This window comes from Pristiophorus japonicus, chromosome 4 (assembly GCF_044704955.1).
Source record: "Pristiophorus japonicus isolate sPriJap1 chromosome 4, sPriJap1.hap1, whole genome shotgun sequence".
NCBI classification, from domain to species: domain Eukaryota; kingdom Metazoa; phylum Chordata; class Chondrichthyes; family Pristiophoridae; genus Pristiophorus; species Pristiophorus japonicus.
In genome coordinates, this window is record NC_091980.1 from 100,059,596 (window position 1) to 100,131,684 (window position 72,089).

General features: G+C 39.9%; 1 protein-coding gene and 1 pseudogene across 3 annotated transcripts; both read left to right on the forward strand.

Moving 5' to 3' along the window:
* Positions 1-3,046: 3,046 nt before the first annotated feature.
* On the forward strand, positions 3,047-60,439 carry csnk1a1 (casein kinase 1, alpha 1). Of its 3 annotated transcripts, XM_070878455.1 has the most exons (11): positions 3,050-3,373; positions 3,508-3,614; positions 14,181-14,307; positions 17,571-17,669; positions 23,174-23,257; positions 32,727-32,866; positions 36,872-36,950; positions 39,440-39,514; positions 39,892-39,998; positions 42,128-42,276; positions 57,301-60,439. In XM_070878455.1, the coding sequence occupies exons 1-11, from the start codon at positions 3,251-3,253 to the stop codon at positions 57,306-57,308; spliced, it is 1,098 nt and encodes a 365-aa protein (XP_070734556.1). In that variant the 5' UTR covers positions 3,050-3,250; the 3' UTR covers positions 57,309-60,439. The 3 variants fall into 3 exon arrangements, with proteins under 3 accessions (XP_070734557.1, XP_070734556.1, XP_070734558.1); XM_070878456.1 differs by lacking the exon at positions 57,301-60,439 and having other exon boundaries at positions 3,047-3,373; positions 42,128-42,281; XM_070878457.1 differs by lacking the exon at positions 23,174-23,257 and having other exon boundaries at positions 3,054-3,373.
* Positions 60,440-66,135: 5,696 nt separating this feature from the next.
* LOC139263526 (U2 spliceosomal RNA) lies at positions 66,136-66,311 on the forward strand (annotated as a pseudogene).
* Positions 66,312-72,089: the final 5,778 nt, after the last annotated feature.

Genomic DNA, 72,089 nt, shown 5'->3' on the forward strand with positions numbered 1-72,089 from the left:
AAGTACTTTTGGAGTGTAGTCACTGTTGTAATGTAGGAAATGCAGCAGCTAATTTGCGCACAAGCAAGCTCCCACAAACAGCAATGTGATAATGATCAGATAATCAGGATTAGGAACATTTAGCCCCTCAAGCCTGTTCTGCCATTCAATGAGATCAGGGCTGATCTGCGACCTTACTTCATGTACCCACCTTTGCCCCATATCTCCCATTGATTGCCGTTTGCGGAAGAGACTTCCAAACTTCTACCACCCTTTGTGTAGAAGTTTTCCTAATTTCATCCTGAAAGGTCTGGCTCTAATTTTTAGACTATGCCCCCTATTCCTATAATCCCCAACATGCAGAAATAGTTCCTCTCTATCTACCCTATCAGTTCCCCTTAATATCTTGAAAACCTCGATCAAATTACTCCTTCACCTTTTAAATTCTAAGGAATAAAACCCTAATTTGTGTAGTCTCTCCTTGTAATTAATATCTTGCAAACTTCGATCAAATCACCCCTTAACCGTCTAAATTCTAGGCAATAAAACCATAATTTGTGTAATCTCTCTTCATGGGCCAAAAATTGCAGTCGGAGGATTCCCATGGGCGAATACCTCCAACCAAAATGTTATAAGCGAAAATACCTGGTGGTCCCAGAGGAACGTATACTTGCTAGGCAGGCAAGCGTAAGGGCCCACGTATTCCAGGAGCATATGCGTATCCTGGGATCACGTGGGCCTCGATCACCAATCACAATGTTGTATTCTCATTCATAGTAATGGGAGCTCCGAAAACAAATAAAACATAAACATAAATTTTAAAAAACACTTCACTTTTTTAAAATTAATAGAAATTGCTTTAAATTAAATGTTTTAGAAAAAAAAATTTTAATTAAAAAAACTTACCTTCATAGACAGGGTTTTTAATATCTATTAAAACTCTTACTGGTAAAAGCAGGCCTTATGCCCACTTTTACCAGGTGTAAGAGTTTAAAGGACATTCGCTGGACAAGAGTTGGGTAAAATAGCCCAAATCTCCGCCCGCGAAGGCCCTTCTCCCGAGGATGCGTTGGAACTGTCAAAGGATATTTTGACAGTACGCAAGTGCCAGATTTCATATGAACATAAGAAATAGGAGCAGGAGTAGGCCACTTGGCCCCTTGAGCCTGCTCAGCCATTCAGTAAGATCATAGCTGATCTGATCATGCACTCTGCTCCACTTCCCTGCCTGCTCCCCATAACCCTTTACTCCCTTATCGCTCAAAAATCTGTCTATCTCCACCTTAAATATATTCAATGACCCAGCCTCCACATATCCCCTAGTTTTGGTTTCCCCTATGAGTGGAAATATCCTCTCTGCATCCACCTTATTGAGCCCCCTTATTATCTTATAAGTTTCAATAAGATCACCTCTCATTCTTCTGAACTCCAATGTGTATAGGCCAACCTACTCAACCTATCCTCAGAAGTCACCCGCTCATCTCCGGAATCAACCTAGTGAATCTTCTCTGAACAGCCTCCAGTGCAAGTATATCCTTCCTTAAATATGGAGACCGAAACTGTATGCAGTACTCTAGGTGTGTTCTCACCAATACCCTGTACAGTTGTAGCACAACTTCTCTGCTTTTATACTCTATGCCCCTTGCAGTAAAGGCCAACATTCCATTTGCCTTCCTGATTACTTGCTTTACCTGCATACTAACTGTTTGTGTTTCATGCACAAAGACCCCCAGATCTCTCTGTACTGCAGCACTTTGCAATTTTTCGCCATTTAAATTATAATTTGCTTTTCTATTATTTCTGCCAAAGTGGATAACCTCACATTTTCCCACATTATACTCCATCTGCCAAATTTTTGCCCACTCACTTAGCCTGTCTATATCCCTTTGCAGATTTTTTGTGTCCTCCCACCCAGCTTTGTATCATCAGCAAACTTGGCTACATTACATTTGGTCCCTTCATCCAAGTCATTAATATAGATTGTAAATAGTTGAGGAACTAGCACCGACCCCGATGGCACCCCATTAGTCACTGTTTGCCAACCGGAAAGTGACCTATTTATCCCGACTCTCTGTTTTCTGCTAGTTAGCCAATCCTCTATCCATGCTTTTTTTTATTACCCCCAACCCCGTGAGCTTTTATCTTGTGCACCTTATCGAATGCCTTCTGGACATCCAAATACACATCCACTGGTTCCCCCTTATCCACCCTGCTCTGTTACATCCTCAAAGAACTCCAGCAAATTTGTCAAATATGATTTCCCTTTCATAAAATCAATTCATTTTGGCGCAAGCACATCGAGGACCGGCACTTATGGGGCCTCTATAGGTGTGTGCATATATTGTACCCGTCCGTAGAGACCACGATTTCTGGCCCAATATCTTGAAACTTTCGATCAAATCACCCCTTAACATTCTAAATATATTTACATAGCGCCTTTAACATAGTGAAACATCCCAAGGCGTTTCAGAGTATTATGAGGTAAAAAATTGCCGCTGAGCCAAATAAGGAGAAATTAGGACAGGTCATCTTGAAGGAGAAAAGAGAGGTAGAGAGGCGGAGAGGTTTAGCCGGGGAGTTCCAGAGCTTAGGGCCCATGTAACAGAAGGCACGGCCACAAACGGTATGAGCGATTATAATCAGGGATGCTCAGGAGGGCATAATTAGAGCAGCGCAGATATCTGGGGGGAGGTGGTGGGGGTTGTGGGGCTGGAGGAGATTTCAGAGATAGGGAAGGGCGAGGCCATGGAAGGATTTGAAAACCAGGATGAGAATTTTGAAAGCGAGGCGTTGCTCAATCGGGGAGCCAATGCAGGTCAGCGAGCACCAACCAAGCAACAAACAAGCAATAAAAACCCTATGGCCTCCTGGGAGTTGTAGGCGTCCCTTTATTGCGCGCGGGACTACAAATCCCACAATGCAACGTGACCCGCCCTCAAAGTCACTGCGGCGCGTCATGACCGGGGCGGGGGGGGGCGGAGAGGAGGAGGAGGAGCGGAGCGGGGCGGGTCAAATCACCATGGCGATAAGCGCGAGAACGAGATGATGATTGTAAAAAAAACGATGACGTAGGTTTTCCCCCCATACCCCCCACAAGCCTTTGCAAAGAAGAAAGAACTTGACGGTGATAAGATGGAGCATTAGGGAGAGTCAGCGCTCGGGGCAAAGCAGGAAACGGATCGGGATAATTCAGAGAGGAAATCTGACGCAACTCGGTGGCTTCTATATGTTCGCGTCCCGCCTGTCCTTGTGCTGAGAAATAACGACGAGGATGGCCAGCGCCAGTGGTTCGAAAGCGGAATTTATCGTCGGTGGAAAATACAAACTGGTTAGGAAAATCGGCAGCGGCTCGTTTGGGGATATCTACCTGGCGATTAACATCACCAACGGGGAGGTGAGTGTGGACGGCGGGGGGAAGAGAAGCTGTCGAGTCCACCCGTGTTGTCGATAATAACGCCTGTCGTTGTCCTTCGCCGACTGACGAGGTTTTTTTTTCCCTCTTTTCCTTCTGTTTTTGGCCGTTTTTAGGAGGTGGCAGTGAAATTGGAATCACAGAAAGCGAGGCATCCTCAGCTTCTCTATGAGAGCAAACTGTACAAGATCTTACAGGGAGGAGTCGGTATCCCTCACATCCGGTATGTTATTGATAAACTTTTTGTTTTGTGTGTGTATTTTATGTAACAATTGCCCTTTTTCACGTTTGTGCGGTAGGTGACCTGCTCCGTCCCTCCCTCCCCTGCTCCTCCTTTAGCTGAATCAAAAGGCCTGTGAGAAGCGTGTGACGGAAAGACCCCTCTCGTATAATTCCTTTTTTAATTGTTTTGGTTTTCATTGAAACTATTTATGTATTCGTGTATGCATATCCTAGTTTTAAATAAAGGTTGAGGTTCGTCCCAGCGATCACACTTTTCTCAGCAGTCACTTTGCGGCCTACCGACGATCTCTTTCTGTGCTGCAATTTTTCCCCACACTTGTCGCAGTCAGCACCCCTCGCTTTTGAAAAAGCAATTCATAGACATTACATTTCATAGCTACATTCTGAAGGTTTTAATTGTGCTCAAACATACACTACGGATGGCTGCGTGGAATGGCTGCTCTTTTGTTGTGTTTTGCACGGACATGTCATAAAATGGCGGATCGACGTGATTAGGAGCAAGTTTCATCCTACAGGATTTATATATTTCCTTAAGGCAGCCCCGGTCATTCCGTGTATTTCCGACTGCCAGGATGGTTGTTTTTAAGCAGTGTAAGCTAAGTTTCAAAAAGAAAGGAGGCTCTTTTGCTGATTTAACTTGAAACAAATCATTTTTGCACTCTGCAAGTTTTTGACTTAAGTTTAGGGACTAAGCGAGCAACTTGGTCTCACCTGTGATTCACTATTATTTAAGAACAATGAAGCTGCTGTGCACGTTTTGGTGAACAAATGAGGTAAGAGACAGTATCAAGTTAAAAGAAAATACTTATAACATTGCAGGGAAAAATGGAAATCCAGCAGACTTGGAGAGCTATAGAAAACAAAGAAATAATGAGTAGAAAGGATGTATGAAAACAATTTTTTAATGGATGTCAAAGCTAACAACAAAAGTTTTCATATAGTAAGAGTGGTAAAGAGGAATGTGGGCCAGACTTAATTTTGTATTTCTTTTTTCACACTTGAAGAGAGATCAAAGTTACAAAGGAACCTTTTTTAAAAAAAAAGTCATGGAGGAACTTGTTAGATCTTAACTTTTTTTAATTGATAAAATAATGGGATTTAAGAGAATTTCTACCCAATAATCAAAGAAATCGGGAGAGAAGTCCCAAAGCTCCAAATTCAGGAATTATGCCTATGCATTGGAAAACAACTCATTATTTCAGGGAGGGAGGAAAACCAGATAACTACAGGCCTGTCTGTTTAACATCTGTTGTTGGAGAGTTACTGGAATCTTTTATCAGAGACAGTGACTGAATACTTGGACAAATATGAGCAGATCAGAGTGTACATAGATTTGTTGATGGGTAAGTCATGTCTAGTTGAATTTTTTAGGTCGATGGCATGGTGTACATTATCTATATGGACTTAAACATTGGAATATTTTCTTAATGGAGAAATTAAAAGCTGTGGAGGAGGAAAAGGATTTGGGTGTCCATGTACACAAACAACTAAAAGCTAAAGCACAGTTGAAAATGGGATCAAAAATAAAAAAGGAATTTTGGCTTTTATTGTGGGCATTGGAATAAAAAGTGAGGAAGTGATGGTTCACTTGTGCAGCATCATGGTCAGACCCCATCTGGAGTATTGCGTTCAGTTTTGGGCACCAAACCTCAGGATTATAATACATATATTGATTGGAGGGGTGTATGGTTGATTCACTGGAGCTTAAAGGGATAAGTTTTGAGGACGGGTTGCATCAACTGTCTTCCTCTGGTGGGAGAATTCAGAGCAAGGAACATAATCATAAAATTAGATAATTAGAGTGAAAGCAGGACACATTTGTTAACACACTTTTCCTCCACCACCCCCACCAAACTCCAAAGCTGTGGACCTGGGTCGATTGAAATTTTCAAGACTGAGATTGATAGGTATGGATATCCAGGGACATGGAGCAAAGAGAGCTAAATGGAGCTGCGATGGGAACAGGATTGAGAGGCTGAATGGTTTACCCCTGTTCCTATGTTTTTCTTTTTCCTATGCAATAACTTAAGCTAACCATGTCTGGTACAAATGGATGGTATATTCTTTTATTGTAAGGTTCCAAGAATATTGAACAATTATAGTTACTATACAAATGCTTTGCCCATATGTGTTCAACGAATGAAGTTCTATTTGAACTGGCAATATTTTGGGTGGCTGTAATATAGCCTGGACAGTATTCTCCATATTCTGCCTTGAAGAGCAAAATCAGTTAAAACAATTTTGAGAGGCTATCTTGTCTTTCTGTCTCTACTGGTGGTGTTGCCTTAACAACATTTGTTAAATCTGAAGAGTGAAGTAATTCACGATTTTGTGTTAAAAATATATTTGGGAATCTGCCTGCTGTCTTCCAAAAAGTAATTTGCTTTCCTGGAGGCCTACTGTATACCGTATTTGGATTACACATTTATGGTGCAAATTGCTGTCCTGTAGCGGATGGGGGAAGTGACTTGGATGTAGATTGTATTCCTTGCTTGTTATCAGTCTTGGACAGGGCCACATCAGACTCCATGGTTGATGTCCAGTTGTGATATAAAAGATCCTGTGGAATTGATTTTTGTTGGGAGAGCTTAATGGCATTCCTTCATATTTACCTGTAACACTGGAGTTTAGGAAGTCTAAATGTTGGAAACATTGCTAGAGATTCTTTTTGCCATCTGAATGTCTTGTGCAGAAGTATGTGCTGCTTGGTCGGAGTAGTTATTCAGTGATTTGGCGCTGGTCAAAGACTGCCCTAAAGTGGAGGAGGAGCATCTGGAAGGGTGCTGAGCACCTGGAGTCTCATCGGGAAAACAGGTGCAGACAGCGGAAGAAGCGTGTGGCAAACCAAACTCCCCACTCACCCTTTCCTTCAACGACTGTCTGTCCCACCTGTGACAGAGACTTTCCTAATTCCTGTATTGGACTGTACTGTCACTTAAGAACTCACTTTTAGAATGGAAGCAAGTCTTCATCGATTTCAAGGGACTGTCTATGATGATGATGACATTAGTCTTCTATTGAAGCTCCTAATTTGTTGGAGAATTTGCTTTGACTTGTTGGAACTTAACGATACACTCAGCTAATGAGTTGATAACTTTAAGATAATTTGCAGTGGTAAACTGCAAATAGGTTTATAGTAGGTTAGTTAGACCAAAACGTTGTTTTGTCCATTTGTAATATCCAAAACAAGTTCCATAACTCTTGTGTTAGCTGATATGAAATGGAGATGTGGAACCATTTGTACATTTACCTCTGCCATGAGTGAGGAAAGGGGAAAATGTAGCCAGTGTTTCTGTTCTTTAAAGCCATCCAGTTGCTCCAACTAGAATGTTTTATCATAATCTCTGGCCATGCTACACTCTACCTCTGTGACCTCTTTCAGTCCTGACTCCAACCTTCCCTCCCCATTTCCTCAAAAAAGATTGTTGACTGAGCTCTCGGCTGTGTCTGCCTTGCACCTCTACAACTTTCCCCAAAACATGTCTTCTGATTTTTTTTTCTACTTCCTTTCTTTCCTCACTTTTTGAAAGCCTCTTTAAAACTCATCTCTTCAACCAAGCCTGTAGTTACCATTGCTCCCTTGTGTCTGTTCATGTGTGAAGTGCAATGGATATTGGGCATCATGTTAAGAGCTCGGCAAGTTTTATAATTTAGTCTGATAGTTTTGTTTTATTTAGGTTGGTCTAAACTCTACGGTATAATCATTTTTTAAATCTAAACTTCGATAGATATTTTCAGGTTCAAACTAGATTGCCACTGTTGTTTCATGACCCTTATGGAGCTGTTACTAATTTTAAGATACTACTAGAGCATTTTTAATGCAGTGTTTTTTGCCTATGGGGAAATAGTTTGACACACATGTTAGTGCCATTCAATGTGTTATGGGCCTGGTTGTGGATTGTTCAATTGCTTTTTGACTGTTTTGGTTATTTTGCCTTTAAGTTTATGGCCTAATGTTGCTTACAGCCTATGTAATGTGGATTAAGTGTTCTGAAAAGAACAAAGTAGTAAGAGGCCCAGGAATAGGTTGCCAATCAACTTTCTCTATTAATGGCCGCAAAAGAAGTCTCCAACATGGCCCATACATTAAAATTTACAATCGAAATTGTATCATTTTTATATCTTCAATACCGATCATGTAAGGGCTTGCCTTGCACTTCCTGATATAGGAACTTAATGTATAGAATTGTGGGTTCAAATATGTCCTGCCATTGTATAGTGCAGTATGTTGAGCTCTAATGCTGTCCTAATTCTAATGATGCTGTAAACCTTTTTTTTCTTGGGCAGAGGGAATGTAAGGATATGCCTCCCAGTCAGGATTGCTTTGAAAAATGTGGGAAGGTTAAGGGAGTTGCTGCATTTTTATGCACCTGTAGTGCAAGCATATTATAGCAATGATTGCATAGACATTTGTTACTTTGCATGATAAAGGGAGTTGGTATTACTTGGTTTGAGTAGGAGCTGAACTTAAAATACCCTGGGTGTGATGTGCTAAATTAATTTAAAACTTATTAATTTGAGGAATTGTGCTGTAAAATGCTTTTCACAACATCTCAAAATGCTTTACAGCCAATGAAGTACTTTTGAAGTCTAGTTACTGTTATATATGCAGCAAACAATTTGCACATAGCAGGGTCCCACAAACCACAAACAGTAATGTGATAAAGACCAGATGAGGAGTTTAAAAAAAAAATGTGTTACTGGTTGAGGGATACCAGGGAGAACTTCCCATCTCTTCGAGTAGTGCCACCTTAGAGGGCAGACAGGTCCTCGGTTTAACATCTCATTGAAAGGTGGCACCTTCGACAGTGCAAGTCTCCAGTTATCAGTGTGCATGGTTTAATGCATATTGTAGCAATGCTGTAAATTATGATTGCAAAGCTTGATTACTCTGAAAATTCTAGTAACTGAACTGTTTGGAGCCCATTTTCTTATTCATGGGATGTAGATGTCATTGGCAAGGTCAGCATTTATTGCCCATCCGAATTGCCTTTGAAGGTGGTGGCACCTTCTTGAATGGCTGCAGTCCATGTGGTGAAGGTCCTCCCACAGTGCTGTTAGAGGAAGTTCCAGGATTTTGAAGGAATGGTGACATATTTCCAATTCAGGATGGTGTGACTTCATACCATATGTGAGTTCATACCGCTGTTCTGACTGAGAATATTGTAAAGACTGAGTGAGCAGGTGAACTGTATATCAAACTTCCTGTGTATATCAGAAGCACTTGAGTTTGAGGACAGAATGCTACAAGCTGCAAAAAACTGCTGCTGGATAAGGATGACTGTGTCAAAATTGGAATTAGAAAAATTAAATGTTGGAGTAATAAATATTGGTGCTTGCACCCCAAAATAATGGGACTGACTGATTTGGAGTAGACCAAGATGGTTGTTTGATGTCATGCCAGTGGAGTATACCTACTTGGAATATAGTGTTGCAGCATTCAATTTCTCGTGCATTGGTTTGTCTTTGTTATAAATGTAGATCCTTATCTGTGAAAATGCATGAAACCAGAGGTGTATTACTTACCTAGGTTTTTGATTTGCTGTTATTTGTTTTGAGTTGTTGATTAGATAGAATGTGTTGGACAACTAGTCTGTTCACAATTTGAGCTCCACCCAGATGAGTTGCCAAAAGCAGCTATGTATTGGTGCTATGTCAGATGGCTTATAAACATTTATAAACGGGTATTGCTATGTCGGTGGGTCAGTGTCATCTGGTGAAGTACTGTAGCAATCCTTTGCGCTCATACAGGTTATCAAACTGGATGTACGTCACTGTTTGAAGGGCTTTTCACTTGTTTTTATTACACAAGTCTGGGGTGGGGATCATGATTGAAAGCTATCAAGTGTGATTTTAAGGATGAGAGGGATGTTATTTGATAGCATTATGTACTTTTAAATATAACTGGATGTCTCACTGCAGCTGTAGAGCCAGTGCAGTGTTTTTTGTTTTGTATTAAGATTGTAATTACTGTAGGTGTAACCTGAATCCAATCTCTGGGCCTGACCTGTCACCAGATTGATGTGGGGTGAGAGTCCTTGAAGGATTCTTGCTCTGCTTTTGTGTTGATTCAGACCTTGAATCCAGATTGACATTGCACAAGGTTGGTGTTGGTAAAAGTGCTTTGGAACAAAGCTACATTATAATGGTGAATGTATCATTAAGATTTTGGAAACACATTTTACTTGAGCTATAACTTGTCCGTAATGGGTCACTGCCCTGAAATACTTTATGGCCAATGCACTTCCCTGCTTTGAAATTTCTTCTATTAAGAATTTGTATAAGCAATCTTATTAGAAATCTGGAGCTTTAAACTTGGTGTAATTTGTTTTGAGTGATCCCTTGGTTGTCCTGTTTTGAATTGGTTTCTTCTGCAGCCAGAATCAGCAAGCTCATACTGCAATGTGTTTTGTGCAGTTTAATAATCCGTTAATTACGACTGCTCAAATTATTTTGTGCTATCTTGACCTTAAACTAGGATTTTCCCTATTTTAAGTTTCAAAATTTGGCTTGCTTCTATTAATATTGGCGATGGTAGTACTAGGGGAAGGACGCGTTCTTGCACCTACAGTGAAAGACTTGGATCAGATATGGGATGGATTCGATACAAAGAAAACATGCTTCTGTAGCAATATGCTGTAACTCGTTGTACACCAATATGATGTATATCTGTCTCTCTCATCAGCCTTTTAAATGAGACTTTCCAAATTGGGAACAGGAGTAGGCCATTTAGCCCCTCGTGCTTGTTCCACCATTCAATGAGATCATGGCTGATTGGTGACCTAACTTCATATACCTACCTTTGCCCCATATCCCTTAATACCTTTGGTTTAAAGAAAACTATCGATCTCTGATTTAAAAGTAACAATTGACCCAGCATCAACTGTTTGCAGAAGAGTTACAAACTTCTACCACCCTTTGCATGTAGAACTGTTTCCTAACTTCACTCCTGAAAGGCCTGGCTCTAATTTTTAAGTGTATGTCCCCTAGTCCTAGATTTTCCAACCAGCAGAAATAGTGTATCTCATCTACCATATCTGTTCCCCTTAATATCTTAAATTTCGATCAAATCACCCCCTAATCTTCTAAATTCCAGGGAATACAACCCTAGTTTGTGTAATCGTTCCTCGTATTTTAACCCTTGGAATCCCAGTATCATTCTAGTGAATCTACTGCACTCCTTCCAAGGCCGATATACGTCCTGAACACAGTACTCCAAGTGTGGTCTAACCAGTGATTTATATAGCTGCAGCATGACTTGTATCCACTTTTATTCTACTCATCTAGCTATAAAGGGCAATATTCGATTTGCCGTTTTAATCATTTTTTTGTCCATGACATTTAAATGATCTATGCACATGGACACCTAAGTCTCTTTGGACTGCCACAGCTTCTATCTTCACCATTTAGAAAGTACCCTGTTCTCCTTTTTAAAGTCCCAAATGGATGACCTCACACTTGCCTATATTGGAATCCATTTGCCACAGTTTTGTCCATTCACTTAATCTATTAATATCTTTGTAATTTTATGCTGACAATACTGCCCATCTTTGTATCATTGACAAACTTGGATATGTGGCTCTGTATCCCCTCAGTCAAGTAATAAATATAGTCAATAGTTGAGGCCTCAACACAGATTCCTGTGGGACGTAACTAGTCACATCCTGCCAATCAGCGTACTCGCCCATAACCCGACTGTCTCCTGCTGCTCATCCAATCTTTGAATCAATAACTTTTATTTATATAGCACCTTTTAATGTAGTGAAACGTACCAAGGCGCTTCACAGGAGTATTGTGCAATTTAAAAAAAAAAAAAATTGCCACTGAACCGCATAAGTACAAAGATCAACGAGGTATGTTTTAAGGAGCGTCTTGAAGGAGGAAAGAGATGCGGAGAGGTTTAGGCAGGGAGTTCCAGAGCTTGGGGCCTAGGGAACAGAAAGCATGGCTACCAATGATTGATTACAATCCGGGATGCTCAGGGAGGGCAGACATCTCGGTTGTGGGGCTGAAGGAGATTACAGAAATAGGGAGGGACGAGGCCATGGAGAGATTTAAAAATAAGGATAAGAATTTTGAAATTGGGGCGTTGTTTAAAATCAGGGCAATAATTTTCCTTCAATTTCATGAGCTTTAACTTACTTAACTGTCTCTTATGAGGGACTTTATCAGATGCATTCTGCAAGTCTATATAAATAACTTCCCTATACATACCCCTGTCCACTACTTTAGTCATCTTCAAAAGAATTCAATCTGGTTCATCAGGTATGACTTACCATTTACAAATCCATGTGGGCTCTCTCAGCTGAAAAATTTCAGCCTTAATTATAGACTCGTAACTTCCCAACAGATGTTAAGCTAACCGGTCAATAATTCCCTGGGTTCACCCCCTCATCTTTCTTAAATAACGGAGTGAAATGTGCAATTTTCCAATCTAAAAGAACGGTTCGTGAATCGTGAGAACTTTGGAAGGTTGTAGTTAGGGCATCTGCAATGTTCTCATCTACTTCCTTTAAAATCCTGGGATGAAAACCATCTGGTCCTGGGGGTTTGTTACTCTTTAGTGCCATTATTTTCTTCATCACTGTTAATTTGCTTATGTTAATTTTGGTCAGTCCCTATCACTGATTTAAATATTAGTTTGCTTGGGATGGTCCAGCATGCTATACTCTTCCTCTTCTGTATATACTGAAGTAAAGTAACTATTTAACATGTCTGCCATTTCCTTATTTTCATTTATAATGTAGGTTGGACCTCCTTTATCTGGGACTCCCTTATCTGGCACCGCCCCTCGTCTGGTATGATTCCAGCGGTTGGGGGCGCATGCGCAGAACGCAGCCGACCTCCACCCTTCCGGGAGTGCCGTGCTGACACTCTGCCCGCCGGGGGCCACGCCGACCTCGCCTCATTTGGCAAAATCCCTTATTCGGCACAGGTCAGGTCTCTCGGGTGCCCAATAAGGGAGGTTCAACTTGTATCACTATTAGCAGTTTTTAAGGGTCTCACGATGCTCTTAGCCAATCTCTTTTTCCAAAGATAATTACCAAAGTTTTTTGTGTTGATTTTGATATCCCTTGCAAGTTTTTCATACTCTCAATTTGTAGCTCTTACTACCTGCTTTGTCTCACATAGCTATTCTTTGTTCCTCTCCCATTTGCCAAGATCTGTGCTTTTTTTGCATTCTTGTATTTTTTTTTTAGTATGATGTTGTCCTTTACCTCTAGTCATTCCTGGCTGTTTTTATTGGCAAGTAGAGCTCTTGCCCCTTAGGGTTTAAACTGGTCCTGTATCAGGTTAAATTATTTCTTGAACACCACCTACTGATCCTGTAATTTTGTCCATTAACAGATTTGCCCAGTTTACTTTGAACAACCCTGTGCTTCATCACATTTGAAGTTGACCTTGCCTCAATCTAGAATCTTAGTAGCTGTTTTGTGTTTCTCCCTTTCAAACACATCATTGAACTCAATTATATTATGGTCGCTGTTGGATAAATGTCCACGCACCATTGGACTGTTAACTAAATCTGGCTCATTGATCATTATTAAATCTAAATGCCCTGCCCATTTGTTGTTTCGAGGATATATTATTGCAGAAAACTACCCTGAACACACAAGAAATTTGCTACATTTTGACATGAGCCTATTTGCTTATCCCAATCTATATGGAAATTAAAACCACTCTGCCTTTACTAATGCCTAATGTCTAATCTCTGCATTAAAATTAAAGATGATATTTGTCCTGTGTTCCTCTGCACACTAGAAACTGGATTTAGGTGTCCAACATGGTTCCCTTACTTCTGCTTAGAGACTTTTGTTCTCCGTCTGAACTGAAATTCAGCCCAAATCCTGTAGATGAAAGCATACTGCACCTTGCAGTCTCCCTTTCCTGTCATTGTTACTGTTCTTTGAGGTTGCTACATGAAATTGCATGATGCTGTTTGTTGTGTCTACTTTCAAATGCGTTAACCTTTAATGAGAAAATAGTCTGCTATAGATCCCTTTATATTTCACTTCAATTTTAAAGCTAGTCGCCATAGTTAACTTCTTGTTGTATAATGTGGCACTAATTGTAGAGTTGCTGACTGTTGACTCCATAACCTAGACATGCTTTTCAGCATAGTAGTGGTAAAGGCAGACCTGCTTTGTCTTGCAAGAAGTTACATTAGTACTTAATATGCATTCACAATTGCTATATGGCACTTTAATTCCATAATAGAATATTGCTGATATCATTAAAAGTACTGTTTTAACATAATTGACTGTTTTAGATTTTAAGCATTATGCAAATCCTAATACCCCACTAGTTTTGAATATCCTCTCATTTATTTTAATTCAAGTCCTAAATTGAGGATGGTGTAGCATTATATTTAATTATCTTCATTGAATATATATTCTAGAGTAAAGTTTTTCTCTGACCATCTATAATTTCAACAGACTTGTTTTTAATTCATACAATTTTAATTATAGAATTGATGTGCATAAATATTATGTCATAGCTTGTATTTATCTCTATACACTAAGAATTGTAAATTGTTCACTTGCAGGTGGTATGGACAAGAAAAGGATTACAATGTCCTAGTTATGGACTTGCTTGGACCTAGCCTTGAAGATCTGTTTAACTTCTGTTCTCGCAGGTTCACGATGAAAACTGTTCTGATGTTAGCTGACCAGGTAAGTAATTTGTATGCAATAAATCTGGAGTTTTGAGTGGAGTACCTGAGAATCTAAGATGGTTTGTTGTGATTGCTATAGTTTAGTTTTGGAAAAAGTAACCCATATGAAGTATGGGAGCACCTTAGTATTAAATAAAGTATATTAGAATATGCATGGGAATGGATAGTTTGGCCATCCATACCGATATGAATGGCCAATTTAAGACCTTGGAAAGCTCCTGGCAGAAGCATTAAGGAAGCTTTGGCACTATGTAAAGGTGCAGTTGGCAGAATCTGAAACCTCAGATGTGACCCTTGTAATTGTTGGAGCACAAAGAACTTGATGTACTGCAATATCAACGGGCATGTCAGATTTACATTACCCTTGTGAATATTCTGACAAACCTAGTTCATGACTTGTGTGGAGCATAAACACCAGCATGGACCTGTTGGGCTGAGTGGCCTGTTTCTGTGCTGTAAATACAATGCAATGCTATGTAACAAGTGGTGACCAGCTATATCTTGAAGTTCAGAATTGGAGTTCCAGGTGGTGGTGGCACTATCCGAGTGAGCCAGAAGTAAAGTTCCTCAGACTGTTGTGTGCAGATTATATGTTAAGACTGAACTGCACCCCCAGCAGCTGAAGAATCCTATCTTGTACTCATCTATTCCATTGTAGATGGGATGTGATTTCAGGTCTGGTTTGGTAATTGAAATTGTAAAGGTAGGTGGACAGAATTGGCCTCTTCATTTTTTTACTGGTCATGGTTGAGAGCATGTCTCTACACTGCCTGGAGTAGTTTGGTTAATGATTGCCTTTTAGATGAGAAATTGGATGCTCCGTCATGGGCCGTGTTAGGAAAGTGTCACTTGGTTGCAGGCAGCACGCTCTTGGAAATGAGGAACTGAGTTGGGATAGTGAACAACCCTATGTAAAACCTGACAACGTAAAAAATAGGAGCAGGAATAGGTCATATGGACCCTCGAGCTTGCTCTGTCATAAGATCATGACTGAACTTCTACGTCAACTCCATTTTCCTGCCGTTTCCCTTGGTGCCCAAGAATCTTTCACTCTCAGTCTTGAATATATCCGACTGAGCATTCACAGCTCTCTGGCGTAGAGAATTCCAAAGATTCCCAACCCTCTGAGTGAAGACATTTCTCATCTCATAAATGGCCAGTTCTGAGACTGACCCCCTGTTCTAGACTCTATCCCCTTGGGTCTGAACACACAAAAGTTAGTGCTCATCTATGTTTGTGAGTAAGCCTTGATTTGCTTGAAGGTTTGGTTTAGTTTCCAAATGCCATAGAATGAGCTATTTCCCTTAGTTTTTATTTGTAAACTTATTATAAAAGCAATTTGTGCCATAAACCAAATCTAGTAGTGTTGGGTTCTTTTATTTTTATGCAACGGCTGTCTTATTTGTCCTAGTATTGCTTAGAAATTATACATTTGTGTTGGCCATTGGTCTCTGCCAGATGTGCTTTTTTTCCCCAGCAGTATTTGCTCCTGAATTTGGGATTGGAGGCTTCCCATGGGAAATGCCTCTGATCTGCATATAAAATGCCCACATACTTGGTGGTCTGGGAGGTACGGTGATTCAAGGTCCTGGGTCTCCAGGTACGTGTGGGCAGAGGCCCACGTAACTCGGCTGCACGAGGTTCACAAGCGCCCCTGGGATCATGTGGGCCGGCCTAACAAATGACTGAAGGGAATCCCCATTCATGCTTATGTGGATTCCTTATGTACAGAATGGGAATATCCCCAAAAATACCTCTGCACTTCAAATACATTTTTTCAAAAAACTATCATGTTTAAAAATAATTTAAACTGCATTTAATTAAATACTAAAAACACAAAATTACATCTTTTAAAGAGGCTGAAAATAAAATCATTTCATAGGTTTTTAAATGCATAAATTATAGATTTAAAAAAAAACTCTTACGCTGGTAAAAGCAGGCCTTGCAGTGGCTTTTACCACGCGTAAGAATTTTACTGACGTTCACTGGGCAGAAGTTGGGCAAATAGCTCAACTCTGCACCAGCGAATGCCCTTTTCCCAGGGATTCGTACGATTTTCGTAAGAAAATTCTTGACAGACAGCAAGTTCCGGGTTTTAGCGCATGCCCAAACCCGAAACTTGTGCGGCCCTTACAAGCGTGTGCGTACTTCGTACACGCCCGCAGGTGACTGCAAATTATGGCCCATAACTTTGCCATAGTTTGTGGCACTGATCTCAGTGGAACTGTGTGGCATTAGACATGGGTTGAGTGAGATGATTTCACATAAATTCTTAAGCATAATTACTTTGGGGCGAAAGGTATACTAAAGCTGCAGGCTACTAAATATGCTATGTGCCCATTTATTCAGTGGTGCAGTATAATACATTAACTTCACAATGGGATCATTGGGTTACTATCTGCTAACTATCTCTCTTGGCTTGTTTGATGTATACAATAGCTTTTCAATAGCAAATCAATAGCTTTTTTTATAACCTGATATTTTCATTCCGTATCTTAGACACTGTTTGATTAAGAAAACAATTTATGTGCTTTGGCAAATGCTTTAGTTAAGTTCAGGATTGTGAAATTCAGTGATGCCTTAACAAAATATTCTGGTGGAATAAATATTGCAAGATCTGCCCTGCTTGCTCTTTGAATTCCAAAATAGTCCTATGGTTTTGGGGAAATCAGCAAAGTTCTGATGTAGGGGTGTGTGTTTGTATGCCTCTGGCCAGAAGTTGACAAACTGCATTGGAAAAATATAAACCTGCGTGCCTAAGCGTTACTGTGGGAACAAGTAGAAATAGAAGCTGAATTGGAAAGTTCTGCACTGTATAGCATAAGCAGTGAATCCAGTGTGAAGAAATCTAATTGGCTCTTGCTATGTGTTGTACACATATATGCAAACCATAATTAACATTTACACACGTAGTTTTAACATTAGATATTTAAGCATTAATGTATGGCTTGCTGCATAATAAATGCATGTAACTTGGATTGGCAGAGCTTTAAATGGGAAGGCAAAGTACACCACAGGGAAGAAATAGAATCTTTTAAAGCTTAGTATTGGACTTTTTTCTGACATTTTTGACAAAAGACATTAAAGCACTTTTTTTTAAAAAAAGAAAACCTTTTGATGCTTCATAGCAAGCTTTGCAGCTTTTAGTTCTCTCTTTTTGTGATATCCATATGAGTACAAAATAATTTGAGCTTTGAAAAGTCATCTGTAAATGTGCCTCTGTTTATAAAGATTTTCTCATGTTTGTTTTCTGTTTTTCAGATGATCAGCAGAATTGAATATGTGCATACAAAGAATTTTATTCACAGAGATATCAAACCGGACAACTTTCTAATGGGTATTGGACGTCATTGTAATAAGGTTGGTATTCACACTAATTTATTTATTATATCGGACAGTTTAGCAGAAATCTAATTTAATGCAGAAGGTAGCCAAGTTTGAACAGTTGACTATTAAACTTTTAAGCCTATTACTATAAATGCCTTCACTGTTTAGAAGAAACTTATTTTCATTTATACCTTAAATACCTGTTTTGCAAACAGTAAGTTAGCCTGTTCATTTTTACTATATTGGATATTCTTTTTTAAAACATGATCCTGAACATTGCAATAGATCTGAAGATGTGTACATCAAAAATTAGATATTTTAAATGTTATCATAGTATATCATATTCTTGTCCAGGGCAGTTAAATGAAGGCACAAAGCATTAAGTTACCTGGATGTTCTTAAGAGTGTAATAAATGGTTTTAATTTTACATGTCAACATACAATAGATCATGTAAAATAAATGAACAGATCTTTCAGCGCCCCCCCCCCCCCCCCCCCAATTGTACCATTTTACAACAGTTCATGTAATAGCATTGGGTCGTCTGGAAAGTAAAACAACTACAATTGGATGGGTTGCTACCGCTTACTAGTTATTGATACTAGCTTTATGTTGCTGCCTGGTTCTAAATCTTTGAAGTGGAATTTTTGCATTAAGAAATCTCCAGGGTTTTTTTTTAAGTGTAAATAACGCAGTAACAATTTCAAGCAGGAGAAGATTATTGGTTTATCCAGCTCACCTATCCAAAGCATTTCCTTGATGCATTTCTAATAACTCTGATTTCCATTTGTCAATGGGAACCTGACTAGTTCCTCCTTGAAACCAATTAAAGTTTGACGTTCCACCACCTGTGCTGACAATCTGCTCCACATACTAAAGCACCATTTTAATACCAAAAAAAATCCTCCTTTGCACATTTTCTTTGGTCTTTAGTTTGTAAATATGACCCCTTGTGCTTAAGTTTTGTACATGGCAGAAAAGCTTACTTGGATCCAATTTACCCAAACATTTCCTAATTTGAAACACTTCTATCATATTCCTGCTCAGTCTTCTCTTCCATAGGAGACCAAGGATAATCCATATTCCCTCAAGTTCTGGAATCAACTGTGTCGTCATTCAATAACCCATACCCTTTTTGAAATGGAGACCAAAGCAGCACACAGTACTCTAGATGTGGTCTCGCAGGGGCCAATTTTAAGATAACCTGTATGAATTAATGTTGCACCCCAACATTCTGTTTGTTTTTTTTAACGGCCTGGGAACATTATGCTGATTGTTTGTTTGTGACCTGTCCACTAAAATCCCAAGATCTCTTTCCTGCTCCGATAATTCAATATGTTCCCATTTAGCATGTGATCTGCATCAACCTTCCATCTGCCAATTCACATAACCGTGCATTTCCCTGTATTAAATCTCATCTGCCATTTTTCCACCCATTGAGTTCGTTAAGATCCTTTTGAATTTGTGAGCATTGGTTTTGATCATTTCCTTCCTCATTCATTTATAAAAAAATTAATAAATCTCAATCGCATTGCTGACACGTGGCAGTTCACTGGTAACTAGCTGCTAAGCAGATGCTTGCCCATGCACTATTACACTTTGTTTACCAACCACTTGTCAATCCATTTAATGTATTGCAATCTATCCTCTGGGTTTGGGCCTTATGAAATCCAGGTAGATAATTAAAAATGGGAAAAGGTTAAGCAAAACTGTTCATTTATTTCACGTGGTTATTGTGGTTGCCCCATATATATTTTAGATAGCAGGTATACCACAAACAATTTGTGCACAAAAATTCAAGGAGTTAAGTGTGTGAATTCTAGTCATTTTTGAAAAATCTGTAATATTATGGCACCAGGGTAATTAGTGATGTTAATTCCACTTTCATTTCATAAGGAATAAATTTGAGCTTTGTATGTTTGTGTGCTTGATTGAAGTTTGTCATTTTTGAGCTTGAGCAGACAGGCAGCATTGGCAACATTTAAGCATGCTGCATTTGAAGGTATATTGGATCTGTTTATAGTGACAGATAACTTTTGGAGCGCCAAACAGCTTTTTAAAAAAAAAAAAAATTGAATGGTTTTTACTAGTCACATTGATATACATCAGCAAAGCATGTTTTTTTTTTAGCATTTTAGGTGCTGCTATCCCCTCCAAAAGTGTTTACCAGAGTCTGCCTGTATGAATGCCAACTTGGGCCTATTAATTTTAATCTTAAAGGAAGATTGTCTGCAAAGAAATTGCTTTCCCCTCTGATGAGCAATAAAGTTCTTATAGTCTGTTCGGTATGACTGAAATAATGCTATTTTATTATACGAAAGCTGCTGTGCACCTTATGGGGACTTTTTCTGGTGTGTACAGGTGGCATTAAAAAACATGTTGGGGGTTTTAGATTTATGGGAATATTTCATTCTTTTCTCCTTCAATTACCCTTGCTATCAAAGTGGTAACTTGTCTTGGGTAGATGTTGGTAGCCCCTGAAATGGCTTTTTTTTATGTGAACCTGGACAGAATGCATCAACAGACTAGTTACCTGTTGGGTTTATCATAGTGGGCCCAATTTTATCTTCATCCAACATCCACGTGTGCATTTTCCTTTCCAGAAGGAATTATTGGATAGTGAGGAAGAATTAACTTTTTATCCTCCATAGTCCAGGGGTGCTGAGACTAATTCTATTGTCCCTTCTGAGATCAATTAACTATGAGCAGAGATTGAACCTGGAACTTTCATGGTTTGTATGTCTCAGTACCATACCCAAAAGAATTGCCAGCTGAGCTGCTGGGCATTAATTTCTGAAATGTTGTTCATCTTCCTGATCAAAGATCTATTCTCCATCTTTCTACAGTTTCTCGGATAGAAAGGTGTGTGAGAAAGATGCATTGACTTTTTCTTCCTGCTTTTAGGAAGTGTATCACATGCACTCTGAGCAGTTCAGGTGAAGCTAACTCTGTCTGCAAATTGCATGGGCTAATCTGCCACTGTATGGGACCAGGTGGCGGTGCCACCTGTTCTGGCAAATTTGAACTTGGATGAGGGAGGAGGTGAGATGAGGTAATTTTGGATTGTTTAAATGAAACATTATTACATTAGTCTGTGTATTACAAGTTTTTGTCAGTATTTTATATTTTGTGTATCAAAATTACATCAAAGATCAAATGGAATTTGTGGTGTTGAACTATGTAACTTACTGGTTGCTAGGCTTGGCTAAGTGTTCAACCCAGTTGCTTGTTTACCCAGAGCTGACAGTGAAGCACTGTTTTAGTTCAGTTTATGTTTTTGTAGTATAACTGCATATAGTGTTGAAATTTGCCCTAATTGAAACAATACGAGTATAATTGCAACATATCTTAAACAGCAGCTCCAGAATAAAAGTTCATATGCTCCAGCAGACAGACTTCCTTTAATAAAGACAATGCTTTTATTAATAAGTAGCAGTCATAAGTAAACATGATAGATTACAGTGCATCCCTTATTACTGTCAGAACTTAAAAATGTTTACGGTAAAATACATAACCTGATTCTGTATTCAAATCCTGTCTGCAGTTCCCTACTTTGTAACTACTTATATTGCTGTTGTTCCAGTTTGAAGTATCCTTGGGTGTTTGTAGGCCAGTTCTGGTTTCTGTGAGCTTTTCTCCCTGGTAACTTAGACTTAAAATCTAGTTATCTGGACAGCCACATGTTAACATAATTATTCCCTTCTATGTTGCTTTGAATAGCATCTTCAAAAATACATTTTCAGTATCTCTCAATCTCAGTTGCTTGTAGTTGAGCCATTCCCACAGTAGCTGAGTTCCCACTTAACTCCATGCTAATTTAGCTAATCTGAGCTAGGCAGCACTTGGGAAGCTACAGTTAACCTCAGCACCCTTGGCTTTAAAGGAGTGTGTCAACTAGGGTTTCCATTCTTGATCCCTCCAGGGCTATCTGCATGTGTAGATATCACGTGAGGATTGGATCAGACTTTGTTGTGGTACCCTCTGGCTGAATAGCCTTGTGTTCCCTTTATAGTGTTACTGAAGGGTGACTGCCTCTGGAGCAGTACTTTAGCTTGAAATCGGTGTCTTTTGAAGGAAGAGGAAGAAATGTGCATTTTCAAAGCTCAGGAAGAATGAGGTGTTTGCATCCTTATTTTATGAATATCTAGTAAAAGATGACCAATATTGACTTTGAATTTAATGCAAGGTCATATTATGTTTTGCACTGAAGATTTTGTTCCACTCTGAAAATGAGGGAATACTGTAATGAGCCAAGTTTGACATGGGTTTCAGGAAACTTATTTTGGAAAATGTGCCTTCGTCGTCAACAGGCTTTTTAAAAAAAAAAGTAGCATGGGAGGATTGGGTGGCAAAATTACTCTTGTTTCTTTCAGGAAAAAGAAATTGGAAATGATGTAATAAGCAGAAAGCACTGTAATCCAAGTATTGTGTAGACATAATGTTACTGCTAATCAATAGCTTGGAGAATTGTATGGAAATAATTGTGTTTAAAGAGCAAGCAAACACAATTCTGTAGATGTGACTTGTAAATAATGGCATCAGATCTGTGTCTAATTGAAGGAGAAATTTGTGCCTGTGATCCAGTGAAATGCTTATTTCAAAAAAACTTCAATTTAGCATGCCTATCACCTAATATTAACCATTCTGAATATTTGAAAGATCTATTTTGCCTAAATACCTTCTACCTCTTCCTTACTGAAGATCTTGACATTCATTACATAATACATTTGGAGAAATTTCCATTTTAATAAAGGTTGCAATGCTATTGTGGTCTTGAACATATTTAGCATTGTAATCCTTGGAAATTGTAAATTCCACAAGATTAAATGGATTCTCCTGTGTAGTAGCTATTTACTGTATTTGCAATGCCATTATGAATATTGATGGATCCATATTCTTGAAATGTTGCATTAACAGTAATCTATTGATGTCTCCTTTAGTAGTTTTGCTTTCTGAATTTGGAGATGCAGCAAAATAGTTAAAACCAGAATAGCAGGATAGCACAAGTTTCAGATCCTACAGAATTGTCTGCAGTACTTGCAGGCTTGGCATAGGTGCATGATATTGATCATCTATCTTCTGACCTTGCCTGGGTGCTTTGCACATTAATAACTTAATTTAAGGCCACGGGACATATTTAACTAAGCTTGCCAAATGTCCGCTAATATTGTACTAATACAAGCACAGTGCTCAGTATTTTTCTTCAACTGCCACTTGTGCTGTACCTCCACACAGTTTTGCAGATGCAACCATATAAATCTTGTTCCCCTGCTCATTAAGCTTTAGATTTAAATGGGGCATTTTACACCAATTCTCAATCATTGTTTTTCTAAGCTTTTAATGGTTTTTCATTCATTTTGAAAGCACTGTGGTGGTTTTGCTTTTAATGCTTAATTTAGAACACAAAATTGATAGAGCTGATGTTGGGAAGATGGATGGCATTTGGCTACCCCTTAAAAGCGTCCGTGTTGCCTGTCTGCGCTGGCCTTTCTATGTCAGCAATAATGTTCATGCACTGCCACAATCTTCATTTGTTCAGTGTTTAGAATCTCCAGTGGGGAAGAGGAAAAGAAGCATGACTGTTAGTCCTTCTCACGACCCAGCTTTCTCAGGATTAAATCAGGTCTGAAACTGTCTCCTACTCAAGCCACCCCAAAATTCATTTTTCCAATCAGATTTAAGGCCACTACCTATGTTGGCATTATTCAGACATACATGGTAAACATGTGTTTGTTTTCTTGCTTGGAAATAAATTTCTTGTTCTGTTAACGAGTGGATTGATCTTCAAATTCTTTTCCAGCTATGGTGTGCTATTAAAATTGGGCTGAAGTTTCACCATTTATGTGTAACCTTTATATTTCTATGTATCTGTGCACTCGTTTTGTTTTAGCCTTCCTCCCTCTGACTGAATTCTGGCTGGGAGAAAACAAACACGTTTGTTCGACCCCTTTGGCACTGGTGCTTTGTGAACCAGCTAGGTAGGAGGTGTGTCCACCTTGAAGTCGGGATTTGTTAGCTTCCCACAGTGAGAACTGGCAAAATGGGGGCAGGTTGGGTGTTGGCCTTCACTGGGACTCAGACCAGCCACCATGGAGGCGTTGGGTGAGTGCTGCACTACTAAGTCACCATGTTGCCGATAGTGACTTTACCTTCCTTAATGGTTCCAGTAATATTTATTTAATTGTGACTGGAATTAGCATCTAAAGCTTAAATGGAGATTATATATTAGTGTTGAAAGGATGTTCAACAAAAACAATTGAAGAGTATTACTTAGAACTGAACGTTTTCTTTTCTGGACAATAAAATTGCTGATTGAATGAGTAGTCTTTTACCTCGGTTTCCTACACAGCAATTTTTGAGGGATTAACATGGATGCTTGTGGATGAGCTGTATCAGTACCATCCAACATAGTTTTAGCCATTTTACAAATGTGTGCGCAGATTTGGTTTAGATTGTATTTGGAACAATTTGACTTTTTAATGTATGTGAAGTATTTCATTTTGCATAAGTGGATGTTTTGTCCAGAAAGTTCAAAACAAAGATGAGAGGAGCATAGTAAAGTTACATAGAACAGGTGAACTTAAAACACCATTAATTGTTACGAGGAAAATAATCTGGGTCAAGTGCTGGGGTACTATGCTGAACATCAACTTAATTGTGCATTGGAATCCACATGTTTGTGTGCTTCCAAGCTTGCAGTCTGAAGGATTGCTGCTTTATTTTCTCTGTTCTTTCTGCCTTAATTGAACTTGTCTAATTGGTGACTGACTATTTATCTTACTTGTGATGCTTGGGCATGTCCTGAATTTGGGATTGTTGTGCATTTGGATTAAGCAGATGAGAATTTTACAATAAAATGCTGTGTGCAACACAGAATTCTGACCATAAATACTGGACAGAGATGTATTGATTGGCTGGAACCTTGGAAAGGAAATCACATTGTTTAATAGCCTATTTGTATTATAGGTTTGCCACTGATAAGTATGCTGTTATGGTAGCGTTGAAGTTTAAATACCATGCCGGAAGCTGCTTGACCCTCACCTATAACTTTAGATAATTGTAGTTGTCAGGCATTTGATCTCGAAGCCATTCTTTAAATTATTCATTGCATTCTAACAGACATTTTGTGACTGCACATGTGAAGCCTCATGGTAGTTAGCAGAATATCTTTAATGGGGCAAAACAATTTAAATTTTGAACATATTTGGGCTTGTAAATGGAAGGTGGGGAGAGAAAAATAAATGGCTTAAATGCATAGTTTAGTGTTTTTTAAAAAAAAAGGTATGCCATGTCCCCTTGGAGTTGAGTAGTAATGATTTATTCATGATTAGTCACAGCTACGACTGCTCTTAACTTTATTGTCCACTGACCAATTTAATTTCAACTCGTCCATCTTTATCACTTTGTGTTACCATGTTAAATGGTTGCCTTGTTCAAAAGGAAAACTTAAATGTCTTGGGTAACATTATATCCAGATCTTTAGTACTTTTGTCATAATCTTAGAGCTTTACCAAATTGCAATATATGGCTACTATATTGTTGGTTCTAATAGAGTAAAAGAATGCAGCACTCTAAATAGAGCAAATTTTAAGAAGCAGTAATGCAGACATTGGGGCTTGTAATCTAGTGAAATGGCTATCTTGACCCAACTGTGAATTTGTATTCCTGTACAATGAACTAATTCACAAATTTGGATATTTCAATTTGGCATAGTTTGAAGACATGGTTATTAGTAAATGCAACTGAATTGATTTCAAGCCAGCCAGATTACCTGACGTTTTGATATACAAGTGGGATTGATTGTTTTCAGTTTGGTGATGGGCCGATGGCTTTATCATTTTAATGTAGATATAGTGTCTTATTTTTGCTCGGAACATAGGAATCAATAATGCATGTGCCAAAATGCCACTGTTGCATGTTGAAGCATTGATGGTATCTGGTTATCAGCTTTTCAGAAAGATCTAGCCTTGGTACTCTTCCTTCAGCATCTGGTTTCAGTGCTTCAAAACAAGACTAACGTAGGTCTGCAATGGTCTAGTTTTGGTTTGATGAGTACTTTTCAAATTGGTTTCTCTTTCCTTAATCACCTTTCTCTTCCTTTCTCCCCCCCCCCCCCCCCCCCCAGCACTCACCCATTCAATTACTGATCATCTTAAATTGGCTTTTGAAATGTTTAATTGAGACTCTTACAATTCTAAATAAGTATGGGCCGATGGAGCTAATGGCAAAACCTTAACAATGTATTCCTAATTTGTGGTACACTAGTTTAATCACCTGAGTGTTTAGCTATCTTTTGGCTGCAACGGTGGTGGTGTTTTGTAATTAGAGAGGGAATTCTGTATGACCCGATTGTAGGCAAATGAAACAAAATTGTAGCAAATTTTCTGGATGCCTAAATTTGTAACATTGGCCAATGAGTTCTTTTTGGCTCTTTACTTGATGTTTAAACTTTCAACCATTTATGATTGAGGGAAATTATTCTCTGTATTTGCATAACATTTGATGTCAAATGATTTGACAGCGATCTTAATTGAGTGGGTAGTTTGGCTACGCATTTATACTAACCTTGCCTTGCACTTTTCCTGAAATTGAATTTGCATGTTTAGAAATAGTTTATCGAACAGGCTATGATGAATTTGCACTCCACATGGGTGAATGATTTCATTTTAAATATGATTATAAAGCTATTTTGAAGTAATCTCAGGATAAGCCATTGAAAATCGTGCTTGCTTAAGCCAAATGTGCAAATGTTTGTTTCTAGGGTGACTAAGCATAGTTTGGTTTTACTTCAGTAACCTTTGAGAAGAATAGAGCTGAGATTGTTTAGTAGACGGGAAGGCAAATGAATACCTTGACTTATCAGTCTCCCTGTCGACAGATCATTAGGCCAATGGATGAATTTACAGAAGTTAGCTTTAAAAGTTTTTAGTATAGTGCATTGGAAACTATAGCATTTATTAGAGACCTGCAATTGCTCTTAGACATTTAGGGGCTGAAATTGCCCCACGCTGTGTTTGGAGCGGTCACTTTGCTGTGATTTTTTTTTTTACGTCAGCGCAGGAAGCATTGGCCTCTTGGAGGCAAAAAAAAAATGTTGGTGGTAAAGGAGCGTTTGTCTGGGGTGCAACGCTCAGCGCAGCGCTGATAATGCAACGGGGACATGAAGCGTCACATGTTAGGGGAGGGCTGCTGCAAACTCTGCAGCCTCTTTAGTTGTGCCCACTGGGCCACCAGGGAGGGTGTCGGCTAGGCCAGCGGCCGCCATTGTTGGGCCAACTGAAAATTCAATGGACTGAAAAAAGATGGTGGCCGCCACGCTTCCACCTCCCCCTTTAAGGGCGGTCAAAGAGCCACAGCCGCCACACTACCGCTTTTCGCACTGAGATGCTGGTGGTGGCATTGTCCCATGCCGACCTCGCGTCCCGCGGGACAAGGTCTGCGTGCTAACTGTGGGGCGCAGCGCAAACCACATTCTGCCATACGGGGGGGGTGGGGGAGGGAGCCCTCTGGCTGCCGTGCCTGGGTAAAATCCCTTCACTGCCCGTTGGCGCATCCTGTAGGCACTAACTGGCCTTTGAGGGGCAATTTCAGCCCCTTATCTGACTTACCAACTTATTTTAATTGTTGTTTGCCACATTGTATAGATAACAATTAACTTGGTGCTTAAAATGCAATGTTTTTTGAGTAGGGAAAGGGAAAGTAAAATTGGGCTTACACTCACCACTTTTTTTTTGATCACTTAAGCTTGTTATTTACCAATGTAAAAAGAACTTGCATTTAACTTTCTCATGAATCCAATGGGGTGCTATTGGAGTGTAGTCACTATTGTAATGTGGCAGCAACATTCCACACAACAATGAGAGCTGGTGATGTTTGGTTGAGGGATAAACATTGACCAGGAGACCAGGTCAATTTGCTATTCCTCTTCAAACAATGCCAAGGGGATCTTTACATCCACCTGAGGGGGCCTCAGTTTAACGTGCCAGCCAAGATTCTGCATTCATTTCTTTGGAAAGGGACTTGAACCACAACACTGACTCAGGCAAGAATGGTACCACTGAACCAAGGGTGACGTTTGTAAATGTAAGTTGCGCTTTCTGTGTTGTAAATCTAATGGCATAGGAACTAAAAATGTGTGTGCATGAAGGGTCTCATTTGAATTAACTTTGTTCAAATTGCAAAATATTCCGTTAGCCATTCAGACATCTCGTGTTGTACCCTACTTTTATATTAAAAAATGGTTTGCATTATAGCTCCCTAGTAAAATGAATGCCACTCGATACTTTATGAATGGGAAATTGTAATTTTGGCCATGGCATTTAAGTACTCTACAAATGTTCTATTTTTTTTTGCAGGGTTGGTATTTGTTAAACATGTCCACTGTGTGTATGTTGGGAAAGGATTGACGTGATAATCAGTAGTGATTGGTAACTTTCACTCTTTACAAAGAAAGACCTGTATTTATATAGCGCCACAATCTCAGGACATCCCAAAGTCTTTTATAGCCAATTAAGGACTTTTTTTTTTGAAGTGTGCCCATTGTTGTAATGTGGGAAACGTGACGGCTGAATTATATACAGGAGCGTCCCACAAACAACAATGATCAGATCTTTTTTAAAAAGAGATGTTGATTGAGGAATAAAGATATAAACAGTAGTATTCTAATTGCAGCAATTGTGCCCGATTAGAGAATGAAGGTTCACCCTTGGCCTTAGATAAGATACATTCCTACAGACATGGTATATTCTGAAGTATTATCAGTTATTTTAATTTCGATGGTTTTTCTCCTGACCATGTCTATACCTGGGTCAGTTGACCTGAACTTAAACTGAACTGTGAGGTGCCTAGCAATGACCAGTTATTATGAAGTTAGTAATTTAATTGTTCTGTTTCTATGCCTCCATTCCCAAACGATTGTCGATCCTTAAGTGTCCAAGTTCAGGGGACATTCTCTTTTTCCCCTCCCTACTTTCTTCTTTGAGTTCGAGTTAAGGGAATATGAAAAGAAACTTGCAAGGGATATCAAAATCAATGCGCATACTTTTTGTTTAAACAATTATATTAGGAAAAAGTGGGTGGTCAGGAGCAATATTGGCCCCTTGAAAACTGATATTGTTAATGATGAGGAAATGGCGTACAAATTGAATAATTACTTTACGTCAGTATTTACAGTAGAGGAAGAAGATAGCATGCCAGAAATCCCAAGGAAACTAATATTGGGACAGGGACTCAACATAATTAACGGACGCACAATAACCGTAATGAAGAAAATAATGGCATTAAAATGACGAATCCCCAGGATCGGATGGTTTCCATCCCAGGGTTTTAAAGCAAGTAGGTGAGCACATTGCAGATGTCCTAATTATAATCTTCCAAAGTTCTCTTGATTCAGGAACTGTTCCTTTTTAGGTAGGAAAATTACACGTCACTCCGCTATTTAAGAATGGTGAGAGGGAAACCAGGGAATTATAGACCAGTTAACCTAGCATCTGTTGTCAGGAAATTGTTAGGGTGATTGAATGGCGTGAAAATTTTCGGCTGATCAGAGAGAACCAGCATGAATTTATGAAAGGTAGGTCACGCCTGATGAACCTGATTGAATTTTTTGAAGAGGTGACTATAAAGTAACGGACAGGAGTATGTCTATGGAAGTTATTTATGTGGACTTGCAGAAGGCATTTGATAACGTCCCTCATAAGAGATGATTAACTAAAGTTGAAGCCCGTGGAAATGAAGGCAAGTTATTGACCTGGTTAGGAAATTGGCTGAGTGGCAGGAGACAGAGTATGGAAAATGGACAGGTACTGTAATTGTTAGCATGTGACTAGTGGTGTCCTACAGGGATCTGTGTTGGGGCCTCAACTATTCACTATTTATTAACTTGGATGGCATAGAAAGCCACATATCCAAATTTGCCAATGACACACAGGTGGCATTGTAGATGAAAGCATAGTATTACAAAGCCATATTGATAGATTAAGTGAATAGGACAAACTGGCAAACATTTCAGTGTAGGCAAGTGTGAGGTAATCCACTTTGGACCTAAAAAGAATAGAACAGGGTACTTTTTAAATGGTGAAAAGCTAAAAACAGTGATGGTCCAAAGAGAGTAGGGGATCCAGTTACATAGATCATTAAAATGTCCGAACTGTATAAAAAATAATCAAAAAGGCTAATGGAATGCTGTCCTTCATATCTAGAGGACTGGAATACAAGAGAGTAGAAGTTATGTTACAGCTATACAAAACCCTGATTAGACCACACTTGGAGTAATGTGAGCAGTTCTGGGCACCACACCTTTAGGAAGGATACATTGGTCTTGGAGAGAGTGCAGCATACGTTTACGAGAATGATACCCAGACTCCAAGGGTTAAATTATGAGGAGAGATGACACAAATTAGGGTTCTTTTGCCCAGAGCTTAGAAGGTTAAGTATGATCTGATCCAAGGTTTTGGGACACTAAAGGAAACAAAGAGTGGATGGAGATAAACTATTTCTGCTGGTTGGTGATTCTAGGACAAGGAGACAGGTCTGGCTCTAATTTTTAAGACTTTCAGGAGTGAAATTAGGAAACATTTCTACACACAGGATGGTAGAAGTTTGGAACTCTCTGCAAACTGAAATTGATGCTAGATCAATTAATTTTAAATCTGAGATTGATAGCTTTTTGTTAACCAAAGGGATGTGGGGCAAAGGCAGGTACATGGAGTTAGGTCACAGATCAGCCATGATCTAATTGAAAGATGGAATAGGCTCGAGGGGCTAAATGACCTAATGTTCCTTTGGGAGAACCTACCAAGTTTTGGGGCAGGAAATGGTCTTTTACCACCTTGAGTTTTTCCTGGGATAGATGTAATGGGCATCTGCACTATCTGCTGCTGTTTATTAAAGAAAAAATCTGGGGGTTTAGATGAACATAGTCCAATCTTGTACCCTGTGTTTACAATATTGTATTCATAATGACAACCTTGCTGAATCTCCACATGTCTTAGATGAAGTGTATCTGTCCGTACAGCCGAAACTCTCAAGTGTTGGTGTTTTGCTAGAAATGAAGTGTAGCATGTTTTTCCCCCTGGAAATAGATGTCTTGATGCCAGGTGCATTTTATAGAATGAATCTGATTGAACCTAGTGTTCCATATTTTTAGACCTGAGCAGCAAGCACGTCCAACATATCCTATTTTTCTATATGAACACAAGGTGCTAAAGAGAGTCTGCATTATATCGATGTTTTGAACCATTCAAGTCTTTTTTACGGGAATCATTTGTAAATTGAATTTTTGTCCTACACCTCTGTTCATTTTATGTATGTTAATGTTGCTGCATAATTGCCAGGATGTAGAGATGAATCTAAAATTGAGGTGGTATGATATAAAATCTAGGATATTGCTAAACATGAAAATTAGCTGCCCAATTAAAGTTGATTACTGATTGTTGATATCTTAGCTGGATGTTTCGGTATACAAGGAGCCAGGGTGTAGATTGATCAAAACCAGTGGTGTATTTTATAGCTATCAAAGCAGTTGAGCTAGAGAATTACAATTTATTTATAAAACTGTTAGAGCTAATTCATTCTTGCTAAAAAAATTATGTAAATTGTACCTACATTGGTATAAAACTGATTCTCCAACATTGTCATTCAGCTTATTTAGCCAAGTACCCATTCTTGGTGCAAACCTAAATGGTGGTAATTGGCAGGTTATTTGAACATGGAGCAGAGTTAGAACTGAGCGTGGTTCTATTCTTGCTCAACGCTCATACATACAGCAGGAGTCGCTGGTTAGCGTTTAGGAACCTTGGGTAGCTTTTTCCTAGATGCCAACAACTGAGATCATTTAACTCTGGGAGTTCACCCTCCAGTCTTCTATATTGCATGCTTTTGTGCTACACTGGGTGGTGTGTTGATCTGCTAGGCCTTCAGAGAATTAGGAAGGTGACCTTGTGTTTCAGTGGCTAACCTTGGAAATATGACAAAGATGGTAAATCTAGAGGGCAAGACTGTATGTTGGAACCTTATGGTCAGGTTAAACTTGATATGGCTATATATTACTCTGATGAATAAGTGAGGCAAAGGCCATTATAATATACTCTGTCATACCTTCGTTTGATTAATGTTGGGAATAGATATGGGTTAATCATATAAAATTTGAATGAGCTCCACGTGTAACTTTTATTCATTTACAATTTCTAAAAATGTAAGCAAACTGCACAAAGCAAAAAATGTCAATTAAGTTTAATGCTATTGAACTGCATTTTGGCCATATCTGAAATCGTCTTTTGGTTGAGTGTTAGGAGATTAAAATGGGAGGAGAGAGAAACATGAAAATGGTATCTGCTGACACCAGAATTGTTGACCTATCGCTGAGCCCCTAAAGGAAGCCTTGAGCCTTCATTCACAGCCCTGATCTCCAGTCGTCCCCCCCCTCCCCCCCCCCCCCACTCTCGTTACCAGCCTGAGTCACCATTTTCTTCGAGAGGAGGGGTTATGTTCACAAGTTGATATTGGAACTGTAATTCCCAGTAACACTGAACTTTTTTGATTTAATTCAGGATAATATATCCTAAATTTGAGAAATAGGCAGATGTTATGCTTTGAATCGTTTCCAGCTTAACTTTTGCAGCTAACACTCCCCCATTAGTAAATATGCTTTTATTCAAATTGGAAATCACATCGGTAAAGTACTTCAGTAATCAAGGTTTGGAGGAAAAAATATCTTAATTTTTTAACAAAGTTCCTGAAAATGAAGCATCGATTACTAATTCAGGCCCTTCTCTCGTGGCTTTAATACCTTTTCTGATTTGGAATTATGCATATTATCACTTTTTTAAAGAAATCGTTAAGTGATGGGGAAGAACTATGAAAGAACTGTGGTTTTCCTCATGAAGCGAGAATCATCAAATTTTACATAAAGCACAAAGTCTTACTTAGTTTCCTATTTTGTACCACTATTCCTGCTGACAAACTCCCCTGTAGCACACGTTTTGCAATATTATAAATTTGCTGTTTTATCCGGAAATGTGTGATCATGTATTACAAAATTGAAACAAATGCTGGATTTTACTTTTTATATTGTCTTGTACTTCATGTTACAGCTGTTTCTGATCGACTTTGGCTTGGCCAAAAAATACCGTGACAACCGAACAAGGCAACACATACCATACAGAGAAGACAAAAATCTTACAGGGACAGCACGTTATGCCAGCATCAATGCACATCTAGGTATTGAACAGAGGTGAGTATGTTTATTATCTTCAATTCTAAGAGTTTTTTTTTTGATGTCCATAATATAACTAGGCACCTTTTTATATTTTTAAGAAAATGTAATGGAGTTTAGGCTGTGTATGAATTTTCAAATCTAAAGGAGAAAAATAGTTATCACAAAGGTCAGCCTATGGCAATCACTTGCATAATTCTTTTGTTTTGTCAAATTGGGCTTTGATTCTTCATTTGGCATCCATTGAAAGCAAGATAATCCACCAAATGCGCTCCCCATGTGCCTTCAATTGGACAATATAATTATTTCAGTAAATTAGCTATGCCTGATTAACTTCCAATTGGTAGCCCGCACATCTACCTTTTTAATATAGAAAGACATTTCAATATTTCAACGGTGGAGGTCTGAAGCGTGGGCTGAGGATGCTGAAGGAACTGCATACAATGGTGGGTGAAGGGAGAGGCGAAGCACGAGGCGTTTTGGGGGGGGTGGTTGTAACATTAAAAAAGGTTAGAATTGGGGAGGGTTTAAGTCAGGAAGGGATTTAAATACAAGGAGGGTGATGGATTTTACAGCATTAAAGGACCACAAACACGATGGATCAGTGGGAGTTAGTGCAAGATAGGATACAGATAGTAGAATTTTTGTTGAATTGTTGTTGAGAGGCAGGCCAGAAGAGCATTGCAAATAGTAAAGTCTATAGGTGATGAAGGCATGAATGCGTGTTTCAGTGGCAGATGAGTTGGGTTAGGGGTTTGTTGCAGAAGTTAAATGAAACATTGTTTGTAATGGAGAGGGTATAGAGTCAGAAGCTCCGCTTGGGATTGAGTAGGATAAAGATTATGAACAGTCCGGTAGCTTGGGAGTGGGCAGGAGTCAGAAGCAAAGGGTACTGTGATGAGGGACAAAGACAATAGTTTCAGTCTCCCCAATGTTTAAGTGGAGGAAACTGGCTCATCCATGACTGAATTTCGGGAAGGAAGTTGAGTGTCATCGGTGCATATGTGGAATAATTGGTAGCGAAACAAGTCCACAACTAGCTACCATAGTATTTTACAGTTTTCTTGAATGTGCTCAAATAATAAGAGATACAGGTTTTGGAAGAAAAAAAAATTTTGGCAGGCTAAGCATTTTTTCAGAAAAAGGGGTAGAAAAGCACAGTTAGTAAGTGTATTATCTACTTTAAACCAAAGCATGTAATAACGTGAAGAGGTGTGAGTATGGTTACTGATGAGCATTGGTACTTCATAACTTCTCTTAGAAATTTCTGACTGAATTTAATTTTCATTTATTTGGGTCTAGAGTAAAACTCTACTTTTTAAAATAAGTTTCTGAGAGAGAACTTGACTCTTGGTGAAAATGTCTGGGATGGAGTGTATTTTATTTATCCCAACATACTGGTAAAAACTATTGAGTCTCGAAGTAAAGTTTTGTTAGCGGCGTGAAGGATGCTTTTTCCACTGGAGATGGAGTTGTTGGCTGCCTTTATATACTGTACCTAATCATGGGCTCAAAATTGGACCACCCCTTTTTTTGATGCACTCACCAGAGATGCGCCGACTTTGTGGGTTGAAAAGGGCACCGATAAAATGTCCCTCGATTCTGGCCTCTGTGTTGCCTCTCCCGGGGCTTGGCGCGGCCAGTTGATTGGGGGGGGCGGGGCTAGACCCTGCGCCAGAAACAGTGCTGGCAGCTCTCCACATGCGTGTTGGAGTGTGTGCGCATGCGCTGTAGTTCCTGCCCCCAGCTTCTGTGTGTGCTGCAGCATGGGACCCAATGCGTCCCGCCCCTATCCCGGGCCGAGTGGCCTCCCGCACAGCCAGGCCCGCTGCCTTCCCAGGCTAGAAGGCCATAAGCAGGTTGGTGCAGGGGTGGGGTGTGAGGAGGGAGGGAGAGTTTTGATCCCGGCGGGGTGGGGGGGAAGCTTACAAACCACAGGGTGGGTTCGATCACCGACCCCATGCGGGTAGGGGGTTCTGATCCCCGACCTCTAGGGAAGATCTGATCCCCAGACGTGTCCGATTTCTGACCCCAGGTGCTGTTCTGATCCTGGAGGGTCTGATCCCTGACCCAGGGGTGGTAGGATTGTTTGTAAGGAGCGGGCTGATGGTGGGTGAGCTTAGGCGGCTGGGAGAACATAAGAACATAAGAATTACAAGCAGGGGGTGCTTCTATTTTTTTTAATTTGGATATTTTGAAAAAATTATGTAAAATATATGTTTTGTCTCTTACTATTTTTGAAGTTTAAGCTTCCATGAATGCTTCTGTTGTATAGTAAATTAACTTTGTGAAGTTTGTCATATGATGTCCTGTATAGCTGTTTGATCCTATTAACATTCTTGGTTAAGTCATTAAGTTCTGCTGGCCTCCGATGTATCTACCTGCGCTGATTTCTTAACTCTCCAAGGGTTTTCTGTGCGGCCACAAGTAGCCACATACGCTGGCCTAAGTTAGTTTGGAACAACTATTAGCTGTCCAAAGTGGCCAAAACGGGTGTAGGTGGCTGGTAACGCCCCCTTTTGAAAAAAGCTAAACCAAACAAAAAAAAATCCTAACTAACTCACTGACACTGGCGCAAATTGAATGTGCAAAATGGGGATTTTTAAGATACTCCAGAAAAATCAAGTTGCTCCAAATAAAACTGAGCAACTCCTGGCCAATTTTGAACCCATAAAATCTATGTAGATATATAGGTTGCTTTAACCATTGAAATTCTTTTTGTAAAGTGGTATGCTAACTTTCACTAGCAGTAATTGGGTTTGTCTAGCTGCTTGACATAATATAACATTCTGGGGAGATGTTTGTTGGAGGTTTTTAGCTGTACTTGTTTGCACTGACTTAATTTAAAAATAAAACACAGGTACTCAACTGCACTGCATCCAGTGCTGCATCTAAAGGTAACTAGGCAGCTCTGGATGATTTGCATATGAAGCCAATTGTGTTTGCATGCAATAGTATGGGGCTGATGTATTCTAGTTCACGTTATGTCAATTTAGAATTGGGATCATTTAAAATTAAACAAAAATGATTAGAATTAACTAGTGGCATATTTAAATTGGAATCATTTTGCATGTTTTCCCATCCTTTGTTGAAATACAGGGAACAGATGAAATTGGTACAAAGAGCATGCAAAGTACTCCTATCTTTTTCATTTGCTTTTCTAGCTGTAGTCTAGAAGGGTGGGGGTTGGAATTTCATGGTGGGTTGAAAGCAGCAGAGATTAAGATTATCACAGGATTAAGGAGTGTCGTCTATGGGTCTGTACTGATTTGAAGTTTGCAACAATTACTTTTTTCAACTGGAAAATAAATATGGCAATTGATGCTTGCAAAAATGGGTATGGCTTTGAGGTAAACAATGAAAATGGTGTCACTGAAGGAAACCATAGGTAGCAAAACATAAGTATATATAATGGAAAGATGATTTTTAAGCAGATGTTTATTTCATCTTGAGGCCTTATGAGTTTTTAAAAAAAAGGCAATCAAGAGACTGTTTGCTGGTGGATTGGTGCAGTCAGCTGTTGACTAGAGTTGAAATGAGCCCAGATTACACACACTTTTTTGTGACCTGCAATCAGCTCAACTAAATGCTTGCTGGGCGAAGATAATATATTCAGTACAAAATACGCCTACACATACTTTCAAAAATTCAAAATATTGCTCATTTTGCCTTGCGCTGGACTCTTATCTTGTGTTATCTCTTGCTGGAACTGCTCCTTTGATGTGTGTTGTGAAATGCCAGCTGATAACTGGTTCTCCCTGGCTTGGGTGCCTCTAGGTCAGCATCCAGGCTGGGCTGCACTCTTCATTTCTGGACTTGCTCAAGGACACACTTACAACCTATATCATTGAAGCAGCTCCTGAGCGCAAGAAAATAATTAAATTAATGGAGCTTGCTATGTGGTACTTCATTTAATTTTGTAATTGTTGAGGGTGGGTTCAAGTACTTTCAAGGAGAAGCAGTTAAAGTACTGGTCACTCCATATGTTTTGTATATTAAGATACTTTGTCTTTTTTCCACAAGTCGTCGTGATGACATGGAATCTCTAGGATATGTACTGATGTACTTCAACAGAACAAGCCTTCCTTGGCAAGGACTGAAGGTAAATTCAGAGCAGACCCGTGAAAGAATTCAGTAGCAGCATAGGTCTGCCTTGATATAAATTGCATGGATCGAAATTATTTCTCTCTCCATTTTGATCTGATCTTTGTAATCAATGCTTCAGTAAAATCTCAGTATTTTCAGTCTGTATCTGAAGAACTTGGAAATAACTTCATTTTAAAAAAATAATAATAATTCTGCACTTGAGGAGAAGTTGCATACAAATTTGGAGGATGAGGAGTCTTGGATAGAATTTATATACCATATAAATTTTTTTGCAATGTTCTGAATGCATTTGGTTTGTTACGAATTTGAGGAAAATCATACGGATATAGACCTTTTGTAAGGAATCCGTTTTATTTGTATGTCCTCTTTACATAATGTATAAAGGCATTCCTCGGCTTACTGTCAGTGGGGCAAGAAGTTGTTTACACGCTGCTGATCCAAGTCTCTAAGGTGCTTATCAACTGTTGCACATTGGTAAATATCCCATAGGTGCCTTTCAATCAACAAGTAATGCAGAGGGCAGCAGGATCTTGGGAAGCGTCATGGAATATGGTTCAGGGGTGACCCATCCACCAGGACTGCAACTGTTCCCCACTTAATTTCACTTCCTTCAAATCAACCAATTGTCCACCAAGATACATTATACTAACTTCATCCCCACCTTTTCCTTCCCTTCCCCACTGCAATTGTTGTTCTGTCTTTCTATGCACCTCCATAAAATATGGAGCTGGAGTGCCTTGTGCATTTGGTGAATATAAGAACATAAGAAATACGAACAGGAGTAGGCCATATGGCCCCTCGAGCCTGATGGCTGATCTGATCATGGACTCTGCTCCGCTTCCCTGCCTGCTCCTCATAATCCCTTATCCCCTTATCATCTTTTAAGAAACTGTATTTCTGTCTTAAATTTATTCAATGTCCCAGCTTCCACAACTCTCTGAGGCAGTGAATTCCACAGATTTACAACCCTCCGAGAAAATAAATTTCTCCATCTGTTTTAAATGGGCAGCCCCTTATTCTAAGATCATGCCCTCTAGTTCTAGTCTTCCCCCATCAGTGGAAACATCCTCTCTGCACCCACCTTGTCAAGCCCCCTCTTAATCTTGTACGTCTCTATAAGATCATCTCTCATTCTTCTGAATTCCAGTGAGTAGAGGCCCAACCTGCTCAACCTTTCCTCAAGTCAATTCCCTCATCCCCAGAATCAACCTAGTGAGCCTTCTCTGAACTGCCTCCAAAACAAGTGGATCCTTTTGTAAATATGGAAGCCAAAACTGCAAGCAGTATTCCAGGTCTGGCCTCACCAATACAGCTGTAGCAAGACTTCCCTGCTTTTATACTCCATCCCCTTTGCAATAAAGGCCTTCCTGATCACTTGCTGTACCTGCATACTATCCTTTTGCATTTCAGAAGCATATTGTCCTATTTAGGCAGAAATAAACAAGACTCTGGCAGAAGGTACTTTTTACTTTTTAAATGTAAGAAGGTGGCCGGGTTGTTCAGACATCAGTAAATTTAAGGAAAGTTAAAAGTTGTGGTCTGCAACTTAAGTATTTAGATGGAGCTAGAAACTGAACTTGTATAATTAAAGCATATTTTGTCCACAAATATTCCTGTTGCATTTATAAAAATATCCCATGCAAGCATTTATAGTTTCTAAGTAAATCCGTATGTAAGCATTTTGCTGTGAAGTTTTGTTAATTAATCAGTTTTATTTAAAAAAAAAATGTTCCTTTCTGAAATAAAGGGGGGGGGGGATGGAGGGAGGAGGCGGGGGGGGCAGCATAGCTGCTTGACCAACAGTTGGGTGGTGAACTGGAGCAGTGACTCTTGCAGTCTTTTTTTTTTCTGCCTCTCTAACCCAGAGGTACTGATGACAATTTCTAGCAGTGTTACTACGTTGTCCAAGATTAACGAACTAAGCACATACTCGTAATCAAAATTGGAATCTTCAGGTTTGTGTGGCTTAGTACCCACAGGGCCAAAAGTCAGCCAATTCACAATTTTTAACACTTTGCTTTGCCCCATCTTCCTTCATTACGCTGATATTCTTGTCGAAAACTTAGCCCATCTTGGTTTGAAATGGGGTTCGAAGTGTTTTTATTTGTCAATTAATTTAGATTTTTGTACTAGTGCTGTTTTTTTTTAATAGTGATCTTTCCTGGATGGTTCACACACCAGCTTAAATGCATGCAAGCTGTGACCAAGCCCGTATGATTAAAATTAAAAGTATTAACTGGCAGGTCCTGGCTTGTTTCAGTATATAAATACTGTATTTGATCCATTTTTTCAAATGTTGAACTTAATGTCAATGTTACATAAATATTTCTTTAAGCCAGATTCACCTTTATGACTGTAAGCAACAGATGTTTTTCTACTTAAGGTATTCTGAATTGGCTTATAGAATAACATGTTTAATGCTTGGTTTCTTAAACTTTCTGCGTAACTCGTACACAATTTGAGCCATTCTGAAATGTTCCATAGGCAGCCACGAAGAAGCAGAAATACGAGAAGATTAGTGAGAAGAAGATGTCCACGCCAGTTGAGGTTTTGTGTAAGGTATGTTTTACTTCATATTTGTTCAAATCTGGTATTAACATTTTCTTTAAAAATATCCGCTACACTTAATTACCTTTTTTAAAATCTTTAACTGGGTACTTTAATTAAGATCAACTGGCATTTTGAATATAGTTGATGCTGGGGATAGGAGAGGAATAATCTCTTGCATTGCAAGAGTTGAGAAATCTTCCAGGCTAGTACTAACTAAACAACTTGCTAATGAAAAGGCTATAGGGCAAAGGGCTGGCAAAGAAAGAAAATGCAAAAAATTGAATTTATTGGTTTTCTTTTTATAAAGGGTATTCTGATCCTGTTTCTGTTAAGTAGAGAAATGTATTGTGAACAGAAAGCTAACACTTTTCACCCTTCTATATTAGGGGTTCCCCGCTGAGTTTGCAATGTACCTGAACTACTGTCGTGGATTACGTTTTGAAGAAGCACCAGATTACATGTATCTCCGACAGCTTTTCCGCATTCTTTTCAGGTGACTTGTGAAAGCATAATGTGCTTTTTTAGATATGTGCTAATAAAATGTAGGATTCAGCTATTGTCCAAAGGATTGCTTTCATATCTTGCTACTGATATGTTCTTTAATTTGTAAATGTACACTCAGGCACATTGATAAATTTTTACCTTCCACACGTTTGAAAGAACTGCAATTAGAATTATAGAATGATGCAGCACAAGGGGAGGCCATTTGGCCCATCGTTCCTCTGCCAGTTCTTTGGAAGAGCTATCCAATTAGTCCCACACCCCTGCTATTTCACCATAGCCCAGCAAATGTTTCCCCTACCAAGTATTTAATCTATTCTCTTTTGATCTGCTTTTACCACCCTTTCAGGCAGTGCATTTCAGATCATAATCACTCGCTGCATAATTTTCGTCTCGTGTTGCCTCTGGTTCTTTGCCCCGGTTGCCTTAAAACTGTGTCCTCTGGTTACCAACCCCTCTGTCACTAGAAACGGTTTCTCCTTATTTGCTCTATCAAAACCCTTCATGAGAAACAACCCCAGCTTCTCCGTCTCGCCACCTAACTGAAATCCCTCATCCTTGGTACCATGCTAGTGAATTTTTCTGCATCCTCTCTAAGACCTTGACATTCTTAAAGTGCGGTGGCCAAAAGTGTTTTATGATGGTTTGTTATAACTTTCTTGCTTTACTTAACGCCAAGGATTTTTAATGCTTTTTTTTTTTAACAGCCTTCTCAACTTGTCCTGCCACCTGTAAAGAGATGTGTACATGCACCCCACGTCTCTGTTCCCCATTTAAAATTGTACCATTTAGTTCTGCACTCGCTCAATGATATCCTTTACACTGCATGCGGGACTCGCATCAGCGGTTGCCAAAATGCCCATCTGACTTCCTGACTATTGAATTCTGTGATCTCTTTCATGTTTTTATGGTATGATATGAAAGATTACAATACTGAGCAATTGGGTTGGGGGGAAGGATTCTGAAAGTTATGTTAAGGAGGCAGGATATGGGTTTACATGAGTAAGATCCCAATTTCTGAGCATGATAAACTCGCTCCTAAGCACACCAGTCACACAGAAGCCAGTGGGCATTCTTTTTCCTTTTCCCCCATCGTTTTCAATTTCTTATCGTTCTTGTGTTTTCTCCTCTTTGCTTTCCCACCTTCCCCTGTGCCAGTGCCTTACAACAGTGGGTTTCCAGTGGCATGTGATTGAATCCGGATTTCTCTGCCGCTGCCCCCCCCCCATCCCCAAACCCCCAGTTGCATTTTTGATGATCAGGTGCCCGATAGCGCATTCAGACTTTTCTGTTTATAAAGAAAAATGCTTTAGTTAGTGTGACACCAGTCTAGCCCCACAACAGTGATCTTTTCCCACTATTAAATATGGAGAATTTTTGGAGGTAAACATTATTCTTAGTAGCAGTGGTGGGGCATATGAGATGACAAAAATTAACAAGTGGCAATCTACCTTTAAGTTCTGAGAATCTTGCTATTTGAAAATCTTACTGTGCTAGTTCCACTGTTATGCTGCAGGAGATTTATGAATGAGAGAAAGTGGGGTGAAAGTTGCACTTTATTTGGAACTCGAATGAAGAGACCTGTATATTATATTTAGGTGGGAATGCTAAATCTCTATGCTTGCAGCATAATTATTTCAGAATTCAATGTTTGTTTTTAATGTATGAAGACTGAGGGAGATTATGTAACTACAGCTAAAGATGCAGATTGGAGAGACCAAATAAGGCACTTGCTCTAGAATAGGAATATTAAGAGGAAAATGTTAGGGAATAGGGAAGGAAGAAAATTACATTAAATACTGAGGGAGGTTGCATCTTGACCCGAATGGATTTTCCAATGAAAACTGAGAGCTTGGCTGGGTGATTGAGAAAATTTTCAATTATCTATAATCAGCTATTTTACTATTGCTGTTCCCAGTGTTTTGAGTGGCTTTTTGTTTTGAAACTGTTACATTGCTTTAGTATTATAGTGCATTGGTTTTATTTTCAACTCGTGCTCAGGAAAATTAGTTTCTCTGAACCTGATAATTTAAGGCCAAATTATAAAATTGTGACCGAATTATCAACATTTTTTAATTTAGTCACATAGCATTTAATATGTACTATTTTTTTTTCTTGCAGAACCTTAAATCATCAGTATGACTACACCTTTGACTGGACAATGTTGAAGCAAAAGGCAGCACAACAGGCAGCTTCTTCTAGTGGCCAAGGGCAACAGGCCCAAACACCCACAGGCAAGCAAACTGAGAAATCCAAGAGCAACATGAAAGGTTAGTAGCTAATAATGATGCAGATAATTGGAGACGTGCATATTTTATAGCGTTCGATCAAGCAGGTAGTCAAAAATCTAGTACAAAAGTAAAATAGTGCAGGTGCTGGAAATCTGAAATAAAAAACCAGAAAATATTGGAAATGCTCAGCAGGTCAGGCAGCATCTGTGGAGCAAGAAACAGAGTTAATGTTTTAGAACCGTCTGATAAGTCATTGACCTGAAATGTTAATTCTGTACCTCTCCACTGATGCTGCTTGAACTGCTGAGCTTTTCAAGCATTTTCTGGTCCTCTATTAGTAAAAAATCTATTTGGTTCAACTACTAAACTAATGATATTTTATTTTACATTGTTGTTTGGAGAGGAAGGAGTATGGCTAATTTAACTTGAAATCCCCCTCTTTAAATTGTTGCATTGGACTTGATGTTTGATTCAACTCCTATACTTAAACCTGATATTTATATACCTAGACTTTTCCTTCGAGGAAAAAAGCCTATTCCCACCTCAAAAGTCATGGCAGGAGAGCTCGGTCGCGTGTTATGCTCCTCCTGTACCATGTGGGAACTCTGGGACGACTCCAGTGTCCCTGACGACTACATGTGCGGGAAGTGTATCCACCTCCAGCTCCTGACGGTCTGCGTTGCGGAGTTGGAGCTGAGGGTGGATTCACTCTGGAGCATCCACGATGCTGAGAATGACGTGAGTAGCACGTGTAGCGAGTTGGTCATACCACAGGAGAAGGGTCCACAGCCAGATAGGGAATGGAAGACCACAGGAAGAGTAGTGCAAAGAAGGTAGTGCAAGGGTCCCCTGTGGTCATCCCCCTGCAAAACCGATACACTGCTTTGAGTACTGTTGAGGGAGATGACTCATCAGGGGAGGGCAGCAGCAGCCAAGTTCATGGCACCGTGGCTGGCTCTGTTGCACAGGAGGGCAGGCAGAAGAGTGGGTGAGCGATAGTGATAGGGGATTCAATTGTTAGGGGAATAGATGGGCGTTTCTGCGGCCGCAACCGAGACTCCAGAATAGTATGTTGCCTCCCTGGTGCAAAGGTCAAGGATGTCTCGGAGCGGGTGCAGGACATTCTAAAAAGGGAGGGAGAACAGCCAGTTGTCGTGGTGCACATTGGTACCAACGACATAGGTACGACATAGGTAAAAAAAGGGATGAGGTCCTACGAAACGAATTTAAGGAGCTAGGAGCTAAATTTAAAAAAATAGGACCTCAAAAGTAGTAATCTCGGGATTGCTACCAGTACCACGTGCTAGTCAGAGTAGGAATCGCAGGATAGCGCAGATGAATACGTGGCTTGAGCAGTGGTGCAGCATTGGAACCGGTACAAACCGGACAGTCTGCACCTGGGCAGGAGCGGAACCAATGTCCTAGGGGGAGTGTTTGCTAGTGCTGTTGGGGAGGAGTTAAACTAATATGGCAGGGGAATGGGAACCAATGGAGGGAGACAGAGGGAAACAAAAAGGAGACAAAAACAAAAAACAGAAAGGAGATGAGGAAAAGTGGAGAGCAGAGAAACGCAAGACAAAGAACAAAAAGGACCACTGTACAACAAAATTCTAAAAGGACAAAGGGTGTTAAAAAAACAAGCCTGAAGGCTTTGTGTCTTAATGCAAGGAGTATCCGTAATAAGGTGGATGAATTAACTGTGCAAATAGATGTTAACAAATATGATGTGATTGGGATTACGGAGACATGGCTCCAGGATGATCAGGGCTGGGAATTCAACATCCAGAGGTATTCAACATTCAGGAAGGATAGAATAAAAGGAAAAGGAGGTGGGGTAGCATTGCTGGTTAAAGAGGAGATTAATACAATAGTTAGGAATGACATTAGCTTGGATGATGTGGAATCTATATGGGTAGAGCTGCAGAACACCAAAGGGCAAAAAACGTTAGTGGGAGTTGTGCACAGACCTCCAAACAGTAGTAGTGATGTTGGGGAGGGCATCAAACAAGAAATTATGGGTGCATGCAATAAAGGTGCAGCAGTTATAATGGGTGACTTTAATATGCACATAGATTGGGCTAACCAAACTGGAAGCAATACGGTGGAGGAGGATTTCCTGGAGTGCATAAGGGATGGTTTTCTAGACCAATATGTCGAGGAATCAACTAGGGGAGAGGCCATCTTAGACTGGGTGTTGTGTAATGAGAGAGGATTAATTAGCAATCTCGTTGTGCGAGGACCCTTGGGGAAGAGTGACCATAATATGGTGGAATTCTGCATTAGGATGGCGAATGAAACAGTTAATTCAGAGACCATGGTCCAGAACTTAAAGAAGGCTAACTTTGAAGGTATGAGGCGTGAATTGGCTAGGATTGATTGGTGAATGATACTTGAGGGGTTGACTGTGGATGGGCAATGGCAGGCATTTAGAGACCGCATGGATGAACTACAACAATTGTACATTCCTGTCTGGCATAAAAATAAAAAAGCGAAGGTGGGTCAACCGTGGCGATCAAGGGAAATCAGGGATAGTATTAAAGCCAAGGAAGTGGCATACAAATTGGCCAGAAATAGCAGCGAACCTGGAGCCTGGGAGAAATTTAGAACTCAGCAGAGGAGGACAAAGGGTTTGATTAGGGCAGGGAAAATGGAGGACGAGAAGAAGCTTGCAGGGAACATTAAGACAGATTGCAAAAGTTTCTATAGATATGTAAATAGAAAAAGGTTAGTAAAGACAAATGTAGGTCCCCTGCAGTCAGAATCAGGGAAAGTCATAACGGGGAACAAAGAAATGGCGGACCAATTGAACAAGTACTTTGGTTCGGTATTCACTAAGGAGGACACTAACAACATTCCGGATATAAGAAGGGTCAGAGGGTCTAGTAAGGAGGAGGAACTGAGGGAAATCCTTATTAGTCGGGAAATTGTGTTGGGGAAATTGATGGGATTGAAGGCCGATAAGTCTCCAGGGCCTGATGGACTGCATCCCAGAGTACTTAAGGAGGTGGCCTTGGAAATAGCGGATGCATTGACAGTCATTTTCCAACATTCCATTGACTCTGGATCAGTTCCTATCGAGTGGAGGGTAGCCAATGTAACCCCACTTTTTTTTTTAAAAAAAAGGAGGGAGAGAGAAAACAGGGAATTATAGACCGGTCAGCCTGACATCGGTAGTGGGTAAGATGATGGAATCAATTATTAAGGATGTCATAGCAGTGCATTTGGAAAGATGTGACATGATGGGTCCAAGTCAGCATGGATTTGTGACAAATCTTCTAGAATTTTTTGAGGATGTTTCCAGTAGAGTGGACAAGGGAGAACCATTTGATGTGGTATATTTGGACTTTCAGAAGGCTTTCGACAAGGTTCCACACAAGAGATTAATGTGCAAAGTGAAAGCACATGGGATTGGGGGTAGTGTGCTGACATGGATTGAGAAATGGTTGTCAGACAGGAAGCAAAGAGTAGGAGTAAATGGGTACTTTTCAGAATGGCAGGCAGTGACTAGTGGGGTACCGCAAGGTTCTGTGCTGGGGCCCCAGCTGTTTGCACTGTATATTAATGATTTAGACGAGGGGATTAAATGTAGTATCTCCAAATTTGCTGATGACACTAAGTTGGGTGGCAGTGTGAGCTGCGAGGAGGATGCTATGAGTCTGCAGAGCGACTTGGATAGGTTAGGTGAGTGGGCAAATGCATGGCCGATGAAATATAATGTGGATAAATGTGAGGTTGTCCACTTTGGTGGTAAAAACAGAGACAGACTATTATCTGAATGGTGACAGATTAGGAAAAGGGGAGGTGCAACGAGACCTGGGTGTCATGGTACATCAGTCATTGAAGGTTGGCATGCAGGTACAGCAGGCGGTTAAGAAAGCAAATGGCATGTTGGCCTTCATAGCGAGGGGATTTGAGTACAGGGGCAGGGAGGTTATGCTACAGTTGTACAGGGCCTTGGTGAGGCCACACCTGGAGTATTGTGTACAGTTTTGGTCTCCTAACCTGAGGAAGGACATTCTTGTTATTGAGGGAGTGCAGCGAAGGTTCACCAGACTGATTCCCGGGATGGCAGGACTGACCTATCAAGAAAGACTGGATCAACTGGGCTTGTATTCACTGGAGTTCAGAAGAATGAGAGGGGACCTTTTATAGAAACGTTTAAAATTCTGATGCAGGAATAATGTTTCCCAATGTTGGGGAAGTCCAGAACCAGGGGTCACAGTCTAAGGATAAGGGGTAAGCCATTTAGGACCGAGATGAGGAGGAACCTCTTCACCCAGAGAGTGGTGAACCTGTGGAATTCTCTACCACAGAAAGTTGTTGAAGCCAATTCACTAAATATATTCAAAAAGGAGTTAGATGTAGTCCTTACTACTCGGGGGATCAAGGGGTATGGCAAGAAAGCAGGAATGGGGTACTGAAGTTGCATGTTCAGCCATGAACTCATTGAATGGCGGTGCAGGCTAGAAAGGCCGAATGGCCTACTCCTGCACCTATTTTCTATGTTTCTGTTTTTTTAAACTTGATGTTGAAGCAAAGAGAAAAAACCCACAAATGATTGAGGTTAAGGTAGCAACGGCATAATCTTAAAGATAGAATAGACACAGAAAAGGAAGGACAGCAAGTACAGGAAACATTTTTACTGTGTGGCTAATACTGTGGTAATAAAGCTAATCCAAAAGGTTGAATCGTCTTTTCCACTGTTGCACTGCAAGCTGAAGACCATGCCAGTGATCCCACTGCTTTGATGGATAAATGCACATCATTGTTTAGAGAGAGGCAAATGGCACTTGAATCTACTTCAGAATTGAATATTTGTTTTTGTTTGGAAAAGGGTTTCTGTCTCGAACTTGAGCATGCACACTTCTGGTTACTGTTTAGTATCATAGTGGCCCACAAGCTGCAAAGCATTTTGATTCACTTACTTACTGAATTTGTAACCAAGAGGACAGCAGTGTGTTCTTGAATCTTTTTTTTTAAATACTAACTTAATGGACATTAATATCTTACTCCAACATGAAGTCTATCTGGCAGTTAGTGCTTGGAGTTGAAAGGCTGGAAAGCAAGACATTGCTCAGTTCTCTGATTTGCACAAGATAATTTCATTTTGCCTTTTTTTTGATCAAATTAATCAACTATTTTAGACCAATAAAGAAGGAAGTAGTGTATATGGATTTTAGCAAGGCTTTTGGTAAGGTCCCACATTGCAGGTTGGTCATGAAAGTAAAAATCCATGGGATCCAAGGCAAAGTGACAAGTTGGATCCAAAATTGGCTGAGGCAGGAGCAAAGGGTAATAGTCAATGGATGTTTTTGTGACTGGAAGGCTGTTTCTAGTGGAGTTCCGCAGGGCTCAGTATTGGTCCCTTGCTTTTTGTGGTATATATCAATGATTTAGACTTGAATGTAGGGGGTATGATTAAGAATTTTACAGATACAAAAATTGGCCATGTGGTTGATGAAGAAAGCTGCAGGAAGATATCAACGGACTGGTCAGGTGGTCAGAACAGTGGCCAATGGAATTCAATCTGGATAAGTGAGAGGTAATGCATTTGGGGAGGGCTAACCAGGCAAGGGAATACACAATAAATGGTCGGACACTGAGAAGTGTAGAGGGACCTTGAAATTCATGTCCACAGAGCCCTGAAGGTAGCAGAACAGGTAGATAAAGTGGTTAAGAAGGCATACAGGTTACCTGCTTTTATTAGCCGAGGCATAGAATATAAGAGTAGGGATGTTGTGCTTGAACTGTGTAAAACACTATTTAGACCACAGCTGGAATACTGCATGCAATTCTGGTCACCACATTACAGGAAAGATGTGATTGTGCTTGTGAGGGTACAGAGATTTACAAGGATGTTGCCTGGACTGAAGAATTTTAGCTATGATAGGCTGGAGTTGTTTTCTTTGGAACAGAAGAGGCTGAGGGGAGATTTAATTGAGGTGTATAAAATGATGAAGGGCCGAGATAGAATGGACATATTTCCCTTAGCAGAGAGGTTAATAACCAGAGGGCATAGATTTAAAGTAGTTGATTGAAACATAGAAAATAGGTGCAGGAGTAGGCCATTTGGCCCTTCAAGCCTGCACCACCATTCAGTATGATCATGCAACTTCAGTACCTCATTCCTGCTTTCTCTCCATACCCCTTGATCCCTTTAGCCACAAGGGCCGCGTCTAACGAACTGGCCTCAACAACTTTCTGTGGTAGAGAATTCCACAGGTTCATAATTCTCTGAGTGAAGAAGTTTCTCCTCATCCTGGTCCTAAATGGCTTACCCCTTATCCTTAGACTGACCTCTGGTTCTGGACTTCCCCAACATCGGGAACATTCTACCTGCATCTAACCTGTCCAATCCCATCAGAATTTTATGAGATCCCCTCTCATCTAAATTCCAGTGAATCTAAGCATAGTTGATCCAGTCTTTCTTAATATGTCAGTCCTGCCATCCTGGGAAGCAGTCTGGTGAACTTTTGCTGCATTCCCTCAATAGCAAGAATGTCCTTCCTCAAATTAGGAGACCAGAACTGTACATGATGTTCAAGGTGTGGCCTCACCAAGGCCCTGTACAACTGCAGTAAGACTTCCCTGCTCCTATACTCAAATCCTCTTGCTATGAAGGCCAACATGCCATTTGCCGCCTTCACCACCTGCTGTACCTGCATGCCATCTTTCAGTCAGTGCTGACCATGACACCCAGGTCTCGTTGCACCTCCCCTTTTCCTGATCTGTCACCATTCTGCCTTCCTGTTTTTGCCACCAAAATGGACAACCTCACATTTATCTACATTATACTGCATCTGCCATGTATTTGCCCACTCACCTAACCTGTCCAAGTCATCCTGCAGCCTCTTAGCATCCTCCTCACAGCTCTCACTGCCACCCAGCTTAGTATCATCTGCAAACTTGGAGATATTACATTTCCATTCCTTTGTCTCAGTCGTTAATATATATTGTAAATAGCTGGGGTCCCAGAACTGAACCTTGTGGTCACTGCTTGCCATTCTGAAAAGGACCTGTTTATTCCTACTCTTTGCTTCCTGTCTACCAACCAGTTCTCTATCCATGTCAATACATTACCCCCAATACCATCTCTTGTGTGGGACCTTGTCAAAAGCCTTTTGAAAGTCCAAATACATCACATCCACTGGTTCTCCCTTGTCCACTCTACTAGTTACATCCTCACAACATTCCAGAAGATTTGTCAAGCATGATTTCCCTTTCATAAATCCATGTTGACCTGGACTGATCCAGTCACTGCTTTTCAAATGCACTGCTATTACATCTTTAATAATTGATTCCAACATCTTCCCCACTACTGATGTCAGGCTAACCGGTCTGTAATTCCCTGTTTTCTCTCTCCTTTTTTTAAAAAGTGGGGTTACATTAGCTACGCTCCAATCCATAGGAACTGATCCAGAGCCAAAGAATGTTGGAAAATGACCACCAGTGCGTCCATTATTTTTAGGGCCACTTCCTTAAGTACTCTGGGATGCAGCCTATCAGGCCCTGGGGATTTATCGGCCTTCAATCCCATCAATTTCCCTAACACAATTTCCTGACTAATAAGAATTGAGTCAGAGCCTTCAGGCTTGTTTTTTTTAACACTCTTTGTCCTTTTCGAATTATGTTGTAATGTGGCACTTTTTGATTTTTGCCTTTTCTCTGCCTTCCACTTTTCCTCATCTCCTTTCTACCTTTTGCTTCTGCCCCTATTTTACTTCCCTCTGTCTCCCTGCATAAATTCTCATCCCCCTGCCACATTAGTTTAAACCCTCCCCAACAGCATTAGTAAACACTCCCCCTATGACTTTGGTTCCGGTCCTGTCGAGGTGCAGACCGTCCGGTTTGTACTGGTCCCACCTCCCCCAGAACCGGTTCCAATATCCCAGGAATTTGAATCCCTCCCTCTTACACCATTCCTCAAGTCACGTATTCATCTTAACTATCCTGCAATTTCTACTCTGACTAGTATGTAGCATGTGCAGAAGCAGAAAATCCTGACCTGTGTTTGTTCTTAGGCTAATCACGGCGCATTTTGACATTGAGGAATGGCAAATTACAATTCAACCCTAAATACTTTTGCACCTGACCAACCTAGAAGGGCCTAGATAGTGCATAGGAAGGTCCTATTTCCCTTAGCAGAGGGGTCAATAACCTGGGGGCATGGTTTTAAAGTAATTGATAGGAGGTTTAGAAGGGATTTGAGGAGAAACCTTTTCATCCAGAGGGTGGTGGGGATCTGGAACTCACTGCCTGAAAGGATGGTAGAGGGAGAAACCCTCGTAGCATTTAAAAAGTGCACAGATGTGCACAAATGCCGTAACCTACAAGGCTATACAGATTAAGAGCTAGAAAGTTTAATTTGCTGGATAGCTTTTTGTCGGTCAGCATGGACACAATGGGCCGAATGGCCTCCTATTTCTATAAAGTGAAACTGTGGTTTCTTGGCTATCCCGCGATGATTTAACTGTCTCCAAATGTTAATTTGCTTCTGTGATAAACAATGTGTAAGATTTGGGGGTGGTGGGTGGGGGAAGGAGTGAAATCCCATGAGCCCATAAAATTTACCTCTGAACAATGTTCGTGAGAATTATTCTATGTCTGGGTTAAGCTATTTATGGTCTTGTTCTGGGCTGGCCCCTCTGTTCTAGCCTGGTGTCCTGATTAGGCATCTAAGCTAGAATATTCCTAGCAGATCTGCCCTGGCTGTTTCATTTCTGCGCACAATTTCCTATTGACCTGAAGGAGTCTTTAAATGTTGAGAATATATACCCAGAAAGAGTGTAGCTCAGCAGGTACATTGGTTTGCACAGCGAGGACAGCATTGTCAAAGCTTGCAATGTCCATGTTGCCTCCAAGGGTTAGTTATGTACCCAGTCTTCAAGTTCACCATATGCACTGTGAATCACTGGTGCTTGGCTGATTTTTTTTTGTTCTCATGGCAGTTTTAAAGCCTTGCTCCAGCACCAAACACCTACACTTAGTATGAGATGACTTTCAACACATGCATCTCCTAAGGGAAAAGCATGTCCAGTTCAGTTTCAGGTAGATTTCGTATCTTCTCTGATGAAAAGATTGTGGGGGAGGGTTGCTTGCCTCATGGGAGCTATCTCTAGCCAAAAGTCAGAGTCGCACCATTCCAACTGCAGTTCACTAATCTGGAATCATCTTACCTGAGCAAGTTGGTCAGAATTGTGGATATTATGTATTTCTCTGCTGGATATGCATCCACAGACTTTCATTTACAACTTCTCATTTGACAGGTATGCTACAAGAGTTGTTTGCAATAACTTAAACAAGTTGGCCAAGTTTTGTGTTCATGGGGCTGAGATTTGTATAATCTACAGTTGCTGCAAGATTATGGCAGCATGTGTCTGAAGATCCCACAATTAATTGGGGAAGCAGTTACTGCATAGATTTTATGCAGTATTTTTTGTAGCAACTCTGGCTTTGATAGATAATAAAGAATTAGAATGCAGGATATTTTAAAATTTGATTATTTTATGACATTTTTAAAAACTAGGATCACATAAGCAATACAGTAATTGGGTATTCTAGAATCATCGTGATCCAGCACAGGAGGTCATTCGGCCCATCGTGCCTGTGATGGCTCTTTGAAAGAGCTATCTATTAGTCCCACCTCCTAATTTTACCCCTTCAAGTATTTATCCAATTCCTTTTAAAGTTTTTATTGAATCTGCTTCACCCATCCTTTTCAGGCAATTCATTCCAGATCAAAACCACACTCTGTAATTTTGCTTAGTTGGTTCTGGTGCTTTTACCATTATCTTAAATCTATGTCCTTTGGTTACCAACCCTTCTGCCATTGGAAATAATTTCTTGCTTTTTACTCCATCAAAACCCTTCATGATTTTGAACACCTCTGTTAAATTTCCTGTTAACCTTCTCCGAGGAGAATAATTACAGTTTCTCTAGTCTCCCCATGTAACTGAGTCCTGCATCCCTGGTCTCATTCCAGTAAATCTACACTGCTTGCTCTCTCTCTCTCTCTCTCTCTCTCTCTCTCTCTCTCTCTCTCTCTCTCTCTCTCTCTCTCTCTCTTGAAATCCTTCTAAAGCATGGTGCTCAAATTAGGCCACAACTACAATTTTAACAAGCTTCTTAACCTTGGCCTGCTGCCTTCAAAGACTTGTGTATATACACCTTTGGATTTCTCTGTTCCTGCACTCCTGTTAACATTGTACCACTTAGTTTATATTGCCTCTCCTCATTCTTCCTATTAAAATGAATCACTTCACACTTATCTGCATTAAATTTCATCTGCCATGTGTCTGTCCTCCTGAAGTCTCCTTTTCCTCACTGTTAACTACACTTGAGTTTCTGCGAACTTTGAAATTATACTCTAAGATATTAAGGTAGTGACTATTTGCACTCATTTTTGCTGTCCTGTGCATGCGCGCATTGGACTCTGCCCACTTTTTGAGCATGGACCCTTGATTCTGTTGCACATGTGCAGTGCAGCGTATGAGAGTCTGAAGTGGGGCCAAACCACGAGCCACGTGGAGCTGGCGCTGCTTCTAGCTTTTGGATTATTTGGAACCTTTTCGTGGCCTTCTGTAGGAGAGAAAACTGGGGAGAGGGAGGGAGGGAGGTTGGCTGGCTAGAGGGAGGGAAGGAGACTGGCTGGCTGGGGAGAGGGAGGAAGGGAGGCTGACTGGCTGGGGAGAGGGAGGGAGGGAGGCTGGCTGGCTGGGGGGGGAGGGAGGGAGACTTGCTGGCTGGGGAGGGGAGGGAGACAGACAGACTGGCTGGGGAGAGGAGGGGGGTGGGGGCATGGAGGGAGACAGACTGGCTGGGGAGAAGGAGAGAGACACTGGCTGGGGAGAGGGGGGAAGGGCGGGAGACTGGCTGGGGAGAGGGAATATAAGAACATAAGGCTCCTCTAGCCTGCTCCGCCATTTAATACAATTATGGCTGATCCCATCATGGACTCGGGTTCGCTTCCCTGTCCGCTCCCCATAACCGCTTATCCCCTTATCGTTTATGAAACTGTCTATTTCTGTCTTAAATTTATTCAATGTCTCAGCTTCCACAGCTCTGAGGCAGTGAGTTCCACAGATTTACAACCCTATTAAGAAATTTCTCACCTGTTTTAAATGAGTGGCCCCTTATTCTAAGATCATGCCCTCTAGTTCTAGTCTTCCCCCATCAATGGAAACGTCCTCTCCATCAACCTTGTCAAGCCCCCTCATAATCTTTTACATTTTGATAAGATCACCTCTTATTATTCTGAATTCCAATGAGTAGAGGCCCAACCTACTCAACCTTTCCTCATTAGTCAACCCCCTCATCTCCGAATCAACCTAGTGAACCTTCTCTGAACTGCCTCCAAAGCAAGTATATCCTTTCGTAAATATAGAAACCAAAACTGCACATAGTATTCCAGGTGTGGCCTCATCAATACCCTGTATAACTGTAGCAAGACTTCCCTGCTTTTATACTCCACCCTCTTTGCAATAAAGGCCAAGATTCCAGTGGCCTCCCTGATCACTTGCTGTATCTGCATACTATCCTTTTGTGTTTTATGCACAACTACGCCCAGGTCCTGCTGTACTGCAGCACTTTGCAATCTTTGTCCATTTAAATAATAACTTGCTCTTTTGTTGTTTTTTTTTCTGCCAAAGTGCATGACCTCACACTTTCCAACATTATACTCCATCTGCTAAATTCTTGCCCACTCACTTAACCCATATGTCCTTTTGCAGATTTTTTTTATGTCCTCCTCACACATTGCTTTTCCTCCCATCTTTGTATCCAGCAAACTTGGCTATGTTACACTTGGTCCCTTCTTCCAAGTCGTTAATATAGATTCTAAATAGTTGGGGTCCCAGCACTGATCCCTGCAGCACCCCACTAGTTACTGATTGGCAACCAGAGAATGAACCATTTATCCCTCCTCTCTGTTTTCTGTTAGTTAGAGAGAGGAAGAGAGATCATACCCAATAAACCTGTTAACCATTCTCAACCCACACCTAATGGCTGGGGGAGGGGGGGGGGAGGGTTGGGGAGGAAGGAGAGGGATAAGGGCAGGAACTTGGGCTGGGCTGGGGGTAAGGAACTTGGGCTGCAGGGTGGGGGGGGGAAGAGGCAGGGGTGATGGGTGTGTAAGGAACTTGGGCTGCTGGGGCAGGTGTCTTAGGAACTTGGGCTGTGGGGGGGTGTAAGGGACTTGGGTGGGGGTTGTGGGTAAGGAACTTGGGCTGGAGTTGTCAGGAACTTGTGCTGGGGAGTGCTCTCCTGCATGGGGTCTGAAGTCAGAATGGCTCGAATTACACTTTGCAAAGTCACTCAGAACTTGGGCTGGGCGGTTCTCATTACTCATTCCAAAAAAAATTCTGGGTGTGGCTTATCCTCCAGGAGAACCAATCGGGTCAGATGATCATGTGAGCCTATCAGACCATCAGAACTTTTTGCGACTGCACATAGCTGTGTCCATATATACACTACTCTCCAGTTCACCAATACTCTGCTTTGTGTCCCTTAGCCAATTGCACATCCCCGCAGCCACTGGGTTTCAATTTTCGTAAGAAGTGTATTCGGTGGTACTTTGTTAAACGCCTTTTCAAAGTGTATACATATAACAACACTACCCCCATCGACCGTCTGTTACTTCATCAAAGAACCTGATCAAATGCGACAGTTTTCTTTTTTGCAAATCCATGTTGGCATTCATTTATTAATCCATACTTTTTCAAGTACCAATTAATTTTGTCCCAGATTGTCTTTAAAAATTTCCCCACCCCCCAAAGTTGTGCTGACTGTCCTGTGGCTGAAGGGCTTGACCTTCCTTTTATTGATCAGGGGTGTAACATTTTCAATCCTCCAGTCAACTAGCACCACTCTCATATCTAATGAGGATCGAAAGATTGTGGCCTGAACCTTCACAATTTCCACCTTTACCTCCCTGAGCAAATTAGGATGTATCTCATCTGGACTGGGTGGCTTTTCTACTTTGAGCGTTGCCAATCTTATACGTACCTCCTCTATCTTTATTTTATTCAATTTCTCTGGTGGTACCTCATTTAATGTGACATTGGCAGCATCCTCTTTTGTGAAGACCGATTCAAAGTACTCCTTTACTATCTCAGACATGCCTTCTGCCTCCACAAGATGATCTCCCTTGGGTCCATAATCAGCCCTACCCTTCCTCTGATTACCTTTTTGCTACTTATGTTTATAAAAAGTCTTTTGGGTTCCCTTTTATGTTGTCCATGAACCTATTCTCGTACTCTCTTTGCCCCTCTTATTTCCTTTCTCAGTTCTCCGCTATACTTTTTGTATTCAGGTTAATTATCTACTGAATTATGAACCTGACACTTGTCAGAAGCCTCCTTTTTTTTTTCTCTCGTTTTAATCTCTATGTTTAGTCATTCAGGGAGCTCAAGCTTTGGATGCCATTCCTTTCCCCCTCATGGGAATGTGCCTACTCTGTACCCGAATTATCGGCTCTTTGAAGGTCTTCTGTTGCTTATGTATTGTTTTGCGTGCCAGTCTTTGATTCTAATCCACTTGGGCCAGATCCCTTTTTAACTCACTGCAATTAGCTCTCCTTCAGTTGAGTATTTTCAACAATAAATGAGCAACGGAAGACCTTCAAAGAGGCGATAGTTAGGGTACATTTGATTTTTTTTTTTCATCCTAGTCCTTTTCCATAATTACTCTAAACATGATTTTGTGGTGATTGTTTTCCAAATGCTCCACCACTGAATCATGCTCCATTTGCCCCACTTCATTTCCCAGAACCAGCACTGCTTTCTTCCTTGTTGGACTGAAAACATACTGATCAAGACAGTTCTCCTGTACATGCTTCAGGAATTCCTCCCCCTCTTTGCCCTTTATGCTGCTATTTTCCCAAGTCTATATTAGGATAATTGAAGTACCCCATTATCACTATTGGAAAGTTCTTGCGTCTTTGTGGAATTTGCCTGCAGATTTGCTCTGATCTCCAGTATTTTCTGGCATATAGTATACACTCAGCGGCATAATAGCTCCTCTTGTTAATTTTAGCCAAATAGATTCTGTTTTACAACCCTCAAGTAAATCATCCCTTTCTAATGCTGTAACAGTATCTTTGATCAATACTACCACCTTTTTTTTTCCCCTTCCCTATCGTTCCTGAATATATTGTAACCTATTTCATCCTGGTGCCCCTTTCTCTGACACATTAGTTTAACCCTCCGCTACACACGTTAACTTTTCCCGAGGACATTGATCTCAACCCTGTTGAGGTGCAACCGATGCATTTTTTTTACAGCTCCTTCCTGTTCCAGAACTGGTCCCAATGCTCCAGGAGTCGGAAGTCCTCCCTTTTGCACCATTTATCCAGTCCTGCGTTAACCTGTTTCATCTTACTGCTCCTATACTCACTAGCATGTGACACTGGGAGCCATCCGGAGATTGCTATCTTTGTGGTCCTGCTCTTCAATTTACTCCCTAGCTCCTGAAACTGCCTGTGGGACTGTGATCCTTTTCATATCTATGCTATTGGTTCCAACATGAATCATGACTTCTAGCTGTTCCCCATCTCTTCACCCCACTTTTTTTTAAAAAAAAGGTACTGTGTCCATTTGGCGATGTCCTTTTAATGTCAATTTTTTAAAAACTTGTTGCAGCATACTCACTTAAATATGTGTCATTTGTTTCAATTAACTGTTGGAAGGCTGACTGTCTTCTTAGTAACTATTTTTGCACTCTGTTTCATCTTGTGCCAAAAAATGAATTATTGTTGCACAGAAACTTGTGCGGAGTAGAATATATTAGTGAAGTCTTCACTTATGAAGCATAAAAATTTACAAAATTATCTGTTCCCTAATTAATGGAATTAAAGGGTATTTGTGTACTTCAGAAATATTATGGAAAGTCTCTAACGCTGCTGATTTTTTCTACATTTATGCGGATACGTTGTACTATACCGTCGGTCAATATATGGAAACATTTTCTATTGCTAATATGCATCTGCAGTCAAAGGATTCATACAGTATGTTATATGTGGTGAAAATATGCAGATCATTTAATGAATAATCCTTTTGTTTTCAACAGGTTTCTGATCTCAAGGTTGAAACGAAGGAGCAAAGCAGCATGTGAGAGCAGGTTGCCTTTTGTCACTCCCCTTCTGATTTTTGTTTCACATACATGCCGTGGACAACCATTTAACTGATGAATTAAACTCTACTGGATACAGCTGACTCTGTGGGAAGAGCATATAAAAACTGTACCTGCAACTGTAGCAGCCTTTAATCAAACTAATTCCTGGAAAAGCGCAATTTCATCTTTCAAAATAGAGCAACTGAAGCAGACTTGCTGGTGTTCAGTTTTCTTTATTCAATAAATGGGATGTAAGAAAGTGGTTGACACAATGGAGAGAAAATTAACATTGTGCATTTGCCAATTTTCTTTTTTTTTTTTTGTTTCTGCACTGCTTGGAAGTTAAATGATGTTTAAGTGGCACATGGAAGCTGTTCCGTAAGCAGTCTCTGAATTTCAGCCCAAACTTGTACTTGAAAGGTGCACTGCATTGCCTATCCTTTCCCCTGTGTTGTTCCAAATCTCCTGTTGTCGAATGGAAAATGTAAGGCTGGGATTTCTCTATTAAAGCACCTGCAGTCAGTAGTAACCGATAGCAACCAAAGAATCCATGTTTTCTGTTGGAAGGACTCTGCCTGCTGTCTTATGCTAGAGTGGCATCTAATGTGAAGAAATGACAAAAGTAGTGACTACTAGATAAACCTAGAACTCTGCATTAAGTATATTGTACTTGGTTAAAAGAAAAGCTTAGTCATCGCAAGCTTAGCTAACAACTTAAGACTGAACTTGTATGTAAATTGCTTAGATAGCATTGTAATCACTGTACACATCTACTCTCTGACCTGAGATTTACAGTGTTTTTTGAACGTCAGCTTTTTTGTTTACATGTTTATTGAATAAGAAAACACAGTTCTTGTAAAACAATAGGGTTATTTTATATTGCTGTGCTGAACTTCCCTGTTTGCAATGCAACTTCCCTCAACTTTCACTTTTTAAAAAAAAAAATCAGTAAACTTTCAAAAGCCAATTCATTTAAAAATGTTGCATTTCTTCACAGATAGCTTTAGATTTGTAGACTGATGTACCTTTCTCCTTTTTTAATACAATGGTTATTTTGTAATTTTTTGGGGGGGCATTAGCTTTGTTCTTGCTGCAGTGAATTGATTGGTTATAGAAAGAATATGTATCCAAGCTGGATCCTCTGCAGCTACTAAGCAAATGCCATTGTATACTCAACAGTGGCTGAACTTTGAAGTTTCTTTGAAATTTAAAAAGTGTGTTGGAGGTTTTTTTTACCTTTTCTTTTGATCTTGTAAAATGAATGAAAATTAATTGACATTTTGCAGTCGAGGTGTAGAGTGCAGAAATGGCAACTGTTGCTGGCTGTGATTCTGGCCCAGCTGAAATCTTTTACTGCTGGAAGTACTTTAACAGTGTAATTTATTCCCTTTTAGCATGTAAGAATAAATTTTTTTAAATTACTTGTCGGAACCACCTGACCAGACTTAATTTTTGCCAATTCATGGTGTAAGATACTGTCAAAGGTAACATTCATATATCTAATGTAAAATTTTACGCATTCAATCCAATTACTTCAATTTGAATTCATTTGGTTTCCTCTTCAATTTACCAAATGGTACAGTAACCTTATTTCTTCCCCTTCCCCTCTCTCCTCCCCCTGCCCCCCCCCCCCCCCCAAAAAAAAAGGAAGGTTAGATGGAGTACTTTTATTAATTGTACTACCTTTATGTAACTGAGTATGACTGCTAAATTTATTTCAAGTTTTAATTATTGGCATATTGGAGACCCTTGAGTATAGTTTATCCCTGCCACCTTGCTCTAGTACTGTCTCTAACTGGTGGTAGCTCCACAGCAAATTGTTTGCCACAATAGGACTTCAAAACAGCCTGTGCACTGCTCCAGAATCAGTGTACCTTAAATGTAACTCTGTCTAGTTTGAAATAGCACCCCACATGTTTTACAGGGAGCACCTTCAGGATGCTCTCCTTTGATGGCTGGAATTTGGTCAATTCCAATCAGGGAAGGGTTACCTTTCTCAATGGACTCTTCTGGCAATATCATTCATACTTTTGCTAAAATATCAGACGAGGCTTGATGGTTATTTTCTGCTGTAAAGAGAAAATATTACCCTGAACTTTTCCTTCCCCATTAAACAATTTGTGACCTATTGGCTCTTGCATTTAAACTGGACAATTTTATTTTTTTATGTTCAACTAGATGTGCTTTGCAATTGTTCTGAATGCACATTCTCGTGTTTGGAGTCCTGTTTATTCCCAATCCTGACCAGTTTTTTTTTAATTTCCTTTTTCTCAAGGCAGGTGTAGTGTAAATATTTATAAAGGCAAGTGACTAGCTTAAAATATGCCTATTTTGATATTTGGCTACAACTGAGTGGTGCTTACAGAAAATTAAGTGCATATCTTAAATAAGTCTGACTGCAGGTTGGCTCTTGAGATCAGAAGGTATTTGACATTCTAAATACTGATGCCTGCTGCTGGAACCATTAATTTGTCACTCAAAGAATGGAAAGAATTATAAAACTTATGCAGGCTCGTGCATTCAAAGCCAAACAATCTTGCAATTGTCTTAAGATTTATTTCAATGCAGGTATATTGCTTCTCTCTGGTCTTTCCTTCTCTTACCCCCCCCACCCCCTCCAACAAAAAGCTGTGAAAGACACAATGTCAAGAAATTTTGAGGAAAACTGAATTTCAGAATTGAATACTTTAAAAAAAAAACTGAGTTCTATACGAAATAAGCTGAGTAAAGATGTGATTTCTTCTTTTGACAGTGCAATAGATTGTCAAAAGTATTGAATGTCTAATAGTGATACTGCCAAATAGCATTTTTCTTTACCATATTCCCTGTTGAAAGACTGAGCTACTGCTTTCTTAACCATTTTTGTTTGATCTACTCTAGTCCTTACTTATCATTTGTTTTTCAGAATGTGAGTACAATTATATGGGTTTTATATATCAAATATCTGTATATACTGGGATATTGTGACATCCAGAGGTGAGACAGTAATGTGTTTGCCAATCAGCATGCAATTCTTGAAGTGTAGTACAGCTGTATTACTTCTGTTGCATCTATTTGAAAGTTCTGAAATAAAATGCAAATTGTTTTGAATTAACATGAGGATTTGGATATTAACCTGTACATATTGATATAATTGTTGGTGATCTGGTAAATATTATATGATCAGCTAGGACTAGTGTCCTTGGGTATGTGGTTCTGACAAAACAAAAAATGTACCAGAGAAATGTTTGAAGAACAACATGGCTACATGAAAATGTGATACTAAACAATATTGAGTTGTTTTGCTAAATATACTGTTTGCCACACTGGCAATTTATACTGGTGATAGTGAAGTATCTGGTTTATCACTGTTGTATAAAATCATTGCTTGGTAATATTGGTTTTAATTTATGGAAATTATTATACAGATGGATAGCAGGTTTCAGTGCTTTAACTTTCCCATCACATACCTTTACTCTGTAGCTTTTGACAACTGTATTACAAATAAGCTTGGTATTCATGTGAAGAGAGGAATTTGATAAATTGCATTTATGCACATTATGCATTTTAAATGCATTCTTGAAGCATGTGCTGACTGAAATATTGTCATTTAAGAATGTATAGACACACTGAAATATTTCTGAATGCAGAATCTGTCTCCATAATCACTTCCTTTACTTTCATCTGTCATTGAACAAAAACAGTTAGTGTTTGCTCAAATTCCTTAATGGAAATCTGCATTTGGCTTGCTTTTCCTACGTCTGCAATTGTCCTGAAAATGATACCAGGATGAGAAATACAAATCCACACTAGAATTAAACCAGATTACAGGAACCAACTGTCTAGTATCAAATAACCAAGATTGTTAGCAAGTTTGTTTAGTAATTCAAATGTCATACAAAGCTATTTTGTTCAAAATGCCAGATGAATAAGCAGAACATTTTTTAGTTTTATTCAGTACTGTAATTCAAAGAATTAGTGTACAGTTCTAAGGTTTTATCTGGTATCATTCCAACAGAATTTTGTGATATTAACTACATAATTGCTTAGCTGTTTGTGACAATTAGGTAAAATTGTTTATGCTAAAGGCATTCTATTTCAAAATGCAGAAGACTTTTGGATGGCAAGTGCTTTCTTTATAAATTGTGTACATTAAATATTTACCGGAGTTAGATAAAATCTCTTGTGCAGCTTGTTGAAAAGCAGCAATTGAGATCACAAAATTAAAAGGAATGTTTGAAAATGCATCTGAATTTTTTTTCTTTGCTTGGAATTGTAAAATGTGTTTAGATAATCGATATTCTGGATTATAGGTAGCATATGTAGGGCATAGGATTTCAAACTTGGTTCAACATACCTTGTTCCAGGGCTCTGCAAGGTCATCAGACTACTTTCCATCTGCGATCAGATATACTGTTCACTGAGCCGTGTCTCATATTACACTCTTCTGTACTTTTCTATATTCGTTGACTTGAATGTTACTTCTGTTACTGTATACTAATGTTTTAGACCATTGTTGGTAACTGGCACAGTTTCTCAGAAGTTGGAGAAAGGCACTTCCAGGAGTGTCAATATTTACCAGGAATTCCCCAAAATAGAAGTTTAAAAACTATTCTGATACAACTGTGTTCTAGTTAGATTTCTGCTCCAATTTTTGTCTTGACAGTTTTGATGTACCTACAAGCCAGTTTTGTTTCATGTTTTTTTACTATATGGAATTAAGTAGTTTTAACTTAATAATTGGATTTCTATTGATATAAAATGAGTATCTGGTTGGAACAGGCAATTCATTGGATTATTTTGGCATTGAGCTAAATTATTTTTCATTTTGCAGAATCTGGCAAGACTGGGTTCGTCTTCAATCACTAGTATACTTTTTTGCATTTTAAGCAAATTCTTCGGAAGCTCCCTGGAAACTTGCCACATCAAAGGGACCAGTTTGAACCTGTTAAATGCTTTTGCCACTTTGAATTATGTAAGATACAAATTGCAGCATAGTAGGTTAAAGGAAGAGCTATCTAAACAACGAGAATTATTTACTTTTGCCCCTCGATCAGTAACTGCATCTGGACTAAGTGGTGTAACAAGGAAATGTTGATGTCTGAAGCATTAAATAACCAAACTTTTGCCCTGGAATGTTTTGACAATAATGCACCAACCCAGTGTTAAACTGCTGTCCCAATTAAGGAATTGCTTATGATGGAAGTCCTGCTCTGGAGGAAAATGGCCATTGTAGTCTTGAGAAATCTTAGGGTTAAAAAACAATATATAAATCTATATCTAAGTACAATTACTTTTTTTTCACTTGAGGAGGGAACCAAAATTCTGGGAGTCCTGCGGGCAGGGAAGTGGGGCTGATCCACAATCGGATCAGCCATGATATTATTGAATGGCGGAGCAGGCTCAAGGGGCCAAATGGCCTACTCCTCCTATTTCTTATGTTCTTGTGTGCTCCATCGGTGTAAGTGTGGCAGAGCAAAACTCTTGTCTGCATTTTGATCCGGATGCAAGCAAACCCTGGTCCAAGTTGCAGGGATGGGGTAATTGAAATACTCTGGGTGGGTGGTTGATACATATGGCTGTATATAGTGACTGCTATATGTAATGACACCACTATTCCCAGCCAGAAAGGGGAATTACCCAGTCATCTCCAGTCAATCACACTTGGAAGTGATGGAATTTATTATACATATGGGCACATAAGAGGTATTTGAATTAATTGGCTAGGAAATTTAGATCAGTGTTGCTTTGAGGGTAGACCTGAGGCCTGGGAAGGGCAGAAGAGGAAGACCCTTAAGTTTAAGTTTAAAAATATTTAATGTAGTACATTTTGGGATTGATTACTTCTCTTTTGTACAGTCCTTTTGTAAAGCTTTTAATGGAACCCACCAGTTTTCATCCAGAGAATGTTGTTTGGGTTTAATGGGGGTGTAAGTGGAAGAATTCCTTAGGTACACCAAGAACTCTAAACATGACCCTTGATGTTTGTGGGAGATTCTTCCTCCTTTCTTGATCCCTAGTCTATAATACAAGATAGAAGTTAAATGGGGCAGTTACTTGACGTAACTGGGTTCCACCCTAAATTTCCAGGCAATTAACCTAGTCTGATTCCCAGCAATTTAAGGCCTTTGCTGCACATGACCTTCCACTAGACGAGCAGGCAAGAAAGCAAGCAAGCAAGAGTTCTGACGAGTTGCTCTGCCAGCTGAAAGTCAAAAGCTTTGTTTGGACTGCCATATCGCAAAATGGTCTTCCAGAAATTCGGAAAAGCAAATTTCAGTCAGGCAGAGTCAGCATGGATTTATGAAGGGGAAGTCATGTTTGACAAATTTGCTGGAATTCTTTTGAGGATGTAACCAACAGGGTGGATAAAGGGGAACCAGTGGATGTGGTGTATTTGGACTTCCAGAAGGCATTTGACATGGTGCCACATAAAAGGTTACTACACAAGATAAAAGTTCACGAGGTTGGGGGTAATATATTAGCTTGAATAGAGGATTGGTTAAGAGTCGGGATAAATGGTTCATTCTCTGCTTGGCAACCAATAAGTAGTGGGGTGCCGCAGGGATCAGTGGGACCCCAACTATTTGCAATCTATAACGACTTGGAAGAAGGGACTGAGTGTAACGTAGCCAAGTTTGGTGACGATACAAAGATGGGAGGAAAAGCAATGAGTGAGGAGGACACAAAAAATCTGCAAAAGGACATACAGGCTAAGTGAGTGGACAAAAATTTGGCAGATGGCATATAATGTTGGAAAGTGTGAGGTCGTGCACTTTGGCAAAAAAAATCAAAGAGCAAGTTATTATTTCAATGAAAAAAGATTGCAAAGTGCTGCTGTACAGCGGGACCTGGGGGTACTTGTGCATGAAACACAAGGATAGTATGCAGGTACAGCAAGTGGTATGGAAGGCCAATGGTATCTTGGCCTTTATTGCAAAGGGGATGGAGTCTAAAAGCAGGGAAGTCTCACTACAGCTATATAAGGCATTGGTGAGGCCACACCTGGAATACTGTGTGCAGTTTTGGTTTCCATATTTACAAAAGGATATACTTTGGAGACAGTTCAGAGAAGGTTCACTAGGTTGATTCTGGGGATGAGGGGGTTGACTTATGAGGAAAGGTTGAGCCATTACTCATTGGAATTCAGAAGAATGAGGGGTGACCTTATCGAGACGTGTAAGATTATGAGGGGGCTTGACGGTGGATGCAGAGAGGATGTTTCCACTGGTGGGCTAGCCTCATCAGTGGGACTAGAGGGCATGATCTTAGAATAAGGGGCTGCCAATTTAAAACAGATGAGAAATTTCTTCAGAGGGTTGTGAATCTGTAGAATTCGCTGCTTCAAAGAACTGTGGAAGCTGAGACATTGAATAAATTTAAGACAGAAATAGACTCTTCCTTAATCGATAAGGGGTTATGGGGAGCGGGCAGGGAAGTGGAGCTGAGTCCATGATCAGATCAGCCATGATCTTATTGAATGGCGGAGCAGGTTCGAGGAGCCTATTCCTGTTCCAATTTCTTATGTTCTTAAATGGAGGACATGGTTAGCAAAGAGCAGCGCTAGCAAGCTATTTTGCTTGTAAAAAATGGTTTTCTGCCTTTTTAATTCTAAGGTTCAAAGATTCTAGTTTTTAAAATCTATTTGTGATGCAGAATAACGAACCTGTTTTGGGTTAATAATTAGGTGTGTCAGTTGTGCAGTCTGGGTACCTAAATCTCATTGATATTTTGGAATTTAGTTGGTAGGTGTGTCAACCTGGCAGACCAGTAAGCTGGATAATTTTGCACTGCTTTATAAAACATGCAGAAAAACAATAGTGGAGAGCAAGCAAAAGGCAGGAATGTAATGCTTGACTGAAGAATGTTTCTTCAGCAACTTGAGTAAAACAAAACGGCACACTATGCAAGACTTTTTTGTAACCTTTGTTAATGTGATTCGACAGCCAAGAAAACAGTATGTTCACAATGTATTTAACTACTTTTGAAAAGTTTGATGTACTATAATACAATCACTTGGTCTTTTGAGCTGCATGTATTTATGTGCATTAATATATACTTTATATTAAGGAAAGCATCCTTTAATCCTCCAGGTCCACTGGAGTGATACATTTGCGAATGCCTTGGCACTGTACCACTGGAAAATGTATTTGGCTGTAGCATGATCAGCCTGCCCAGGTGCAAATTGAAGCCCTGCAAGGTAAGAAATATTGTCCCATTTTAAAGACAGATAAAAGCACTACAGGATTTATCAATGTCTTGTACCTTTCCCTTTCAATTAAAACTGGAAATTGAAAATGTGGTTGAACTGGCATAAAACTGCAAAGATCGGGTAAACATGTTTTGCATTGCTTGAAAGTATGTGCTCAAAATGACTTGTCAAGTTGGCTGTAAATAGGAAAGACTTTTTTCTGTAACACTTGAGTGGTGCATCTATAAACAAACTTCATAAATTTGCATTTTAAATATACTTGGTATTGACTTTAGTAACCAAGCTATTTGCCAATTTTTTTTTTACCGAACTTGGTATATTGCTCAAAATAATGTTTCTTTCCAAATCGAACTGTTAACTTTGGCTTTTAAAAATGTTTTGTCATCTTTCTATAAAAGTCAAATGCATATGAGGAAGTTAAAAAGTTGCCTTAGTAAATCAGAATTTGAACTTGCCACTGACTGTTTATTCCAGTATTCCAATCGCTCCCCAGTGGCTGAGAGTAGCTGAGCCACATAGACCAGAACAGGTTTTGGTTTGTGCTGTTAACTTATCTCAGCTGGGTGGTGCTGGAGGTGACAATTGGTACCAGTGTGTTTGTCGCTTCTCGGCCTTTTGGCTAAGATCAAGTGTAGTACCTGTTATCAGTTTAATATCCCCTATGGGGACATGATATTGAATTGATTTTTGGACCGGGAGCTGGATCAGGGGCATGCCCCGTCCACTCCATGCACCGACCTGGTATTGCAATATTTCCAGGAATGGTGCGACGTCGCCTCTCAGCCTTTTGGCCTAAGATCAAACACATTGGCGCAAAGTGATCTTTGGCGTTAGAGTTGATCTGGAACGAAATTGGATAAAAAATGTTTTTAAAAATTGGTACCAGTGTGTTTGAATTAAGGAGTGTTGGGGGGGGTGGGTGGAAAGAGGGAGGGAATCTTGGTGCTATTCAGTAACAAAAGCAGTCTTTTTGCCACGGCCTCAGTGCCCAGCAACCCTATTACTCCACTTAAAAAAAAATTAACACCATGGCAGTGTTGCTGAGGCTAAGCGACGGGAAGTATATTTTCCACCTAACTGATCAAACAAAATTTCTCTGATCAAGAACTTGCTTTTAAAAATGGCATAGTGGTGTATTTGTCAATGATTATTAAGCAAAGACATTATTCTGGAATATATTACTTTTAACATTTTATGAATGGAGTGGATTCTCAATCTTAGTGAACACAACAATTCATGCATTTTAAGCTGTCCCAAGTTAATGTTCAATCTTAAAGTACATTTGATGTAGTCTGCCATGGATTCTAGCAAGGCTTTTGACAAAGTCCCACATGACAAACTGGTCAGAAGAGTAAAAACCCAGGGATCCAAAGGAAAGTGGCAAGTTGGATCCAAAATTGGCTCAGTGGCAGGAGGCAAAAGGTTAATGGTCGGAAGTTTTTGTGACCTGGAAGGCTGTTTCCAGTGGGGTTCTGCAGTGTTCCGTACTCTGTCCTTTGCCGTTTGTGGTATATATCAATAAATTAGACTTCAATATAGGAACATGATTAAGAAGTTTGTAGATGACCCAAAAATTGGCCATGTGGTTAATAGTGAAGAAATTTGTAGACTACACGAAGATATCCATGTACTGATCGATGGGCAGAAACATGGCAAATGGAATTCAATCCGGGAAAGTGTGAAGAAATGCATTTGGGGAGGGCTAACAAGGGAAGGAAATACACAATAAATGGTAGGATACTGAAGTGTGGAGGGACCTTGGAGTGAATGTCCACAGATTCCTGAAGATAGTACAGATGAGGTGGTGAAGAAGGCATAAGGGATACTTTATTAGCTGAGGCATAGAATATAGCAACGGTGGGGGTTTATGCTTAAACTGTATAAAACACTAGGTCACAACTAGAGTATGGTGTACAGTTCTGTTGCCACATTGCAGGAAAGATGTTATTGCACTAGAGGGTATAGAGGAGATTTACAAAGATGTTGCCAGGATCGGAGAATTTTAGTTGCGAATGAAGATTGGATAGGCTGGAGTTGTTTTCTTTGGAACAGAGGAGGCTGAAGGGAGATTTAATTGAGGTGTATAAAATTATGAATGGCCTAGATAGAGTGGATAGGAATGACCTATTTCCCTTAGCAGAGTGGTCAATAACCAGGGGGCATAGATTTAAAGTAGTTAGTTGAAGGATTAGAGGGGAGTTGAAAACTGGCATGTGCAGAAGCAGAAAACCCTGACTCATTTGTTCTTGGGCTTATCATTGCATTTTGACATTGAGGAATGGCAAATTACAATTCAACCCTAAATACTTCTGCACCTGACCAGTGGTTTCTTGATTATTTACAAACTTCCTGCTCAGTAACAAATTTTGATGATTTTATCTCCATCCCATCTCCAAGTTATTGATGTGCAATCCAGCACTGTACTTAGTGACCCCATTAATCACTTCCTGCCACTCCAATGCAGCCCCATACATGATTGCCATGTATCTTCGCAGCCAGTGCTAATCTACTTATGAACATAGGAGCAGAAGTAGGCCATTCATTTCCTCCAGCCTGTTCTGTCATTCAATGAGATCATGGCTGATCTGTATCCTTGCTCCATCCACCCACCTTGGATTCATATCCTTAATGCACTTAGCTCGCAAAAATCTATTGCCCTCTGATTTAAAGTTGTACTAGCATCTGCTTTTTGAGACCGTTCCATCCTTTTATGTGAAGAAGTACTTCCTGACTTTTCTCCTGAAAGGTCTGGCTCTGATTTTAAGGTCAAGTCCTTTTGTCCTTTTGCACCAGTGGAAATATTTTCTCTCTACCCTATCAATTCCTTTCAAAATCATGGAACCCTTAATCAAATCACCCCATAACCTATATTCCAGGGAATACAAACCTGGTTTTTATAATCTCTCATAATCTAACCCCTGGACCTCTGATTCGGGTGAATCTGCACTGCACTCCTTCCAAGGCCAATATATCCTTTCTAAGCTGCGACGGCCAGAACTTTACACAGTACTCCAGATACAGTCTAACCAGGGCTGTAGAAAAACGTTCTCCCCTTTAGGTTCTAGCTGTCTAAAAGTCTTAACATTCCATTGGCTTTTTACATTTTTGGTACCTGACTACATTTTAGTGATCTATGTATGTTGACCCCTAAATCTTTTTGGACCCCCACTGCTCCTAGCTTTTTGTCATTTAAAAAATACTCTTATCTATCCTTTTTTGGTCCAAAATGGATGACCTCGCACTTGCCTGTGTTGAAATTCAAATGCCACAGTTTTGTCCACTCTCTTAATCTATCACTGTCTCTAATTTTATGCTATTAACCAATCTGTCATTGACAAACTTAGATTACATAATAAGAGAACTATATATCCAAGTCATTAATACATATAGTGAATAGTTGAGATCCCAGCACAAATCCTAGTGTTAATCTTGACATCCCTCAAGTTTCTTTTCGTATTCCCTTTTGCAGCTCTTGTTTTTTTTGTTATCCTTTGTTCTTTATATCTCTCCCAGACCCCTGGATCTACACTAAGGGCTGGATTTTGGTCAAAAACTGCCACCGCTGAATTACCACTCAAAAAACCATTATGATTATTCAATTAAAATCGATGGAAAATTTATCAAAAAAGGAAAAAAAAATCTGCCTGACACACAAAATCGGTGTTCTACATGGATTTTCAGCGGAAAACGTGAACCTGGTCAAATTTAGTCTTGAGTTCGAGGCTGCGAGTTGGGCCTCGGGAGGGGTAAAACACGCACACTATTTATTTTTCAAAAAATTAAAAATTGGAAAACATTCACAGGACCCTTTTCCAGTGAATCGCTGCAAAAGAATTAAGAAAAACTTTCACTTTTTGCAGGGTTTCATACCTAATGCTGATTGAAGGGCTGCTAAGGTTGATTTCTCCTGGGCACTTTTTTTCCAGCAACTACGGATCATCGCTACCACCAAACTCTAGGCGGAAGAGGTTTTTTCAATGTACGCCGGCGGTATTTCGAAACCGCCGGCGGAACACTTGGATGAAAAATAGGGATACCGTTGGAAAAATGCGGCAGAAAAGGTGATCAAAATCCAGCCCAAAGTTGTTTGCACTCTTCTATGCTCTTTAGTTTTGTTATCTCTTTTGCTGACCATGGTTATCTATTTTGTAAGTAAAGCTCTCTTGCCCCTTAGGGGTATATACTGGCACTGTATTGAGCTAAATTCTTTTTTGAAGACCTCCCACTGTTCATTTGTACACTTACCCAATAAGTTTTGACCAGTTTTTGTCTGTCTCTTCCATCCTGTTAGTTATTTGTACCAAAATCTAGAATCTTGGTAACTTAAGTTTTTCTCTTTTTCAAACCTATTTGAATTTGATCTCATCACTTCCCTTATTATTAAATTATGAATTCAGTCTGGCTCATTTATTATTACTAAATCTAGTATGGCCTGTCCTCTTGTTTCTAGAACCTGTTGCTCCAGAAAACTATTTTGAATGCACTAACCTTTCTGACTTGAGCTACTCCGCTCGTCCCAATCCATATGAAAATGAAGTCTCATTAAAACGACTCTACTACAATCCTCTCTAATCTCTGAAATACTGTAATGCATTCTGCCTTTTCATTGCTGCTATCAGGAGACCTGTAGACAATTTCTATTACAGTATTAGGTCCTTCTTCCTCAATTTTATCTAGTCTGTGGATTAATTTCCCTTCCCTATATTCTCTGACTTCAATAGCTACCTACCTACCTACTTTTTCCACACAAAGGGTATTGGAAATCTGGAATTTGCTCCCAAAAGCTGTGGATTCTGGGTCGGTTGAAATTTAAGATGGATGTCAATAGATCTTAAGGGTATCAGATTTTTGAATGATAAGGGATTTGAGGGTTATGGGGAGCGGGCAGGGAAGTGGAGGTGAGGCTAAGGTCAGATCAGCCATGATAGTGAATGGCAGAATAGTTCTTGTGTTCCTACCTTTTCTGTGTTCTCTACCTTTGTGGACCAATCTCTTGAGCAGCTCCATCAAAAGCCTTGCTGAAGTTTAGATAAACAATATATGTGGAGTTCCATTTATTCACAAGCTTTTTGAAGAATTATAACAGAATTGTTGAACAGGATTTCTTCCACTCCCATTATGCCATGTTAATGTATTTTAGTTATGTTACTCGTGTTTCATGAAACACTTCTCAAGGATAACTCAACATTTCCCATAACCGATGTTGGGATCATTTTCCTGTAAATGTTCATGTCCTGTTGCCCATTTAAAATATTTGTGTTTTCTCCTCCAGTCCTTTGTTTACAATATCTTCTAATGATTCCCTAAAGATCAGTGGTTGAGCATGGCCAATTCTGCTGGTCATTTCCTTAAACATCCTTGTGGGCAGGTCATCTGACCCTGGGACCATATCTTTGTCAGTGCCTTCAATGTTTCCTTCACATTGTCCTTGTTTCCTAGAAAGCCGTCCCTCACTTCTGGGAGAGAGTCGGCAGCTTTGACCATGAACAACACAAAGTTGCTCTTTTTGAAAACTAGTGTGTTGAGAATGGCCATTTGAAAATCTAAGTCAATGTGGAAAAATTTATTGACTTGGTTTAAGTCCCTAAATCTACATGTATCTCTCATCTGCAATATGCAAAATCCAGCAGATGACAAAGACATCAATATTTGGGGAACAGTGATCAATTATTTGAGAACACTAGCCAATGGACTTTCTAAACACCGCAGTGATTTTCTCGGTGGGTGTATGTACATTTGTGTACAAGAGGCTTAATTTCCATATTTGAAAATTGGACCATCAATCCATAAAGAGTGATATAGGACATGAACCATTACAGGAGTTGTATTTGTGGATCGATTAGAATAATTTCTCAAGTGCATCTGATCCCTGACCTCATTTCTGGCGAAGCATTCTGACAGACTATCTTTTGAGGACCTTACAGCAGCTGAGGCCTAATGTTTCATGCAATTAATTTGTGAATATGACCTAGGTAAGTGTACTCCTCATACTTAAGACTTGAATGCTTTATTGAACTAAAATTTAAAAAGACTGTTGCAATTTGTGATCAATTTCAAAACTATCCAATATTGAAATGTACAACAGATCTTTATGGCATTCTTGGATGCTGTTCCTGATATGATGCATGGTATTTGTAGCCCCAACCAGACTTTAGAATCTAGTAACAGCAGTCAGAAAAATATATTTTATAATCCCATAGTAAAATGACCACTAACCTTCTGTAAGACATTTTTTGATCAAAGTTTGCAGATCTAACACATGGCAAGATGCATTTTATATAAACATTTCGCTTTAAATGGTCATTTAAAGCTGAGGAAGGAATTCTTGCTTTGTTTTTGTATAACCAGGTGAGTCAGTATCAAAACCTCTCCAGTTGAGCAAGTCAGGCAATCCACTGCAAAGTAAAGATTAATACGCTGTTCCTGCAATGATCTAGAACAACACTCTCTATTATAATAGATAATTTAAGTGCAATTTGTGCCAAAATTTGGTTGGTTGTGCCCATATTTTGATGCAAATTACTACCATACTCATTTCGCACTTAAGCTTGCA

Excerpts from the sequence above, each read along its gene's own strand:
- csnk1a1 (XM_070878455.1), top strand. The coding sequence starts at position 3,251 with ATGGCCAGCGCCAGTGGTTCGAAAGCGGAATTTATCGTCGGTGGAAAA. Across the intron at positions 39,515-39,891 it reads CAGTTGAGGTTTTGTGTAAG|GGGTTCCCCGCTGAGTTTGC; the intron begins GTATGTTTTACT and ends CTTCTATATTAG. Across the intron at positions 39,999-42,127 it reads CTTTTCCGCATTCTTTTCAG|AACCTTAAATCATCAGTATG; the intron begins GTGACTTGTGAA and ends TTTTTCTTGCAG.